This window comes from Martes martes (genome assembly GCF_963455335.1).
Source record: "Martes martes genome assembly, chromosome: 12".
Taxonomy (NCBI): domain Eukaryota; kingdom Metazoa; phylum Chordata; class Mammalia; order Carnivora; family Mustelidae; genus Martes; species Martes martes.
In genome coordinates this window covers 84,200,622-84,272,710 of record NC_137900.1, presented here as the reverse complement: position 1 = coordinate 84,272,710, position 72,089 = coordinate 84,200,622, and the positions used below count along the sequence as shown (strand labels likewise).

Sequence of the window (72,089 nt, the reverse complement as noted above, 5' to 3'; positions counted from 1 at the left end):
TGTTTGGACACATGCATACACCTGTGAAACCATCACCACCAACCATTAATTCCTCTTCTTAACTCCTCAGCAGTGCTTGGAAGCATGACATTTCCTAACTACCTTCAATAATTCCTTACAAGCCCGCTCTCTTCTTAGTATGGATCCTTTTTTGAAATTACTGAAGGCAAAATTAGCTTGTTTGAGAAAGTTTTCCTCACAGTCATATTGGACCCTTAGAATAAGGGATAAGGTCATGGTTAAGGGCATGGATCTGAGGGACTCCCTTTCTCTTGAGGTCTAGGTTAGTGTGGCTCAATGACTCCATTCAACAACCTGGAGAAGTTTAAGTTATCCTGGATATTTCTGCACATTTTTAAGAGGTATGTGTATTCTGGGTCCATATCTGCTTCTGGGTTCCTGTTTCCAGGAATGCCAGATAGGGCTCAATCTCATTGACCTAGAATTGATTTTTTTTTTCAGAAATTGCAGAAGGCAGAATTAATAAGTCGGAGAAATTTGTCTTTACAGTTACTGATGTATCCTTTGGGAGGCAGGACAGGGGTTAAGAGTAAAAACTATAATTGTCAAGACAGATTTCAATTTCCAGGACAATGTTAAGAAGTGTTTGATTTTCAACAAGTTATTTATAATTTTTGATCCTCATGTATCCCATCCAAGATATGGAAATAATGAATTTGTGTTTCTATCAAAGAGTTAATAGAGAATTAGTCTCATCATATATGTAAAGTGCCTAGTCTTGTCCCTTTCACAATTGAGTGCTCCATGGTTACTGTTACTATACAATCTAAGCATTGGCAGGGTTTCTTGGCTGAAAATCCAGGTAAGATCAGATAGAATCCCTCCACAGTCAGTGGAAATGTAAACCTATTTCAATATATCTATAATTCCAAGAGGCTCGTGATTTCATTGTGATCTCTTTCTATAAGTTTCTTCTTCTATCACTCTCCACACTGACCATATATGCAACTAAGCCCTTTCCTAATGACTCACACAAGGTATTTCTGTGTGGAATGCGGTTTTGCTAAAGGTGTTTGTGTGTGTTTTGGGTGAAATAGATACTTTCATAAAAGGAATGGTTTCTAACGGATTCTTCATCAACCTGCTATAAATATCTTTTGACTGGTTTGTCTTGACAAAATTTTCATGTCTGGTTAATTCCTGCATAGTCTCTGATTCACCCCAGCTGGTTGACTCCTCTCCCCTGTACATCTTTATATGTGAGTAATGGAGAAGAGCCTCTTTTGCGTGCTTCCCATGACCATTGCCCTTTTCTGTGAACTAACTGTGGAGGGGCAGCAAAATAACATATTCATGAATTTTGTATTTTTCCCTGAGTAACTGTCCAGTGCCTGAACCAGGTGCCAGCTCTGTAGGGCATGACCATGCTTTGGTTTTTCTTTGGTTCTCATTCTTTTATGAGACTTGTTTGTGCAGCTAAGATTTAGGTCTTCTCTTTTTTCCTTGTGAATCCTTATAATAAATCCCTATGACAGTGTTGAATCCTACCTCAGCCCTGTGCTCTTGGAAAATAGTAGTGGTTAGAGAAGAAATCCTCCCACCCTTTTGTGTTCTGAAAAATGGGTGAATGCTGAGCCTCAGCCAGAGTCTGAGTACCTTCCCTTCTTCATGGCTCCTCTAAAGTGTCCATTGATGTCAAGGGAATACTTACCCTGATCAACTATCCGATCTCACCATTGTCACCAGCTCATCCCATGTGGTGACATGTGGTTCTTTCTAGCCTCAATCACTTCCACCTATAAAAGAAAAGCCCTTTTCTGTTTGACCTTTGAGACCTTTGCAGATCTCATGGTTGGGATATTCTTCCTGTTACAATAGGCCCCTCCCCTTTATTGCTACAGACCCTGTCCCTCCTCTTGCAATAATCCTTTCAAATGAAGTCTTTCCTTGATCGAGCCCAGAGTTTTTTTTTTTTTTTTAATAACAACTGTTACTTAAACGTATATGTTTGCCTCTGTACCTTATAACTGAAAATGACCCAAATAACACAAAATTTCACTCCAGAATCTTGTATTGCCTATATTATTTTGTTTCCTTATGCTCCTGGAGATTTTTGGCTATCAGATTGTTGGCTTATCATCTAGCACATAATCTTTTGTTTTTAAGCCCCAGAGATTGACACATGATGAATAAGAAATAGACATTTTTTGAATGAACAAAATGAATTCATAAACCTCTGAGTTGCCAAAGAAATTTCCAGATAAGCAGTGACTTTAATATTTTCCAGAACTCACAAATGAACCAAAGCATTTTTCCTGCCCAATTCTTATTTTCTGGTAAGCAGGTTGGATCACACCTGTTAAGGAAGAAGATTCCTGAGCAATTGGTGGCATCTATTGCTAGGGTTATTGGGACCTAATACTTGACCCCTGAGAGAGTGGTGAATCTGAGTTCGGGTCATATGAAATTAATAAGAAGAGAGTGCAAAGTCAGCTGTGCCAGGTGGGAAACAGAAAAGAGTGCTGAGATGCTGTGCTTTTGAGGAACTGGCCTGGGACTGATTCACCAAAAGTCGTCTACTGGGCTTATTTCATTGGTTTACTATATAATTGTAGCAATTAGGACCTTAATCTTTGAAGTGATGCATAGGAAGGAGTCATGGCCATTATAAGGGGAAAAAGAGAGTTCTTGTTGTTGAAAAGTACTTGGGCTAATGTTATAAGTTACACACACACACACACACACACACACAAAGTCATTCAAACAGCTTTAAATGACTTCATAAGAACACTCATCCTTATGAATAAGGATACCTATGAATAAGAAGTTTCTAGTGATCAAACTCAAGGATGAGGGAATTCCATAGGATTGAGATTAAGTGAAATGCATGTGATTTTCTGGAAAGGAGACATGGCTGACTGAAATTTAGACTGGAGCACAGAGAACAAGATTCAAGTAGACCTTGCCCCAGGCAGATAATATTAGGGACCACTGTGAAGTCCGCATCATATTTAGGAGTAGTTTCAACACATTAGTTTCACCACAGGCAACAAATGTTTTTCTATCAGAGATGCAACACATCATTGAAGTTACCATCCTTCAGAATAGGGTGACAGACATTAAAAACCTGCAGTCAGGGGCAAGAAATTAATGGGATTCTCTTAAGACCTCAGATCCTCTTATTGGCGTTTCACCCAGTGCATCAGCTTTGCTAAGCCCTGCTTCATGTCTTTGTTCCTTAGACTATAGATAAATGGGTTTAGCATGGGAGTCAGTATGGTGTAGATGATTGTTGCTATTCGATCCTTGACAGTATAGTTGGACAGGGGCTGGAAATAGACATAGCTGATGCTTCCATAAAACAGGGTCACCACTGTGAGATGAGAGCCACAGGTGGAAAATGCTTTGTGCTTCCCGGCAGCTGAAGGAATCTTTAGAACAGTGACAAGGATTCTCAAATAAGAGATGATGATGCAGGAAAAGGGTGTCATTATGACAGCCAATCCTTCTGTCATTACTGTGATTTCTTTGACAAAATGGGAGGAACAGGACAATTTTAGCACTGGCTGGTCATCACAGAAAAAATGGTGGATGACATTGGAGGCACAGAAGATGAGTTGATTGGTCAGGAGAATATGCAGGAGGGAGTGGAGGTGTGGAATGCAGAAGGAGATGATCAGCAGGAGGACACAGCGTCTGTGGTTCATGATGGTGATATAGTGAAAGGGATTACATATGGCTACATAGCGGTCAATGGCCATGGCTGCTAAGAGGTAACTATCTGTGTTTCCAAAAGCTATGAAGAAGTACATCTGTGTCAGACACTCACCATAAGAGATGGCCTTTGTCTCTGATAAGAAGTTCACCAGCATCTTGGGGATAATGACTGTCACATAGCAAATGTCAACAAAGGACAGGATACTCAGGAAAAAGTACATGGGTGTCTGAAGGCGAGTGTCTGAGTGGATGGCTAGGATGATAAGCAGGTTTCCTATCACTGTGATGAGGTAGATAGGGAGAAACACAGCAAAGAGTGGCTTCTGATCTTCAGGTCGAGAGGAAAGTCCCAAGAGGATGAATTCAGAGGGTCTTGTTAGATTATTTCTTCCCATAGCCTTGGGTTCACCTAAAGATAAACTATCATTATAACAGACACTTCCAACATTTGATATTGTCTATCCAAGATTTTTTAAAATTTATTCTTCCTATCAGCAATTAAAACAGCTAAAATACTACAATTACCTGGGTCGTGACTTCTTTCCATTAATGTTCAGAATTCAGAAATTAATGTATATTTTAACCTCCTTTCAGTCTTTTGCTGTAAAGGGAGACTAATACAGGGAAAACAGAAATGGGAAAGAGAAAAAGGAAGAGAGATAGGGAGAGAGAATAAGAGAAAAAGAGAATTTTCTGAAAGGGGAAGAGCAAAATCTTAGAGAAATTATCTTCTGGTTGAGGATTTTCAGTCATCAGTTCATGGCAGGAAGATCAGCAGTTTGCTTCCCATTTAATTGCCAGCTGATGGAATGAAGATTTCTGTGAACTCCGTTGTTTCTCTTTGTGTCAGTTATTCTGGAGACTGAAAATGATCTGAAAAGACATTGAAATATGAATTCACCCAACAATTACTCTATGCCCCTTATTTTTAGTGAAAATAAATTGCAGTAAAACAATAAACATGAAGGGATACAAAAGATAAGCAGACAGAGAAAATGTTTCTTTTAATGCTACTATCAGTTCCATCCTTGTGCCCAATCCTTGTATCTAAAATTGTTGTTGCTGATAGTATGTGCTTATTTGTGTTGTAATTCTTTCCCAGATTCCTGGTTTAGCCATAGATATGCTTCCCAGAAAAAAACACAGAGGGAAGGCACCTGCTCCTAGACAAGATTTCAACCTTCATGGATCTGAAGGTTTTCTTCCCTGCTTCCTCTGGACCTTCCACATGCTGGGGGTACTGTAGACATTCATAGACTCCACCCTCTGTCAAGGGAGCATCCTTTGAGACGGTGAAGAAGTCCCTGAAGTTTAGGTAGAGGAGACATTAGAAAACAAGCTAACAATTATTGAAGTTTTGGAGTTTCCTCTCCAAGGATCCTGGGGAGTATCTGTGCATTCTTTCTCTCTTGGCAATCACCATCTTGACCTGGTTCCTTTAGGCCAAAAAGAACACCCTATATGAGGTTGGCTATGGTGACAGATACACAGTGTTGGCTCTCCCAGACTTCCTGAGCATTTATCTCATAGCTGTATTATTTATGCTGAAAGACAGTCCATAGTCAGATAACCTTTTTTCAGAGTCCATGTAACTTTGAACTAAGAAGGCTGGAACACCAGATGCCACCACTTCCCCATTTCTCAAGCTTAGAAGCCAGTGTTGGCCAATGTTCTTAGAACTTCAGAATATAAAAATTAATAGAGTTAAGATTTTAGATTCCAGACTTTACTCTTCTCTCTGAAGCATCCCTATGTCTCCTTGTAAAACACTGATGTATGATCCTTGTTTTTCCACTCAGGGAAACCACTGGGTGAATATTTTTTGTTCTGTGGAATCCCAAATTCCTGGTCATTTGGGGCATCTCTCTTTGTGTGTATTGCAGAATTCCCAAGTTAAGACTCAAACCCTCCTGTTTCCCAGTATAATTATCACCCAACAATATCCCATTCTTCATGATTTATTGCCCCTTTACCTATTTGTACTATCATGCCTTTGCTAACCTGTAAGGTTTGAATTCAGCCTCCTCCAGGGCACTTTTCTTGATGACTGCCAGTTGGAATAGGTCTGTTAATGACCTCTTTTAATGCTTTGGACTTTCACTCTAGTCAATATCTCAATTTCTTTGTCTTATTGCTTATACATTAATTCAAAGAGCCATAAATTAATAATTTAGTGAGTGCTTCCTCCATAATAGACACTTGGCTAAATAAAGCAAATGTAGTTTTTCATTTAATTATTGGGTCACCTTTATGAAATAGATGGTCTTATTTTTTTTACTTCAGAGATGAGGAGTCTGAGATCAGAAAGGTAAAGTGGGCTGCCCAGTGTAACACAGCTAGTTAGTGACAATCAGTTTTTGAAACATCTCATGAGGTTATTTAGTTTCTGCTTGACTCCGTCCTCTTAACCTGACACTCTCCTGCTTTTTCATGATGCTAGTGAAAAGGATTTGGGAATCATGTGCTGACTTACAATTCTGAAATAAATCATGTTGCCCAAAATATGAACATTCAAAAAATGAAATATTGAAGTTTAAAAGCACATTATTAGGTTAAGCTGCTTCCTATAGGACTATATAATCCTTGAGATCAGCACTCATGCCCATTAATATCTGCTTGCTTCTGTCAGTTTGTTCACAAATATTTCTTGAAGCCCTGCTATTTGTCAGAACTGTGCTAGGTGCTGAAGATACAGTGGCATATAAAACAAGCAGTTCCTACCACATGTGGCCCCTCCAGTACCTTATCCAAGATAGTAGTTTCTCACCAAGCAGCCAGAGTATTTCTTCACTTTTTTGTTTATAGTAATTAAAAACAAAAAAGTAGAAAAGCTTAAAGAGAAAAAGTATTAATAATCCAGGTTCTTATCACCCAGGATAGTTGACTACAATAACACTTTTTGCTCTGTTTTCCTTCAGTCTTTTGTTTCATTTATTCACAAACCTTATATACTTAAATTTTTTTTTATTTTATTATGCCACCATAAAATACATCATTAGTTTTTGATGCAGTGTTCCAAGATTCATTGCTTATGTAGAACATCCAGTGCTCCATGCCATATGTGCCCTCCTTAATACCCACTACCAGGCTCACCCATCCCCCAACTCCCCAACCCTCTAAAACTCTCAGTTTGTTTCTTGGAGTCCACAGTCTCTCATGGTTCATCTCCCCCTCCTTGTGGAAGTTCTTCAGAAAATTAAAACTAGAGCTACCCTATGACTCTGCAATTGCACTACTGGGTATTTACCCCAAAGATACAGATGTAGTGAAAACAAGGGCCATATGTACCCCAGTGTTCATAGCAGCAATGTCCACAATAGCCAAACTGTGGAAAGAGCCAAGATGCCCTTCAACAGATGAATGGATAAAGAAGATGTGGTCCATATATACAATGGAATATTACTCAGCTGTCAGAAAGGATGAATACCCAACTTTATATACTTTTTAAAAAAATTTTTTTATTTCTTTTCAGAGTAACAGTATTCATTGTTTTTGCACCACACCCAGTGCTCCATGCAATATGTGCCCTCCCTAATACCCACCACGTGGTTCCCCCAACCTCCCACCCCCCCGCCCCTTCAAAACCCTCAGGTTGTTTTTCAGAGTCCATAGTCTCTCATGGTTCACCTCCCCTTCCAATTTCCCTCAACTCCCTTCTCCTCTCCATCTACCCTTGTCCTCCATGTTGTTTGTTATGCTCCACAAATAAGTGAAACCATATGATAATTGACTCTCTTTGCTTGACTTATTTCACTCAGCATAATCTCTTCAGTCCTGTCCATGTTGCTACAAAAGTTGGGTATTCATCTTTTCTGATGGAGGCATAATACTCCATAGTATATATGGACCACATCTTCCTTATCCATTCATCCATTGAAGGGCATCTTGGTTCTTTCCACAGTTTGGCAACCATGGCCATTGCTGCTATAAACATTGGGATACAGATGGCCCTTCTTTTCACTACATCTGTATCCTTGGGGTAAATACCCAGCAGTGCAATTGCAGGGTCATAGGGAAGCTCTATTTTTAATTTCTTGAGGAATCTCCACACTGTTCTCCAAAGTGGCTGCACCAAGTTGCATTCCCACCAACAATGTAAGAGGATTCCCCTTTCCTCCACATCCTCTCTAACACACGTTGTTTCCTGTCTTGTTAATTTTGGCCATTCTAACTGCTGTAAGGTGATATCTCAATGTGGTTTTAATTTGAATCTCCCTGATGGCTAGTGATGATGAACATTTTTTCATGTGTCTGTTAGCCATTTGTATGTCTTCATTGGAGAAATGTCTGTTCATATCTTCTGCCCATTTTTTGATATGATTGTCTGTTTTGTGTGTGTGGAGTTTGAGGAGTTCTTTATAGATCCTGGATATCAACCTTTTGTCTGTACTGTCATTTGCAAATATCTTCTCCCATTCCATGGGTTACCTCTTTGTTTTGTTGACTGTTTCCTTTGGGACTTCATCAAGACCAGCTTTATATACTTTTTAAAAAAGATTTTGTTTATTTGAAAGAGAGAGAGAGAGTGCACATGTGTGGGGGAGGGGCAGAGGGAGAGAGAGAATCTCAAGCAGACTCTCACTGAGCAGGGAGCCCAATGTGGGGCTTGATCCCAACACCCCAAGATAATGACCTCTGCCAAAGGCAGGTACTTAACTGACAGCCACCCAAGCACCCCTATAAATTTTTAATTTTTAAATTATTTTTTAAAGATTTTTTAAAAAAAATTATGTGAGAGAGAGAGCATGAGAGGGGAAAAGGTCAGAGGGAGAAGCAGAATCCCTGCTGAGCAGGGAGCCTGATGTGGGACTTGAACCTGGGACTCCAGGATCATGACCTGGGCTGAAGGCAGTTGCTTAACCAATGGGAACCACTCAGGCACCCACCTCTATAAACTTTTTAAAAATTTATTTGAGAAAGAAAAAGAGAACACACATGTACCCGTGGAGGAAGGGGCAGAGGGAGAGGGAGAAGCAGACTTTCTATTGATCATGGAGTCCAATGTGGGGTTCAATACCATGACCCTGAGATCATGACCTGAGCCAAAATCAGATGCTTAACTGACTGAACCAGCCAGATGCCCCATAAACTTTTATAAAGATATGGTACATAGGTACAATGGAATATTACTCAGCCATCAGAAAGGATGAATAACCACCATTTGCACTGACATGGATGGGACTGGAGGAGATTATGCTAAGTGAAATAAGTCAAGCAGAGAAAGACAATTACCATTTGGTTTCACTCATACTTGGAACATAAGGAATAGCTTGGAGGACCAAAGGGGAAGAGAGGGAAAACTGAATGGGAAGAAATCAGAGAGGAAGATAAACCACGAGAAACTCTGGACTCCGGGAAACAAACTGTGGGTTACAGAAGGGAGGTGGGTGGGGGGACGGGGGGATGATGGGTATTAAGGAGGGCACATGTTGTAATGAGCACTGGTTGTTACATGCAAATGTAACATGTAAATGTTCCATGAATCATGGAACACTACATCAAAAACTGATGATGTCCTGTACGGTGACTAACATGACATAATTAAAAAAAAAGAATGTAATTTTGTCATTTGTGATGACATGGATAGAGCTAGAAACTATTATGCTGAGCAAAATAAGTTAGTCAGAAAAAGACAAATGCCATATGATTTCACTCATGTGGGATTTAAGAAACAAAACAAATGAGCAAAGGGGAGGGAAAAAAGAGAGAAAGAGGCAAATCAGAAACAGACTCTTAACTATAGAGAACAAACTGATGGTTACCAAAGGGGAGTTGGGTGGGGAATGGGTTAAATAGGTTGTAGGGATTAAGGAGTACAGTTGTGATGAGGAGCAGGTATTGTACATAGTGTTGAATCACTAAATGGTGCACATAAAACTAATATTACATGTATGCTAATTAACTAGAATTTAAATAAAAACTAAAGAAAAAGAAGGACATAGTTAGAAGATATGATGGAGAATTTGCTATACTAAGGAATAATTGGAATTTCAAAACAAAAACATTGTCAGAAATCCAAAAAATGGACCCTATATGGTTAGAGCAGAAAGAAGAGGGATATTTTTGAAGCATCAGGACACTGAGATTTCATGTGGAAGATAGTGTGGTCTAGTGCAGAAATTGAATTAGATAGACATTGTACTCACAGTATGTCTCAACGTATTTCTTCCAAATTGTGGGGATGCAGGGAAGAACCTATTCCTTCTTATAGTTTCAGTCATCCAAATGTACAGTGAATAAAACTTCCCCCATCTTCAATTGTACTTCTCTTATGTTCACATGACACTTGAAATTATGTCTTACATTTTATCCTCACTAGGGTGAGGATCCATTAGGGACATAATCAGATACTTTTTATTGTTGTATCCATAATGCCTATCAGAGTTCTTTATATATAGTTAATGATCAATTAAATAAAATACATGGACGAATGAATTATTTAGTCCAGAGTCTTTAATGAAGTAAGCCTTCAGGTAAATGAGAGTTTCCTATCCCCTAATTTCTAAGAGTATATTGACCCTGAATGGGTTGAATAATATCCTCATGATAGACTCTCTATCCTTACCAAGAATATATTCCTTCACAAATTAGTAAGAGAAGGATTATAGAGGTTGAGAAATGTGTTTTTTGCTTCAATTAGCCTTGCCATAGGAAAATGCTACAAGAGAATGTTAAGAACGTAAGTTTGGTTTTAGACAGACTAGGGACTGAATCTTGTTCAAATACTTTAAAACTGTAGAGAACCTCAGTTATCTACTTTTGAAATATTTCAACAGGAATACTATTTTTTATGTAATGTTTCCTATGTATTAGGGTTGTTTTAATATTTTACATAATCTCATTTTTTACCAATTAACAACCTTGTAAGGTGTGGACTATTATTAATTATCATTGCTGATTAGAAAACTGAGGTGTACATAGGTTAAGATATTTGCCCAGGATCTCACAGCTGGTAACTTTACAGTCTGCTAGCCCAAGCAATAAGCTATACTGCCTTTCTTAGTACTAATACAAAAGTGCTATTGTGAGTATGAATGAACAAAAGCCTGTAATAGAATGGTGTGTGTCATATAGTCATCACTCAATACGAATTAATTAGTACTGTATCATCTTTATACTTTCATAATCCTCAGAGACTTTTCTGTCCCTGATTAAAGTGTCCTCTTTCCTTTTGATCAGTTTCCATGTCCTCAATGAACTGTTCTTCTTCAGCCTAACCTTTCTAACAATAGGCTTACCTTCCCTCAGTAAGGGCCAGACCCCATCAGACCAGACCCCTGAATACACTGTACACTACATATTTGAGACAAATATATAGTGGTAGCTTTAACAGTGCAGATTTAAAATTAAATTCCAGTTATGACTTAATGTCTGTTTTTAACTTTACCAATGCAGCATATATTCATATATATATGAATATAAATATATATAAAGATCATATAATAATCACCATATAGTACATCATTAGTTTTTGATGTAGTCAAATTTTTTTGAAAACTCTTTTTAATTCAACATGGTTTGCTAACTCTTCAATGACTCTTGAATGGAATAAATAGATAAAAGAAGTGATAGGGGTACCTGGGTGGCTCAGTGGGTTAAAGCCTCTGCCTTCGGCTCAAGTCATGGTCCCAGGGTCCTGGGATTGAGCCCTGCATCAGGCTCTCTGCTCAGCAGGGAGCCTGCTTCCTCCTCTGTCTCTGCCTGCCTCTCTGCCTACTTGTGATCTCTGTCCAATAAATAAATAAAATCTTTTAAAAAAGTGATAATTTCATTGCTGCTATAAACATTGGGGTACAGATGGCCCTTCTTTTCACTACATCTGTATCTTTGGGGTAAATACCCAGCAGTGCAATTGCAGGGTCATAGGGAAGCTCTATTTTTAATTTCCTGAGGAATCTCCACACTGTTCTCCAAAGTGGCTGCACCAGCTTGCATTCCCACCAACAGTGTAAGAGGGTTCCCCTTTCTCCACATCCTCTCCAACACACGTTGTTTCCTGTCTTGCTAATTTTGGCCATTCTAACTGGTGTAAGGTGGTATCTCAATGTGGTACCCAACTTTTGTAGCAACATGGACAGGACTGGAAGAGATTATGCTGAGTGAAATAAGTCAAACAGAGAAAGTCAAGTATCATATGGTTTCACTTATTGGTGGAGCATAACAAATAATATAGAGGACAAGGGTAGAGGGAAAGGAGAAGGGAGTTGAGGGAAAGTGGAAGGGGAGGTGAACCATGAGAGACTATGGACTCTGAAAAACAACCTGAGGGTTTTGAAGGGGCGGGGTGGGAGGGTGGGGGAACCAGGTGGTGGGTATTAGGGAGGGCACAGATTGCATGGAGCACTGGGTGTGGTGAAAAAACAATGAATACTGTTATGCTGAAAATAAATAAAAAATTTAATTAAAAAAAAGTGATAATTTCAGAAATGAATTCATAACAAATCAAATTTCTTTTTTTCTTTTTCATTTTTTAAATTATTTTCTTAAAATATTTTATTTATTTATTTATCAGAGAGAGAGAGAGCACAAGCAGGGGGAGTGGCAGGCAGAGCAGGCAGAGGGAGAAGCAGGCTCCCTGCTGAGCAAGGAGCCCGAAGTGGGACTTGATCCCAGGACCCTGGGATCATGACTTGGACCAAACACAGCTGCTTAACCAACTGAGCCACCACCTGATTTGTTGGTGTCCCAACAAATCAAATTTTCTAACAATTATTTTCATTTTCCTTCAAATTAGAGTATATGGACACCTTTCTTTGAGAATAAGCTAATAGATTCAGAAAAGTGATAGTAACAAGTTAATTTCACTGTTACACCAGTTATTGCTTCATGTTGTTTCAGTGTCTTAAAGAAGTCAAGAAACTAAAGACTATTTTAAAAAAATGCTTCAGTTCTAAGAGGTTTTTTTGTGGCATAGCCATCTTTATTTCTAGAAACTGAAACAAAAATTTAAGTAATTCAACAGATGTACAATGAAGGATGTTGAGTTGTTTTCATGTTTACTTTAAAATAAGACATTTAAGAGTAGTTAGATTTCCTTAACTATACATTAAAAATTAGATACAATCATTTTAAATAAAACATACAATATCAGCATTGAATTTGAGGGGCAGTTCTCAAATATAATGTGCTCATCTGGGTAAGTCTGAATATGCTTTACATGAATCATTTTAGATTATTACTGAAATGAAATTGCATTTTTAAATTTTAGTAGAGATGATTCTGGACCCCTGAGGCTGAGTTCACAGTTCCCCAGAGATGTATGCATCTCAGTTTGTAAAATACTTCTTAATAACAAGTTTTCAAACTAGTTTCCTTTTCTAAAACTTTGGCTTCCTTCTCTCTTTCCTTCTTTTCTCCCCCTCCCCCCTCCCCCTTCCCCTCCCCCTCCTCCTCCTCCTCTTCTTCTTCTTCTTCTTCTTCTTCTTCTTGCAGTTAGTTGACACACAGTGTTACCTTAGTTGCAGGTATACAACATAGTGATTCAACTTTCTATTTTTCTAAGTAATGCTATTAGATAACTGATTAAGGAATGTAGACTCACGGTCATATTATTATTATTAACAAACCTAATCAAACCAAGAAATAGTAAATGCATTAAGTCCAACCAAATAACACCTAAAAATACACATTAACTTAAGTGAGAAAACTCTAAAAGTTTGTCAAAATAAGTGACAAATATTCCATTGCGTATATTTATACCACATATTCTTTATCTGTTCATCTATCAATGGACAGTTGGGTTGTTTCCATATCTTAGCTATTGTAAATAATGCTGCAATAATAGGGGTGCATATATCTTTTTGAATTAGTGTTTTTGCTTTCCTTCAGTAAGTACCCAGTAATGGAATTCCTGGATCATGAGGTAATTTTATTTTTAGTTTTTTGAGGAACCTCCACTCTGTTTTCCACAGTGCCTGCACCAGTTTGCATTCCCACCAACAATGTATGAGGGTTCCTTTTTCTCCACATCCTTGTCAACACTCATTGACAACTTCTTGTCTTTTAGATTTCAGCCTTTCCGACAGCTGTAAGGTGATATATCTTTGTGGGTTTTTTAAAACTTATTTTATTTAAATTCAATTGTTAACATACACTGTATCATTTGTTTCTGATGTAGAGTTCAGTAATTCATCAGTTGCACACAACACCCAGTGCTCATTACATCACATGCCTTCCTCAATGCCCGTTAGTTGCCCCATCCCCCCACCTCCTCTCCAGCAACCCTCAGTTTGTTTCCTATAGTTAAGAGTCTTTTGTTTTGTGGTTTTGACTTACATTTCCCTGATGATGAGTGATGTTGAGTACCTTTTCATGTGTCTTTTCTGTTGGCTATCTGCAACAACACGGATAGATCTAGAGGTTGTAATGGTAAGTGAAATAAGTCACACAGAGAAAGACAAATACTACTTGATTTCAGTCATACATGGAGTTTAAGAAACAAAACAAATGAGCAAACCAAAAAGCAGACTTCTAAATGCAGAGAACAAACTAGTGGTTTCCAGAGGGAAGGTGAGTGGGAAGTTGGGTTAAATAAAGGGGATTAAGAGTACAGTTGCCATGATAGCACTGAGTAATGTATAGAATTGTTGAATCATTACATTGGACACCTCAAGTTAATAAAACACTGTATGTTAATTTTATTTCACTGAAAAAGAAGACAGGCTAGTAAATAGCATTTTAAAAAGTGTTAAAGAGTAGAAATCAAGCAGTATTGAAGGATTTTATTTTTGCAATATACATGAGGGAAAAGAAGAAAGTGCTGATGGTCCTCCTCTGTCTTAACAGAACAATTTTTAATGTGTTTATATTATTTAGAAACAGCAATCTTTCAATTTTAATATTATTACTAAGACAAGAAATTATTGGGACAACCAGAGTTACAGATTTCTCTTTAAAGCTTACCTTCTCAGAATATGACAACGATTTCTAAAATCTTTGGAATTTAAAAAAAATCATTTTTTTCAAATACTAATAGCAAGGATAAATGAATTATAATAAGGTAAATTAATTACAACAAAATGGAACAAATTGGTAACAGTGATAAATATTCAGGCAAGTTTTTAACTTTGATGTTCTTGTGAAAGTTTTCAATCTAACACTTTACCAAATCAGATTCTTTGAATGAGTTTTATAATAAAGAATTATATTTCTCCCACTGGTCTGATGTTAAGGGCCCTTTACATCATCTTTTGCAGAGATTCCCCTTGCTAATTATGAAAACTCAACGTTTAAGCCAGGCTTTGGAATTTCTTTTCTTTCTTTTTTTTTTGTAGTTTTATTTTTTTTTTCAGTGTTCCAAGATTCATTGTTTATGCACCATACCTAGTGCTCCATGCAATATGTGCCCTCCTTAATACCCACCACCAGGCTCACCCAACCCCCCACTTCCCCTCCCCTCCAAAACCCTCAGTTTGTTTCTCAGAGTCCACAGTCGCTCGTGGTTTTTCTCCCCCTCTGATTTCTCCCAACTCCCTTCACCTCTCCTTCTCCCAATGTCCTCTGTGTTATTCCTTATGATCCACAAGGAAGTGAAACCATATGATAATTGACTCTCTCTGCTTAACTTATTTCACTCAGCATAATCTCCTCCAGTCCTGTCCATGTTGATACAAAAGTTGGGTATTCATCCTTTCTGATGGAGGCATAATACTCCATTATGGACCATATCTTCTTTATCCATTCATCTGTTGAAGGGCATCTTGGCTCTTTGCACAGTTTGGTGATTGTGGCCATTGCTGCTATGAACATTGGGGTACATATGGCCCTTCTTTTCACTACATCTGTATCTTTGGAGTAAATACCCAGTAGTGCAATTGCAGGGTCATTGCAGACACATACTCAGCACCATATATATATATATAACATTCTAAACCTTAAATCAATCATTTAAAAAAATAATTAGATATTATACTCTATAGATAAGGAAGTAAAACCTCAGAGAGGCTAAACAATTTGCCAAATCCACAGAACTTGCAAGTGGTATGTCCCAGAATTATACTCTGTTGTTTGACTCCAATGTTCTGGTCTTGGTCATTTCATAATACTTTAATTATTGTAGGTTATTCTTGGGAAATAATGAGATGATGATGGTGTAAATGACTGGGATAAGGATACACAGTATTGACTATTTGGGGTTGCCTGAGCATAGACTGAATGGTGTTACCTATCCCATTTGGAAGAGTGGAGTGTAGTTGTTGGAGGAGCTTCCAGTGCTTTTAACTTTCCCCTGATATCATGTCCACACTTTCTTGCTCCATGAGAGGCAGATGTACATGACCTCCTTCTAGGAGACTCTAGGGGAAATGTCTCTGGGGCCCCACAGCCTCTAAATCTCACCCAGTCTTGCCAGCCCTGGCTTCAGGTCCCAAGATTCAGCACCATGGCCAGATTCCTGAGTGGGCCACTGAGGCTCGAGCTACAAAGTCCAGAATCAGAGCAGTTCTTTCTTGACAGGCGAGTGTGTGGGTGGGAACTAGCCTTCATTCTCCATCTTGTCTCTCCTTGACCCATTCTTGTATTTCTCTGTCTTTTAGATGTCTCTCGCTCTGAACCCATTTTGTTTAACATTACCCTTTGTGCTTTATGTCATCACAGCCATTCCCCTCTCTCTCCACCCTGACAATCTCTTTTACCAGCTTGCCTTTCTGTTCCTATTCTTGGTGTTCCATTTCTCATACTTGCCTTCACTTTTCTTTTATAGCCATCATTTCATGACACTTTATTTTTCTCTCCTTCTGCCCTGTCCCACATTATCAGCCTCCTCTCACTCATTATCCACATGCCTTTCTCCTTTCTTCTAAAAAACAAACAAACTTTTTTCTGCTCATTATCTATGCCACAATCATTAAAAAAATTCCCACCCTTAATTCTGCTCTTCTCACATCAAAATTCTTCCTATTTTTTTCCCTATGTTTCTTTCATTCATCCATTCTCTCTACTCTTTTTCCATCATGCATTTCTCTTCTCTCTCCCCACCAATTTGCATTCTTTCTTCATTTTATCTTTCCATTTGTCTTTCCTCCACTGTCTCTGTTTCCATGTTTCTGACTCTCACGTTTCTTCCCGGTCATCTCTCTGTGACAGCACACAATTATTTTTAGATGCCTGAAGTAAAGGTTAAGAGAAACTCTCAACTGAGAGTAAATTCTGCTTTTCAATAATTATTTTCTGAAATTTTATTATATACTTAGAGCTTATACACAGCACACACACACGTGTGTGTGTGTGCACACAGTGATTTCACATTATTCATTCAGAATGCCATCTGTTCTCTGAGTAAAATGGAGGGCACTTTTGGTGTCAGCTGAGGGAGTCTTTACGTGTTACACCCTCTTGTGATTTTGCTATCTCCTAGAAAGCTTCTCATGACTTCAGCCCATCCCTGATCTTACCTAGACTGAGTTGGGATATCCTCCAAATAAGCTCCAAAACTCCTTTGCTTATATTATAACATTTATCACACTGTTTTTCATCCAATGTTTATCTTCTCTTCTTTCCACACTGTGGTTTCCTCATGGCAGAACTATTGTGTGGTTTGTCTTAATGTGTCATCATAGGTAAGAAATCATTACTTGTAGAACAGATGAATTAAATGACAAATGGATGAATAAATAAATGAATGGTCTTCTGGACCCTGTGATTACCTTCTGCAGTTGGTCTAGCCAAAATTATTTTGGGGGGGACCATAAGTAAACTCAGGTATTTAAATTAATTTTTAAAAAATTTCATCCTTTCTGTTTCCTGTCAGATATTTCCAGAGGCACAGATTCCAAGGCTGCTAATCCCTGCTTGGAGTAACAATTGTATTTTGAGAGCAAAATATTCTTTGGCAATTATTCTTATAAATTATTAAAAATCCCCAGTCTGAATGAGTTGTAGCGATGAGATCTACATTTTGTTCCCCACTCCATACTCCTCCACATCCTTTCCTGCTTTTCTTTTGAGTGTCCTTCCATCTCCTTTTCTCTTCCAGTCCTCGTATTCTCTCTTAATCTTTCACCTATATTATTAACCCTCTGTGACATACTCTAGTTCATCATGTGCTTCATTTTTTACCAGAACTGTAGGATGAATCTCTCAGCCCTTTACTGTAGCAGTGAAGTTGGCCAGGTTTGAAGATGTTGATTTATGAATAGTCAGCATTAAGCTGGTCAGTGAGGCTCTAGGACTGGATATGTTCTTCAGGGTTGCTCCTGCAGAGTCTCCTACAGGGAAGGGAATGGGCGAAGAAGGGAGAAAAAAAGTTTAGAAAAGAGCTAACCACTGAAAGGAGGATAAAATTCACAATTTTATAGTATTCAGGAGATTGGAAAAAAATGTCAGGAATATGGGAGATAGTGGTTAATAATTCCATTGATAGGGAAGGAAAATGAAGGTTCGAGAGAAGCAGTGGCTGAGATGTAGACCATTCTTTGTGTTAAAATTCCAGTTCTGCCACTGACTCGCTGTGCAATATTAAGCGAGTTGCTTAATTTCTCTATGTCTCTGTTTCCCCATGTGTAAAATGAGAGTAAAATAGCATTTCTACAGGATTAATAAAATCATGCATGTAGAGTGTTTTGTATAGTTAGTCATGTAGCAAGGGGTCCACAAATGTTATCTATTTTACTACTACTACTACTACTACTACTATTACTACCATTGTTATAGGCCATTGTATATGGTGAGGACTGTCTATTGATAACCTTAGAAGCAAAAATTTGAATAAATTACTTTATAAGGAAACTATACTTAATTTACTAAATATACAAGTTAGAGTAAATGGTTGATAGATTATGAAATATGAATTATATATATTTTTAATTTTGAATAAATATTTTATTTCTTTTTCTTGTCATTACTTCCCTGGCTAAGACTTACAAAGCTATGTTGAACAAGGACTTTTGATGTAGTCATCCTTGCCTTGTTCCTAAACTTCAGTGAAATTATTTTAGAGATGCACCAGGTATGACTTTCACTATGGATTAATACTATATGAACCTTATTTACTTATTGTTTTTATTTCCAGTATGCTAAGAGATTTTGGTTATGAGTAGGTATCAAATTCTATCAAATGAACTTTCTGCATCTTTTGAGGTGATCACATTTTTAAAAATTTTGTAAACACTAATAGGCGTTTTATTTAATTCATCTAACAACTTTGTGAAAATAGCTTCTATGTCCATCTTAGAAATCCATGACTCAGACAAGTCAAGAACTTGCCCATATAAGATAGTTAGTAGCTTGGAGCACAGAAATATAAACTGTGTCTTCTTTGACCCATATTCTGTAGCAGGAATAACTAAGCAACACAATTACACATCACAGAGAATGGTTAAACATACTGTGGTATAGTCATACAAGGGACTATTATGTAGCAATGACAAATAAGTAAGTCACAGCTATATCCAATAAATTAGTGATTATCGTAAAATCAAATAACCCCTAATTACTTAAATTTTGTTACTCTTTTATAAATTTCAGATCATCTCAAACTTAACAATATTCTTGGAATACCTATAGTAAATATATATCAAATTTAAACATGTATTGATGAAAGGAAGGGAATGATTAACCCAAGATTCAGGAGGCTGGTTATCTTAGGCAGAAAGTGACGGGGTGGGCTGATAGTATACACAGATATGAATTAAAATCAATGTTTTAGTTTCTGTGTTAAAATCAAGTTAATGGGTGTTTATAATAGTATCCAAAACTAGGGGAACAAGCAAGCAGGTGTACTTGGACAATGAATAGGCTGCAGCATGAATCAGGGATTATGATTTTTTTAAAAGATTTTTATTTATTTATTTGACAGACAGAGATCACATGTAGGTAGAGGAGATAGGCAGAGAGAGAGGAGGAAGCAGGTTCCCTGTCGAGCAGAGAGCCCAATGTGGGGCTCGATCCCAGGACCCTGGGACTATGACCTGAGCCGAAGGCAGAGGCTTTAACCCACTGAGCCACCCAGGTGCCCCAGGGATTATGATTAATCTAGTCCTGGGCTTCTGAAGCTGGAGAAATATGGGCAGTTATGAGCCCTGCATCTATGTCTATTATAGTCTTGCTGAAGATTTCTCCCTTCTACTCCAGAGTCCTGTTCTAGTCAGTCCCAAATGAAAGAACTTCCATTAGAAACTTACTGTAGAATTTACTACAGCAAGACAGAGAAATAGGAATGGTAATTGGAAACATGGAACGTGGCTGGGGTTAGGGAAAGATAATTTAGAGAAACGTCTAGGCTCATTGGCTCATTATAATTCTGATAGTTGATATTTCACATGTATTTTGACATTTCCTTTCTTCCACAAGGTTTTGGAAAATTGTTTCAGAAATAAACCTCTGGTTCTCCCAGGTCTTGATAGAGATTACCTAATTCTAGATTCTCCATGATATATTGGCTTGAGTGTCCCAAGTTGTGTTTGTGGTTGAATTAACTGAGCTGGATGTTATTTTGGGATAGAATGGCATGCTTAGTCTTATGAAGGAATAAATAATGGAAATATAAGAAAATAGAAGCTCTTATGTTTCAGTTTCTATTCTTGCCTTTCTGTTTATATATTCTAGTAAGAAAAGTTTCACAATATAGAAAAATGTGTGGAAACCAATACAATACATATATACAACATCCAACTTAAAAAAAAATTACTTAACATTCACCTTTTTTGGTTTCAACTTTTTTTTTCTGTTCTTATTTTGTAAAAAAAAAAATAGACAGCTACAGATAACAGTTAAAACCTGAGCTACTGGGCACCTGGATGGTTCAGTTAGTTAAGTGTCTGCCTTCAGCTCAGGTTGTGATACCAGGGTCCTGGGATGGAGCCCCGCATCAGGCTCCCTGCTCAGTGAGGGTCTGTTTCTCTCTCTGCCCCTCTTCCCACTGATGCTCTCTCTCTCCCCTTTCTCAAATAAATAAATAAAGTCTTAAAAAACCCAAACTACTTTTCTATTCTATCCTCTATCCTTTCCTTCTTCACCAAAGGTAACCACTATCCCTAATGAAGTATTCATTATCCTATGTATGTTTTTAGAATATATATACTAAAGAACACAATATTTACATGTTTGAAATCATCATATATGTCATATTTTCCTGTCATTCTGAACTGGCATTTTTTTCTTTTTAAAAAAAATTATTATTATTATTTATTTATTTATTTTTCAATTTACTTTTATTTTTTTCAGTGAACTGGCATTTTTAAAGTTAATATTATGATTTGGAGACAGATTTATTGATGCATGTGGCTCTATTTTCTACTGATGTATACTATGAGTAAACCACAAGTTACAAGAGGTGTATGCAGTTGTGGTACTGCATTTAACTGAATAACCTCTCCTTCAAACATCAAGAATGTCATCTCTATCATATGTCCCAGTTTCTAGACATTGTGAGTTTGCTTTGGGGCTACCATTTTCTGTATTCCACAGGCTCACTTAGCCGCATATTAGCCACAAAGTGAGTTTCAAAAAGCTTGAGAACTAATCTCATACAGATTTCATTGTCAGGCCCTGGCATTATTAAATTGGAACTCAATAATGAAAAGATAGTTTAAGAAAAAGTGTTTGGAAACAAAAGTGCAACTCTAAGTATTCCTGAAGGCCTTCAAGAAAATTTGAGCAAGGGAGCCTGTGGATGGAGGACAGAGAAGTCCTGCCTCTACAGAACCCATTGGGATAAGGATGTATGAAGCTTTCTAGAGTCTATTGTTGCTGAGAAGTCTTCTGTCAGAAAGTCTAATGATCTTTCCTTCATAGATAATCTTTCCTTTCTCTCTGCTTGGTTTTAATATTTTATCTTTGTATGTAATGATGAATCACTAAATCCTACACTTTAATATTATACTGTAGGTTAACCAACTGAAATTTAAATAAAAACTTGGAAAAAGTAAAATAAAATAAGCAGTTAGGTAAAAAAATATATTTTATCTTTGTATTTGTTGTATAGCAATTTCCCGAATGTAGTATCTATGCAAGGATTTATAAAAATTTGTCTTGTTTGGGAGTCATTGTGATTCTTCAATCTGAGGCCTCATTTCTTTAATTAAGTCTGGAAAATTCTCAGTCCATTTCTTCAACATTTCCTCTTCTCTATTTTCTCATTAATTTTTTTCCTTGGACTTACTCGGTGTATGGTAGATCTCCTTATTTCCCCCCCCACAAAAGTCTTGACTCCTCTCCCCTTGGTCACTTTGTACTGTTTTCTGGATATTTTCTCAGAACTAGCCTCTCTCTTCAGTTACTGTCCATGCCATTCATTGAGTCTTTACTTCAAATGTGAGTATTTGTATTTTCTAATAATTCATATTGGGTCTTCTCCAAGTCTGTTTTATTTTACTTTTATAATATCTTATTTCTTATAGTCTTTATTCCTTCTTTGAGCTATGAAGTATTTTAAACATAGTTTATAATTCCTAACAGATTAGTTACTTTTATGATGTTTAGGGGGAGATAATTCTATCACTTGGTTGATTGCTGATTATCTTCATAATAAGTAGGTTTTGTGTCTGTTTAGTAATTTTGAATTGTGAGCACATCTTTTTGGTTGGTTTTTATTTGTGGGATTCCCATACTGTCTGCAGCAACATGAGGAGAAGTTTTATGTTTGCTTCTAAAAGGTACCCCAAGGATTTTACCAGTCAGGGAATGATTTTTATGTTAGTTTGTCAGTTTCAGGGGTCTAGGATCATATGTGTCTTGTAAATAAGTGTATCCATTCCAGGTGCTGTCAAGACCCATAACTCCATTCCCCTGGGAGACCTTTCCCCTCCATGAAGTACAGGATGAGAGATATGAGTTTTCTTTGGGTGTCCTGTAGACACTGGTATATATTCATTTTCCTGTTTGTGTATATTCTTTCACTGAGAGCTTACCATTTTGAATGTCCTGAACTAATGTGGTGGTGTCTACCTTTTGCCCCACATAGGCCTACATTCTCACCTCCTGCTCCACATGGGGCCTCTAGACAATGAGGACTGATGGTATACCCCTCCCACCTACCTGTTACCACCACTGCATACATCACAGTAGATAGTTGACTGTTTTTTTTTTTTTATGATGTTCAGGTAGCCAGCATATAGTACATCATTAGTTTTTGATGTAGTGTAGTTTCCTTTACATTCTTAAACACTCATTTATGAATTTAAAAGGATAATTATTATATTTCCTCAACATTTCTACCTATGTTGCATGGGAAGGTGCTTAGTACCTCATATTTCAGCAAGCTAAAGCTTTCAAAATAACATGTGATGATCTGCAGAAATGTGAGAGGTTACCATGTTCAGAAAACTAAAAAAAGATTTGTCTAGTTTTAAACATACTGTGTACATGTCTCAGCATGAACTTGGTAAGATAGGGTAGTCGTTGACAACAAAAGTTCTTCATAAGCCAGAGGAAGCTATTTGGATTCTATTCTGAAGGCCCTGACTCTTTAAATAGGGAAGCATATGTCGAAAGTTTTCTTCTAGAATCAGTATGGAAGATCTACCAAGGGAGGTAAGTAGAGAAACTAGTCATAAAGCTATGAAGTTAGCACTAGTCAGAGATGCTGAATCTTAAACAGTGTGAGTGGATTAAGGACAAAGGATGAATATAGGGGGAAATGTAGAAGTCAAGGAGTGATTGAATATGAGGAGATGAGGGAGAGATTCCTCCAGCTTTTGTTTTGGGCAATTAGATGGATGATAATGGTGATGCCATTAACGAACAAAATGGAATAAAGAGTAAAGCCAAGTTATTTTATGACAACTTGAGGCAGTTTCACTATAAAAACCAAATAGTTATAATGAACCATTTTTTACATGTTCCATATTAAATGATAACATTATGTTCCTTACAGGTTCAGAGAGATGAAATCACGAGGACTGCAATGGGATGAAGTGTGAATTGAAGATGAAAATTTAGAGCCAGGGAGTATAGGAACTTTTTCAGGACGTTTGTCATTGGAAGGAGAAAAGCAGCAGTAGGATGAAAAGACATTACTGAATGAAGGGTTTATAACCGGATGAGGGACTTTCTTAAGGTTTATAGATTATAGAAAAGGAGCCACTAGAGTGGGTGAAAAGGAAGAAGTAGGAAGAAAATGCTATAGTAAATTACAGGAGTGAAGTCATAGACTTAGCAGAAGGGCCGTGGTGGTCAGTTGAATTGAAGTCTTTAGGGCACTTGAATAACATAAATAAATCAAATAGAACTATTATAATCCTCAGCCCTATTACCTATGACTGCTTTTTTGATTGAAACTCTCTTTCAGGCAGGCTTATTGTCACTTATCATGGGCTGCTCCCCTAATGCTTCACATTCTCCAGTCTTCTTACTCCTTGGGTTCTCAAGAGCTAGAATCTCTCCAGGTCTCCTTTTTTTTCTGTTCCTGGCTATTTACCTGGTCACCATAATAGGGAATGTGACTCTAGTGCTACTTATCTCCCGGGACTCCAGGCTCCACTCACCTATGTATTATCTGCTCTGTGGTCTCTCCGTCATAGACATGGGGCTATCCACTGTCACCCTGCCCCAGTTGTTGGCCCATCTTGTCTCTAATTACCCAGCCATTTCTGCTGCCCACTGCCTGGCCCAGTTCTTTTTTTTCTATGCATTTGGAGTTACAGATACACTTGTTATTTCTGTCATGGCTCTGGATCGTTATGTGGCCATCTGTAATCCCCTGCACTACCATTCAGTGATGAGTCGCCAAATCTGTGCCTGCCTACTGGCCTTGAGTTGGGTGGTGTCCATAGTGCACACCATGCTGCATGTGGGACTTCTCTTGCCTCTTTACTGGGATGGGGATGCTGAGGGCAACGTTAAACTTCCCCACTTCTTTTGTGACCACCGACCACTTCTGCGAGCCTCTTGCTCTGACATACATTCCAACGAGCTGGCCATATTCTTGGAGGGTGGCTTCCTCATGCTAGGTCCCTGTGCCCTCATTGTACTCTCCTATGCTCGCATTGGGGCCACCATCCTACGTTTGCCTTCAGCTGCTGGTCGCCACCGGGCAGTTTCTACCTGTGGATCCCACCTCACCATGGTTGGCTTCCTCTATGGCACCATCATCTGGGTCTACTTCCAGCCTCCTTCCCAGAACTCTCAGGAACAGGACATGGTGGCTGCTGTGATGTACACTGCCATTACCCCTTTGGCCAACCCTTTTGTGTATAGCCTCCGCAACAAGGATGTCAAGAGTGCCCTTCACAGGCTGCTTGGACTGGGGAGGGCAGACTCCTGATGAGCCTGCTGAAGAGTCATTTTGGTTGGTGAAGGAAAGAAGTGGGAGGGTTCAAGCATGGCTGCTTTTGGAGAGATGAGGGAAGCATGGCCTGGCTAACTTACGGAAATCCAGATTTGACTCTTGTTGTTGTGGCACCCAACAGAGCAGTGAACACGTGCCACACGTGCTCAGGGCTCCCATGTCAGCCTGTCTCAGGAACCCCTTCCCCAGACTGTTTATCTTCAGTTATCAAAGTGGATACAAATGAGTCACTAGGCCTGGGATGTTGAATCCCACAGTTTTGAAGAAGTGTGAGAATATTACTGTGAAGTCTGAACTGAAACAGAGACAGTGAAGTTAATTGTGGTCACGTCTAACTCGGTGTGCTTCCTCACGGCAAGTGTGCTGGTGTGTGTCAGAAAGTTAGGGGAAGGGAGCAGGTTAGGTAAAATGGGGTGGTAGTTTTATACCTGTTCCATTCAGTGAGCAAATATTGGCCCAAAAGTGAGTGTGAAAGGGGCCATGATTCTGTTATTCTGTATCTTAGCATCAGTTTCCATGGACTTGTCATAGTGTGAGCATCTTATTCTAATGTGTGTAAATTCTATTTCATATATTTTAAATTAATTTTCTTTACATTTTCAAGGAAGATATACAAAGAAAATGCAAAGCCAAAACTCTGCTGTATAAAACAAGGAACAGTGAACTAGTTCAACAATGAAGAAGACAAATTGGCTGTGCTTAGCTTGTTGGGAGCTGGACATTGACTTCTATTTTGCCAGCTCTTATGAGGTTTGCAATGATAAATAAAAATATTTGTTGAGCTCTTTTTTATTGAAGTGTAGTTGACACACAATGTTACATTAGTTTCAGGTGTACAACACAGTGATTTGATAACTGTGTGTTTTGCTGTGCTCATCCAAGTGTAGCTACCATCTCTCACCATACAACTCCATTACAATACCATTAACGTTTCCTTTTACTAAGATATAATTGAAATATAACGTTGCAAGTTTAAGAGTATGTTGATCTGATACATTTATGTGTTGCAATATTACAGTAGTCCCCCTTACCCTCGGGGGTTATGTTCCAAACCCCCCAGTAGCTGCATGAAACAGTAGATAGTACTAAGCCCTATATATACTATGTTTTTTCCTATACATACATAACTATGATAAAGTTTAATTTATAAATTAGGCAGATTAAGAAATTAATAACAAATAATAATAAAACAGGGAACATTTATAACAATATGCTGTAATAAAAACTATGTGAATGTTGCTGTGGCTGATATCAAAGAGGTTACTGCCTATGTTCTCCTCGAGGATTCTGATGGATTCCTGTCTCACGTTGAGGTCTTTTATCCATTTCGAGTTTATCTTTGTGTACGGTGTAAGAGAATGGTCAAGTTTCATTCTTCTACATATAGCTGTCCAGTTTTCCCAGCACCATTTATTGAAGAGACTGTCTTTTTTCCACTGGATATTTTTTCCTGTTTTGTCAAAGATTATTTGACCATAGAGTTGAGGGTCCATATCTGGGCTCTCTACTCTGTTCCACTGGTCCATGTGTCTGTTTTTATGCCAGTACCATGCTGTCTTGGTGATCACAGCTTTGTAGTAAAGCTTGAAATCAGGTAACGTGATGCCACCAGTTTTATTTTTGTTTTTCAACATTTCCTTAGCAATTCGGGGTCTCTTCTGATTCCATACAAATTTTAGTATTATTTGCTCCAGCTCTTTGAAAAATACTGGTGGAATTTTGATTGGAATGGCATTAAAAGTATAGATTGCTCTGGGCAGTATAGACATTTTAACGATGTTTATTCTTCCCATCCAAGAGCAAAGATGAACTTCTGGGACTTCATCAAGATAGAAAGCTTCTGCACAGCAAAAGAAACAGTCATCAAAACAAAGAGGCAACCCACGGAATGGGAGAAGATATTTGCAAATGACAGTACAGATAAAAGGTTGATATCCAGGATCTATAAAGAACTCCTCAGACTCAACACACACAAAACAGATAATCATATTAAAAAATGGGCAGAAGATATGAACAGACACTTCTCCAAGGAAGACATACAAATGGCTACCAGACACATGAAAAAATGTTCATCATCACTAGCCATCAGGGAGATTCAAATCAAAACCACATTGAGATACCACCTTACACCAGTTAGAATGGCCAAAATTAGCAAGACAGGAAACAACGTGTGTTGGAGAGGATGTGGAGAAAGGGGAACCCTCTTACACTGTTGGTGGGAATGCAAACTGGTGCAGCCACTTTGGAGAACAGTGTGGAGATTCCTCAGGAAATTAAAAATAGAGCTTCCCTATGACCCTGCAATTGCACTGCTGGGTATTTACCCCAAAGATACAGATGTAGTGAAAAGAAGGGCCATCTGTACCCCAATGTTTATAGCAGCAATGGCCACGGTCGCCAAACTGTGGAAAGAACCAAGATGCCCTTCAACGGATGAATGGATAAGGAAGATGTGGTCCATATACACTATGGAGTATTATGCCTCCATCAGAAAGGACGAATACCCAACTTTTGTAGCAACATGGACAGGACTGGAAGAGATTATGCTGAGTGAAATAAGTCAAACAGAGAAAGTCAAGTATCATATGGTTTCACTTATTGGTGGAGCATAACAAATAATATAGAGGACAAGGGTAGATGGAGAGGAGAAGGGAGTTGAGGGAAATTGGAAGGGGAGGTGAACCATGAGAGACTATGGACTCTGAAAAACAACCTGAGGGTTTTGAAGGGGCGGGGTGGGAGGGTGGGGGAACCAGGTGGTGGGTATTAGGGAGGGCACAGATTGCATGGAGCACTGGGTGTGGTGAAAAAACAATGAATACTGTTTCGCTGAAAATAAATAAAAAATTAAAAAAAAAAAAGAAAATAAATGCTTGGAAATGAAAAAAAAATTATGTGAATGTAGTCTGTCTCTCTGAAAATATCTTATTGTACGGTACTCACCCTTCTTTGTGTGATGATGTGAGATGATGAAATACTTATGTGATGAGATGAAGTGAGGTCAGTGATATAGGCATTGTGATACAGGATTACACTGCTGTTGACCTTCTGATGATGCATCAGGAGGAGGACCATCTGCTTCTGGACTGCAGTTGACCACAGGTAGCTGAAACTGCAGAAAAGGAAACCACAGATAAAATGGGGACTGCTGTACCACCAAAGTGTGAGATAACATTTCTACCATGTCATGTAATTTTCCTCTTTTTTGTGGTGGGAAAAATGAAAATCTAGTCTCTTAGCAACTTTGGAGCTTATAGTGCATTATTGTTGCTTATTATCCTTACACTGTGTATTATTAGATCTCCAGGACTTATTTGTCTACTAGGTGCCGGTTGGTACCCTTAAATAACATCACCCCAACTCCCCTATTCCTCAGTCTCTGGACTACCATTATACTCTGTTTTTATGAGTTCATCTGTTTTAAGTTCCACATATAAGTGAGATTGTCATTGTCTTTGTCTGACTTACCTCACTTAGCATAACAACCTCAAGATCCATCCATGTAGTCACAAATGGCAGGATTTCCTTCTTTTTCATGGCTGAATAATATTCAATTATATATATTATGTGATATATATATATGTGTGTGTATATATATATATACATATATATATATCTCACATCTTTTAAAAACATTTTTCTGTTGACAGACACTTAGGTTGTTTCCATATCTTGGCTATTGTCAATAATGCTACAATAAAATGGGAGTGGGTTATCTTTTTTTTTTTTTTTTTGAGGTTCCCAAACAACTTTATTTTGCAGTTTTTATATCTCAGAGCATTTTGGTGAGATTTCTTTTTTTTTTTTAATTAAATTTTTTATTTATTTTCAGCATAACAGTATTCATTGTTTTTTCACCACACCCAGTGCTCCATGCAATCTGTGCCCTCCCTAATACCCACCACCTGGTTCCCCCACCCTCCCACCCCCTGCCCCTTCAAAAACCTCAGGTTGTTTTTCAGAGTCCATAGTCTCTCATGGTTCACCTCCCCTTCCAATTTCCCTCAACTCCCTTCTCCTCTCCATCTACCCTTGTCCTCTATATTATTTGTTATGCTCCACCAATAAGTGAAACCATATGATACTTGACTTTCTCTGTTTGACTTATTTCACTCAGCATAATCTCTTCCAGTCCTGAGCATGGAACATGCTTAAGATTTTCTCTCTCCCTCTCCTTCTGCCTGCCCCTCTCGCACTATCGATCTCTCTCTTAAAATAAATAAATAAATAAATAAATAAATAAATAAATAAATAAATACAACTACTATATGAACCAGCAATATCATTTCTGGTTCTATGTCTAAAGGAAATGAAAGAAAGTTATCAAATAACTCATGGGAGTGGGTTATCTTTTTGATAACTTTTGATAACTTTCTTTCATTTCCTTTAGACATAGACCCAGAAATGATATTGCTGGTTCATATAGTAGTTGTATTTATTTATTTATTTATTTATTTATTTATTTATTTATTTATTTATTTTAAGAGAGAGATCGATAGTGTGAGAGGGGCAGGCAGAAGGAGAGGGAGAGAGAAAATCTTAAGCATGTTCCATGCTCAGGGTGGAGGCTGACCCAGGGCTCAATCTCATGACCCTGAGACCATGACCCAAGTCAAAACCAAGAGTCAGACACTTAACTAACTGAGCCACCCAGGTGTCCTATATGTTTTATTTTAAGATATGTATGTATTTATTTATTTTTAATTTTTTAATTTTTAAATAAACATATAATGTATTATTAACCCCAGGGGTACAGGTCTGTGAATCACCAGGTTTACACACTTCACAGCACTCACCATAGCACATTGATTATACTTTTTCGTTTGTGATTTTGGTGCCATAGCCAGAAAATCATTGTTCAGACCAATGTGAAAGAACTTCTTCCCCATTTTCTTCTAGAAGTTTTACATTATCAGGCCTTACATTTCTGTCTTTAATCCATTTTGTACTAATTTTTGGGTGTGGTGTAAGATAGAGGTCCAGTTTCATTTTTCTTGGTGTGGCTGGCCAGGTCCACCAACACCATTTGTTGAAGAAATTCTTTCTTCCCCACTGAGTGTTGTTCATGTCCTTGCCAAAAGTCAGTTGACAAAGTTAAGTGGGTTTATTTCTGGACTTTCAGTTATATTGCATTGATTTCCATATCTATCCTTTTGCAAGTACCACATTCTTTGAGCTGTAGCTTTTCTTTAACTTTTATTTTTTAAATTTTTATTTGCTTGCTTGTTTATTTATTTATGTTCAATTAGCCAGCATATAGTACATCATTTTTTTTTAAGATTTTACTTATTTATTTGACAGAGAGAGCACAAGCAGGGGGAGTAGCAAGCAGAGGGAGAGGGAGAAGCAGGCTCCCCATGGAGCAAGGAGCCTGATGTGGGGCTCAATCCCAGGACCCTGGGATCATGACCTGAGCCAAAGGCAGATGCTTAACCGACTGAGCCACTCAGGTACCCCTCATTAGTTTTTGATGCAGTGTTCAGTGATTCATTAGTTGCATATAACACCCAGTGCTCATCACCACAAGTGCCATCCTTAATACCCATCACCCGGTTACCCCATCCCCCCCCTTCCTTCTATAACTCTCAGTTTGTTTCCCAAAGTCCAGAGGCGTTCATGTAAACAATTCTTTTAATTTCAGGTGTAGGACTTAGGAACTCATCATTTACAATACTTAGTGCTCATCACAAGTGCCCTCCTTAATACCCATGAAAAAGAAAAAGATAAATTTAAGTTTCATATTAAAACAAACTATTTTAATATTATCAAGTGGCCAGTCAATGTTGAAATTTCCAGTTGTCTCATAAACATAATAAAATGTTTTTGTAGTTTTTAAAAATTAGGACCCAAATATGGTTTACATGCTGTGATTGGTTATTCGGTCTTTTCAGTCTCTTTCTTCTTTCTCCCCCCACCCTTTTTTTCTTCCTCTTTCCCCCTACTCTCTTCTATCTCTAGCAATTTATTTGTAGAAGATAATCAAGTAATTTTCCTGCAGAATTCCCTGCAGTCTGGATTTGTGTGAGTTCATCATTATATTGCAGTTTAATGTGTTCCTCTGTGCTCTGTATTTTCCGTAACCTGGGAGTTGGATGTAGAATCTTTGTCAGATTCATGTTTGGCTTTTGGAAAGAAGAGGCAACTCCATAGGCTGTGTGGGAAAGGTAATGTCTGGTTAGGTCACTTCTTTGGTGAAATTAGCAGCCATTGCTATTCAATGTCTAGATCTATTCATTAGAGCAATAATTAAAGCAGAAGTATATGTGTGTGGAAGGAGAAAGAAATCAGGTGGAAGGAGGAAAGAACAGTCTAAAATCCAGGAATGTTTGCTCAGAATGAAACTGATGGAAGAGAATCACATCCATTTGACAATGCATAAGCCTATATCCATTGTGGAAATATGTCACTTTCCCAAAGTAAGGAGAGCTGATAGAAAGTCAAATAGATCCTCTGGCAAACAAAAATAAATGTTATTACATTTTTTGAGGAAGTTGATATTATTTTGATTGATTAAAATCTCTTTCTTTCCACTGAATTCTGATTATATTCATCAGTTAATAATTTGGTTTTCTAGTTTGTGACTAAGCTGCTTTTCTGCAGGTTAATGGAGGAAAGTACTGGTATGCATCCAATTTATAGTCATTTCCACATATCTAATCCATATCAATAAGCCACATGTCATTATTACTTTATAGTACGACAAAGACAATTTGCATATAATTTCGGATTTTTCAGGGTGGTGCTCCACTACCTGCTGCTGCTTTTATACTAAAAATGTTGTTCAAATCAGGTATTCTGTGGATGATAGTTCTAAAGTAGATAAGCAAAATGAGTAGATGAAATTCAGCAAAGGATGCACTTGGGTGAGGGCAGGAAATTTGGAACTCACTGGAGAGCAGAATAGAAACGTAGCAGTGGTCAAAGTTGTCCCACTGTTATCTCATAAAGCCTCATGCCTTGCAGCTAATTCAGCTGGGTTAAGATGTTTGGATTAATAACAAACAATAACAGGAAGGATAGTTTAGGAAAGCTGGCTTCCTGAAATGATGAAATGGGAATCAATTTCCTCTTGGGGTTTTTTTCTTGCTCAACTGTTGACATTATACGAAGAAGACTATGGTTTCCCCCAAAGGGTCGACCTTCCCTATAGACACAATTGTTTTCTGAAGCTCTAGGGTGACATCTGGGTATAAGGAAGGAGAAGGAGCAGACTCCAGAGCTACAGTCCCAGCTGATAAAGGAAGGTAGATGGGCTCAGTCCATTGTAATTGCTATTTTATCTGAATATAGCTAGAGGCTCTTGAGGTTGGTAGAATCCCAGAATGAGTCCCTGTAAGTGATGCTGCTTCTTTGGGATGAGCAACCATATAGAAAGGCTTTTATGGAAAATGATGAGAAGACAATCCTTAATTTGTGAGTTTTATGACAATATGGTGAAGAAGGAGCACAGCTCTAGTCATACTTTCTATCTTGAGTGTGTGGGGTTAGATACAGAGAAAAGGTGAGAGTAAGATTATACTCTGCCCTCATAGTAAATAGAAGGGGCACAGAAAATAATCATAATCCTCAGAGTCCGCAGTCTCTCATGGTTTTTTTCCCCCTCCAATTTCCCCCAACTCCTTTCTCCTCTCCATCTCCCCATGTCCTCTGTGTTATTCCTTATGCTCCACAAATAAGCAAAACCATATGATAATTGACTGTCTCTGCTTGACTTATTTCATTCAGCATAATCTCTTCCAGTCCTGTCTATGTTAATACAAAAGTTGGGTAGTCATCCTTTTTGATGGAGGCATAATACTCCATAGTATATATGGACCACATCTTCCTTATCCATTTGTCCGTTGAAGGGCATCTTGGTTCTTTCCACAGTTTGGTGACTGTGACCATTGCTGCTATGAACATTGGGGTACAGATGGCCCTTCTTTTCACTACATCTGTATCTTTGGGGTAAATACCCAGTAGTGCAATTGCAGGGTCATAGGGAAGCTCTATTTTTAATTTCCTGAGGCATCTCCACACTGTTCTCCAAAGTGGCTGCACCAGCTTGCATTCCCACCAACAGTGTAAGAGGGTTCCCCTTTCTCCACATCCTCTCCAACACATGTTGTTTACTGTCTTGTTAATTTTGGCCATTCTGCCTGGTATAAGGTGGTATCTCCGTGTGGTTTTGATTTGAATCTCCCTGATGGCTAGTGATGATGAACATTTTTTCATGTGTCTGTTAGCCATTTGTATGTCTTCTTTGGAGAAGTGTCTATTCATGTATTCTCTCCGTTTTTTGGCGTGATTATCTGTTTTGTGTGTGTTGAGTTTGAGGAGTTCTTTATAGATCTTGGATATCAGCCCTTTGTACTGTCAATTTGCAAATATCTTCTCCCATTCCATGGGTTGCCTCTTTGTTTTGTTGACTGTTTCCTTTGCTGTGCAGAAGCTTTTGATCTTAATGAAGTCCCAAAAGTTATTTTTGCTTTTGTTTCCTTTGCCTTTGGAGACATATCTTGTAAGAAGTTGCTGTGGCTGATGTCAAAGAGATTACTGCCTATGTTCTCCTCTAGGATTGTGATGGTTTTCTGCCTCACGTTGAGCTCTTTTATGCATTTTGAGTTTATATTTGTGTATGGTGTAAGAGAATGGTTGAGTTTCATTCTTCGACACAAAGCTGTCCAATTTCCCAGTACCATTTATTGCAGAGACTTTTTTCCACTGTATATTTTTTCCTGCTTTGTCGAAGATTATTTGACCATAAAGTTGAGGGCCCATATCTGGGCTCTCTACTCTGTGGACTCTGAGAAACAAACTTAGGGTTTTGGAGGGGAGGGGGATGGGAGGTTGGGTGAGACTGGTGGTGGGTATTGTGGAGGGCACGTATTGCATGGAGTACTGGGTATGGTGCATAAACAGTGAATTCTGGAACACTGAAAAGAAATAAAAAAATAAAAATTTTAAAAAATATATTAAAAAAATCATAATCCTCTTTTAGAAAATGGTGTGATATTGGTGCCAGGAAGATCAAAGAATAGAATGAGAACAAATATTATAGTAAAGGGAAGCAATGGGATGGATGGAAGAGTTATTAGTTTAACACATAAAAAAACAGGATTTTGAATGAAAATATGAAGGCTTAGGAGAATATAGTCATGCAGTCAGAGAGGGAATGGAAAGATATTTCACAGTTCCCAGGGGCAAGAAATGTGTGACAAAGGCCCTAACTTAGTTTGTGAGAATTTGGAAGATACATTTTTGAGACAGAGAAAAGGAGGTTCTGATTTTTAGATCTCAGATTCAAACTTTGTGATTCCTCATCACAGGGGAACAGAGTAGAAATAGAATTTAGATCAAGAAGGCATTTAATAGAGCATATTCCTAATATTTAGATATTGATGAAACAGTGAATGATCTCATATCTTTTGGTTCTTCCATCAAGAAGAAAGATGAGAATAAAAAGGATTAAGGCTTAACACCCTAGCTCTGTTCCTTCTTAATGATTTTAGATGTCTCCGAAGCACCAGGTGGGAATGAGGAAAACTGAGATGTTTTTGTTTCATTCCAGGGGTTCTTTCAGGGGTTCTTCTTTTTTTTTTCCCCTCTCCCATTTCAATTTAGTTTATGGCTCAAGGTGTTCAAAATCTGTATATGTGTATATCTTCATACCTTTCCTAAATGGACTATTCTTTTCTCTATCTTCCCCTAGCATCAGCATCCTTGATCCCTCAAAGCTGTATAAACAGGACTTCTAGAGCTTAGGCTCTGAAGAGACTAATGTTGAGATATTGGGAAATAGAAAATATACAGAAACGAGTCTTGAAGAAGTCAGCCAACAAGAGCACTACCACTGCTTAGTACTCTTTTTGCATATAGTTAGTTTACAAATACAGTTTTGCTTTTCTTCAAAGAAAATGGACTCTATATTATTACATTCTTCCCATAATGGATAAATCTATATGCTTTTCCAATTTTTCCTTCTTGGAGATCATTTTCTTCACCCTTTCCCCATGAAGGGGCTTATCCCTTCTCTCTTCCTTCCCATCCTTTCTCGTTCACCTTCATCTATATCCCCCTGGGGAAGTCTTTGTATGGCTACTGCCTTGAATGAATAATAGGATTGCAAGAGGGTATAGTTTGATCTATATCCATGGGCATGGAGAAGGCTACAGGAAGAAATAAAAACTAACAGACACTGGAAAACTAAAGGTTTTGTTATCTTTTAAGCTCCTGTTCCATGATCGTTAAGTAGAGAAAATCACCAAGAAAGATATCCTTAAAATAGTTTTAATTCTTTATCTGAATATGAGGAACACTCTCCTTTGGTGGGTAGGACACTGGAGCATCAAAGAATAAATGTAAATGTAGCACATCATTTGGCTCTGCTTGAAAAATATTTATGTAGTTAAACTAATGTAAATGTAGTCTACTAATTTTTAGCTTTTACCTGGAAAGTTAGCTGTGGTTACAACTCAATTTATATGTCTTCAGTTTTGACAATGTATAAATCAAGATACAGCTTTCCAAAGGTTGGGAGGGTGCAGGGATGAGGAAGAGAAGAGGAGTCTGAAGTTGATGGAATAAGAACGTGTTGTGATGAGCACTGGGTGTTATACACAACTAATGAATCATTGAACACTAAACTAATGATGTATTGTATGTTGACTAACTGAACATAATAAAATAAATAAATAAATAAATAATTTAAAAAAATTAGAAAAGATAAGTACAAAAGCAAAAAATGTATAGATTTAAGCATACCATTTAAAAGCAGAAAAGTAAGTAATTTAAGAACTAAAATAACCATCAAAAATTGTGGAAAGGAGGAGAGAAGAATGGGGATAATGTGAACAAGATAAAACCTCATCTTTCATAATAGAGAGCCAGAAGATAAATTGATAAAACCGGTACATAGATTCATAAACAAGATGTATATGATTTAGAAGCATAGAGGTGTGAACCACTGGAAGAGATAAAACTAAACATAAAGCAAAGTTAGGGTCAGAGACTCTGCTTTTTATTGTATGTTCCTTTTACTCTACTAGTTTAACAAATTTTCTCTCATTCATGAAAAAATATAGTATTTCACCAAATAGTAGCCTCTTTGGTATACCATGTACATCTGCCAATAGGGAAAACCTGAACTGAAAGGAAACAAGATTTACATCCACTGGCAGATTACATTATTTATTGAAAATTAATCATTAATAATATCAATGATGATGTTAATCATTTCTACTCTCATCCCAGGTAAGTTCAGTTGACTTAATGGAACAAGAATTCCCCTACCAAAGGAACAATAGCTTCTGGACATACGAAGTTAGGACCAGATCTTCACTCTAGGGCTCCATCAAAGATGCAGAGACTCAGACATCTGCCTGGAGCCTTGACATAGTTCCCTTTTCTTACCAACTCTGACAGTCAGCAAATTGTGGTGCTTGTGTCTAATAAAACTATACAGGGTTGAGTCCAGGTTTTGTCTCTCAGAGCCTATAAGACCTTCAACAAAGTAGTCTCTTCACTTTAGCTCTCTTATCTTTAATATAAAAAGTAGTTTGTATCATATGGGATTGTTGCGACAATGAAATGTATGGTGTTTAGTATGCTCTTCAGCGCATTGCAAACACCAAAGATATTCTGTGTTTAGTGATGCCTTCTTTGGTATACAGCAACCATGTGTGATTTCTCCTACTTCCCTTAATAAATATCATATCAAGAGATTGTAAGTGGTCAGCAAATGAACCTGGAATAAACTAAAGAGTTTGGGTGGGTGCTTCAGTGGATGGATAGAAAGATAATGACAAGGGAAAGAGTTGAAAGAAAAAAAGCTCTTTTGAAAACTAGGGGCATCCATGCAAGAAAAGATGTTTCCTAAAGGCTATCTCAGAGTAAACTTCAGCATTATTTAATCCTAACACTTGCTGTTGGTGGGTAATATTGATCCTATGTTATGGCCACTAGAAACAGGACAGAAGTAACTGAATTTGTCTTATTGGGCCTGTCCAGCTGGCCAGAGATGCAGCCAGTTATTTTCGGGATTGTCCTTGCCATGTACCTAGTGGCACTTATGGGCAATGCCCTATTAGTAATTGTTGCCCTCTCAGACCCCAAGCTTTGGACCCCAATGTATTTCCTGCTCAGTCAGCTTTCCTTCATTGACATGTTTCTGACAACCATCACTGTTCCCCAGATGCTGGTGCACACACTGTCTGCGAATAGAACCATCTCCTTTAATTGCTGCATGATCCAGCTGTTCTTTTTTATGGCTGTGGGCAGCATGGAAGGCCACTTGCTGGCTGCCATGGCCTATGACCGCTATGTTGCCATCTGTGACCCCTTAAGATACTCTGCCATCATCAGCCATCACCTCTGTCTGCGCATAACCTTGACCTCATGGGTGGTCGTCAGCCTCAACAGCCTCCTTTATAGTGTGTTGGTCACCCGCTTAACCTTTTGTGACAACCAGGTCACCCACTTCTTCTGTGACATCACACCCTTGCTGAAGCTCTCCTGCACCCGACCAGTGGTCAACGAAATGCTAATATTTACTGAGGGTGTAGCTGTGGTGGTCAGCCCCTTCTTCTTCATTTTAGGTTCCTATGCCCGCATTGGCGTTGCCATAGTCCGCATGCACTCAGTTTCTGCCCTGCACAAAGCCCTGTCCACATGTAGCTCCCACATTCTGGTTGTGCTGCTTCTATACGGCTCTGTGATCCACATGTACCTCCGGCCATCTTCCAGCTATGACTTGGACCAGGATCGCCAAGTTGCCATCTTTTACACAGTAGTTACCCCTATGCTAAACCCACTAATCTACAGTTTGCGGAACCAGGAAGTTAAAGGGGCTCTGCGAAGGCTTTTCAGGAAACTCTGCATCTCAGGAAGCTTCCAACCTGGTTCCCAGGTGAACAGGAGATGTCAGCACGTCTCCTGAGCCTAAGGAGTTAAGGCCTAACTTGAAAATGCCTCAAATAAATGGGTTACATTCCTAATAACTGGTATAGTTCACAATCCTGTGGAATAATTTTCCTTGTTGGCTCCCTCTTGCCTGGATTTAGGAAGAAATGAATTCATAAATAAATAGTTCTGATCCTCATTGACTGACCTAAAATCTCATCATATTAGAACTGGGCAGATATCTTAATTGATTTACTTTATTTTTCAAAAGATTTTATTTATATATTTATTTATTTAAGAGATTGAGAGAGAGAGGGAGAAGGAGAGAGAGAATGGTTGGAGGGACAGAAGGGGGGTGAGAGAGAGAATCTCAAGCAGACTCCACGCTGACCATGGAGCCTGACATGGGGCTCCGTCTCATGACCCTGAGATCATAACCTGAGCCAAAATCAAGAGTCAAATGCTTAACCAATTGAGCCACTTAGGCACCCTCTGAACTGCTGTTTTTAGATCACCAAACCTGAACCTCTCATCTTTTAAAACTAATATTGGGCATAGGGGATTGCTAAGCCAAATTATACATCAGTGAGGACTGCAGAACTTTGATCATTTTAGTGATATTATGGCAGTGTCATGTACTTGCCATTGTGACAGGTGTAAGGTGATATCTCATTGTAGTTTTGATTTGCATTTCTCTGATGATAAGTGATGATGAGTATCTTTTCATGTGTCTGTTGATTATCTGTAGGTCTTCTTTGGAGAATTGTCTGTTAATGTCTTCTGCCCATTTTTAATTGGATTATTTGTGGCTTTTTGGTGTTGAGTTGCATAAGTTATTTATACATTTGGGATACTAAGCCCTTATCAGATATATCACTGGCAAATGTCTTCTCCCATTCAGTAGGTTGTCTCATTGTTTTGTTGCTTGTTTCCTTTGCTGTGCAGAAGGTTTTTATTTTGATGTAGTTTCAATAGTTTATTTTTGCTTTTCTTTCCCTTGTCTCAGGGGACATATCTAGAAAAATGTTGCTATGGCCAATGTCAGAGAAATTACTGCCTGTGGTCTCTTCTGGGATGTTCATAGTTTCCTGTCTCACATGTATGTCTTTAATCCATTTTGAGTTTGTTTTTGTGTATGGTGCAAGAAAGTGGTCCAGTTTCATTGTTTTGCATGTAGCTGTTCAGCTTTTCCCAACACTATTTGTTGAAGAGACTGTCTTTTTTCCATTGAATATTCTTGCCTCCTTTGCCAAAGATTAATTGACCATATAATTATGAGTTTATTTCTGGGCTCTTTATTCTGTTCCGTTGATCCATGTGTCTATTTTCGTGCCAGTTCTATACTGTTATGATTATTATACCCTTGTAGTATATCTTGAAATCTGGAATTGTGGTACCTCTACTTCTGTTCTTCTTTTTCAAGAATTCTTTGGCATTCAGGGTCTTCAGTGGTTTCATACAAATTTTAGGATTACTTGTTCTAGTTCTGTGAAAAATGCTGTTGGTATTTTGAGAGAGAGAGCATCAGATCTTTAGATTGTTTTGGGATGAACATTTTAACAAAATTTGTTCTCCCAATCCATAAGCATGGAATATCTTTGCATTTATTTGTGTGATCTCCAATTTCTTTCATCAGCATGTTATAGTTCTCAGAGTATAGTTGTTTCACCCAGGAGAGTGATTTTTTTAGTAGACCATAGAGTAGCCTAAATCTCTTTTAAAATTATAATAATTTTACATTCTCACATTATTTTAAGCTCATAGTAATAGCTAACAGTTCGGTAACTACCGTGACTAAATTATTCTATCTGAGCTTTCATGTCCATCCATAAAAGACAGTATAGGGCATAGGACACTGGTAACAGAGATTGGGAGAGAGAGTCTTCATAGTGGCTCTAACACTAGAAGTAAGTGGTCCTATATGGGACATTATGTCAAGTAGGCTGTTTAAACACACTGATAGACTTGATGTAATATATAAGGGGAAAAGAAGAATCAAAGATGGAGTATGGAAATGGGTGGAATCATTGTGCCATTTATTTATATGTGATGGTGTCTGTATTGTTGCTGTAAAAAAACACATACATTTGAGAGATAAAGGGAGCAGTATTTATAATTACATTGAAGTAATAGAAGTAATTAGCTCTTTTGTGCAAACATGATTTTCCAAATATTCTTCTTCTTGAAGATGTCCGAATGAAATAGAATGCAGAAACCCAAGGGAAAATGCTAAAAGGCTTTGTTGAAGGTGGTGTGGGGTCATGTTCAAGGGGATGGACTCTGGAACCAGATACCATGAATTAGAATCCCACTATTGTCATTACTTGCCATGTGATTTTTTTTCTCAGGCTATTGGTAACCAGTTTTAGCTGGACCTGCCCTGGTAGTTATTATGATTACAAAATGCCCTCAATAACAATCAGGAGACTTTGAAAAAAATCTTTTTTATCCTCAGGTCCTGGAAAGCATATTGTATACCTGGCACCCCATCGTGAGGTCACAGGTACAGGGAAAGCATAAGAGAGCATGGGCTTAGTGTTCTGCTTTTATTGGGGTTGAGGGAAGGGGCCTTGGGTTTCACAGGTTGATTCTATTGGTGGATTTAAAACATAAGAGCAGGAATTTAAAGTGTGGGAAGAGGAAAAAAACAAATGGCCCAAATGGTCAGTTAATCTAAATCAGCCAAGATTTCTGAAACAAATGAGCAGGGGGTGGTGGCATCTGGCTCTTTACTAGTCGGTATGGCTGGCAGTGTATTTATTGAGATAGGCTTTTTGAAGTGGAACCCTCCAGAATCAAAGCTAAATCAAGCACTTAGTCTACAAAAAGTAAAACCATTTTGTGGTCTTTGACAATGATTCAACTACTCTGCCTCAGTTATCCATCTGTAAAGAAGAGAGAAACAGTATCTATAATTTAGGGTTGTTGAAATGATTTTATGAGTAAAATATATGTAAAGCACTCATAATAGTGACCAGCTCATGATACCATATGTGTGTGTCCTATTACTACTATTATTCTTATTACTATCAATAGCATACAGATGAAGAAATAATGGGAGAAAAGAACAAAGAGTTAGTAGTTAAAGGTTTGGATATCTGTATGTACCTAAAGGCTACTGATTAAATGAGAGTAAGGCCAGTAATTATTCTGCCTCATTTTTTTATTGACTGCACCACAGTTCCTAATATGTGTGTATTGTATTGGTTGACATTTCCTTCAAAGTATTGAATAAGGGATAATCCAAACCACAGTGGCTTATAACAACAGACATTTATTTCTCAATCAAAAGTCTTCAGGTTAAAAGAGGGAACTGTGCTTCAGATCCTGGGTTAAGTTCAGGTCTGGTCTATGTGTTTCACATTCTGAAATTCAAGCTAAGCAGCTTTAGCTACATGAGATGAGCCAGAGATCAACAGGGCAAACAAAATGATCTGAACCCAGTCAAAGCTTTTAATTGGAAATGACATTTGTTATGCCTGTTCATAAAGTAGCTAAAGCCAGCCCAAAGTCAATGGGATGGAGATGTGTATTCTGCCCCAGCAAAGCCATGGCAAAGACAGGAAAGCAAGGAAGAACTGTGAACAGATAACACTACCTATCTAACTGCCAAACAAAATGAACCAGAATTCCAGTAACATGCATGAAGATGATTTCTAATTTTTCATTATCATAAACAAAAGCATATTGAACATAAAAGATATGAGTATTCATATATATAATGAATATATATATTATATATAATAATATAATAATGAATATGAATAATATAATAATGAATAATGCATAATGAGTATATATAATGAATGATATATAATATATCATTCATATTATATTCATTCTTTGAGATAAACTCCTAGAAGTGGAATTGTATCATCTAAATATGAAATTGTCTGATAGCATTTTCCAATTGCCCTTCAATTATTAATATATTAATTTACTCTCCTATCCATTTCTTTAAAAAAGTTCTTTCAGTGGGGCATTTAGTTAGAAGAGGCTATAATGGTAACAGATGAGGCAAATCATTTGGTAAAGTAGGTTCAGCCATGAAACTGCCGCCTAAAGACACAGAAAGGAGGAAGATGGGCCAAGGAGGCAGGAAAGAGAATAAGAGGAAACAGTGGAATCCAGAAGAAGAATATTGGGTATATAAGATACTTTCAGGAAAATGTGAAGAACCAGAGGTAAGTAACCAAAAGTTGTTTTCATTTCCTTATTATTATCATTTTATAAATGTCAGGCCCACTTTATCTTGGAAGAATTTATTATCCTGATGCAGCCAAAGACTTAAGGAGTATAGCTCCTCAAACCAGTTTTGGTGGTGACCAAGACTTATGTAGAGGTCCCAAGAAACCCTTCTACCTCATTACACAAATTTACCACAATTTTAGCTTCTTCTTAAGTCAGTGCCATCTACAAAAGTACTGTTAGGCTGAAAAGAAATAAAAAATAAAAAAAAAGATTCTACAAAAGAAACTTTCACTGTCAAATGGCCTATAAATCAGCCTGCACTTGCAACTTCTGCTCCATGCCCTAGGAGGTCGGTCCTTCTCATATTTTCCCTTTGAGAAGGAAACTGGAAACACCCATGAAACTAAAGAATTGACATTTTAGTAGACATTTTGGCTCTTGGACCTTTTTTTTCATTTCCAGCACTAATTGGTCAAAAGACAAATACCCGGGAGACACGATGGCGGGGAAGTAGGAGGAGGCGCCTTTTCAACCTGTACCCTAAAGTGAGCTGATTACCTACCAAAGAACTCTGATCACCCATGAAATCAGCCTGAGATCAGAATTATACACGTCTGGATCTCTACAGGGGGCAGAAGACGCCAGTGGGCAGGTAAAGTGGAGTGGGAAAGTCGGACTGATATCCTGATATCGGAAGATAAACAAGGGGGAGGGAGCCACCAGAGGCGACCGATTGGAAAATAATACCCCAATACGAGAGTGCCCTGCATCTGGGGACCAGCATTAACTTGGAGTCTGGTTGAAACCACTCAAAAGAGCAAAGAATCGCGGGGGGAAATTGTGGGAATCGGGGCGGCTAGGGACAGGGGCTTAAGTCCCCAGACCCAGGACAGCCTCCCCTGGTGCTGAGCCAGAGAGTGCGGCGGAGAAACCTGGTCTTTGTCCTTGAGCCGCCAGCGCGCCCGAGAACGAGTGGAGTCCGGCTCCCGTGAGGGGCTGGGAGCCACACCAGACGGCAGAACGCACACCTTGCTGGAGATGCGCGCGTGCCTCACCCTCCCCTGAGAGAGGTGCACGAACGCCCAGCCTGGTGTTCTCGGACCCATGCGGCGATAGAGCCGATAGAGCTGATAGAGCAGAGATGCCGCGCTCCAAACCCTCCCCTGGGAGAGGTGCGCGCAAGCCTGGCGCTCTTAGCTCCAGCCAGCAGGAAAATCTCAGTGTGCAATCGCTGCTTGGAACCTCTCTGGCGGTCTGGAGCTGCCCAGACAGCCACCGCTGCCTTGGTTTTGCGTACAAGCAGGAGATCCTGCGTCCCCAGGGACCGCGACTCAGAACCTGCTCTGCCAGGGGCCCAGCGGCTGCAGCACCTGCAGGGGAGCAGACTGAGGCTTCTCTCTGAGAGGGAGGTCGGGGTGCAGTTTTCTTTCCTCTAAACCTCCAAAAACCATCAAAAGCTGTCAAGGCAAGAGAAAAGAAGTGAACAAACATAAAAACCTCCAGAGAACAAAAGCCTGAAAAAACTGTTTTTCTCAGAGCCCACCCCTTTGAGGGGGGTGGGAGGACTTAACTCAGGGAACATCATTGACTGAAAACCCACGTGGCAGCCCCCTCCCCCAGAAAACAAGTCAGGAAAGAAAAAAAAAAAAAGACTACAAGGGAACAACCACCACTACTTCATAGATACAACTTTTATTCTTAATTCATTCCCACTATTCTGGTTCATTTTTTTTTCTTTTTTTATATAGATAATTTTTTAACCTGTTTACCATCACAGTGAGATGTCCAGTACATCAAATTCCATAATAAACTTCTAACCTGAATTTTTTGATACAGACACATGTGTTTTTCTTTTGCTTTTCTATTTTTTTAATTTTTTAAAAAATTTTAGTTTAGTTTAGTCCAGTTTATTCCTTTTTTATTTTTATTTTCTGATATTCATATAGAGTTAAACTTCAAGGTAACCCCCTTTCTCCAATCAATGCTACCCCTATAGGTGAACCAATTTTTAATCCCCCTTTTTCTCAGGAAAGTTGAGTCCTTTAACAAAGATATCAAGATACATCCAGGAAGAATCAAAATAACCTTCCTCGCCCACACTGAGAATCTATAACCATACTCCCATCTTTTTCTTCTGCCAGTGTCTCTGTGTATTTATGTTTGTCCTGATAGTATATAAATCTTACACGTGGGGTTCTTCTTGACGAGGCTCCTCCTTTTTTTGCTTATATATATATTTTTTTCTCTCGTCATATACTTTTATCAGTCTTTTTGTTTGTCTGTTTTTGTTTGTATACATCATAAATCTTACCCTGGGGCCCATTTGGGCTGAACCTTCTCTTTTATCTTCCCTTTTTTTCCTGTCTCTCTCTCTCTCTCTCTCTCTTTTTTCTTTTTCTTGTCTTTTTTCTCTCATTTGGGTGGGGAATCCTGAGTGCTCAGAAGCGTTCCAGGGTGCACCTTGATGGCACCACAGTCGATACATCCAGCTACATCTGTCCAGTCATCTCTCACCAAAATGAGAAGGAGGAGGAATCCCCAACAGAAGAAAAATACAGAGGATGGGCCTTCCGCAACAGAGCTAACGGCTATCAACATAGACAATATGTCGGAAAGAGAATTCAGGCTAACAATTATCCAGGCAATAGCTAGGCTGGAGAAAGCCATGGATGACCAAATGGAATTGATTAAGGCAGAATTGAAAGCGACCAGGGAGGATGTTCATAATGTTAGGGCAGAGCTGAAGGCCACCAGGGATGAGGTTCACAATGCTCTGAATGAGTTCCAATCTAATCTAAATTCTCTAAAAGCTAGGGTAACTGAGGCAGAAGATAGAATTAGTGATCTGGAGGACAAACAGATAGAGAGAAAGGATCAGGAGGAAGCCTGGAACAAACAGCTTAGAAGCCATGGAAACAGAATCAGGGAAATAAATGATGCCATGAAACGTTCCAATGTCAGAATTATTGGAATCCCTGAAGGGGAGGAGAAAGAAAGAAGTCTAGAAGATATAGTGGAACAAGTTTTTCATGAAAATTTTCCCAATCTTGCGAATGGAACAAGTGTTCATGTACTAGAAGCAGAAAGGTCTCCCCCCAAGATTATAATTTCCAAAAAAACATCCAGGCATCTCATAGTAAAATTGAGGAATCATAATTGTAGATACAATCTCTTGAAAGCCGCTAGGACAAAGAAGCTCCTTACATATAGAGGAAAGCCCATCAGAATAACGTCAGACCTGTCCACAGAGACCTGGCAAGCCAGAAAGGGCTGGCAAGATATATTCAGGGCACTAAATGAGAAGAACATGCAGCCAAGAATACTTTATCCAGCAAGACTGACATTCAAAATGGATGGAGAGATAAAGAGTTTCCAAGACCGGCAAGGCTTAAAAGACTATGCAACCACCAAGCCGACACTGCAGGAAATATTAAGGGGGGTTCTATAAAAGAGGAAAAACCCTAAGAATAGCATTGAACAGAAATATAGAGACAATCGACAGAAAGAAAGACTTCAAAGATAACACAATGTCAATAAAAACGTATCTCTCAATAATCACTCTCAATGTGAATGGCCTAAATGCGCCCATAAAACGACACAGGGTTGCAGATTGGATAAAACGACAGGACCCATCCATATGTTGTCTACAAGAGACCCATTTTGAACCTAAAGATACACCCAGACTGAAAGTGAAGGGATGGAGAAGCATCTTTCATGCCAATGGGCCTCTAAAGAAGGCCAGGGTAGCGATTCTCATATCAGATAAATTAGATTTTAAACTAAAGACGGTAGTCAGAGATACAGAAGGACACTACATAATTCTTAAAGGGACTATCCACCAAGATGATCTAACAATTGTAAATATCTATGCCCCCAATATGGGAGCAGCCAATTACATAAGAAAACTATTAATCAAGATAAAGAGTCATATTGATATGAATACATTAATAGTAGGAGATCTTAACACGCCTCTCTCAGAAATAGATCATCGAAGCAGAAAATCCATAAAGAAATAAGAGCATTGAATGACCCATTGGACCAGATGGACCTCATAGATATATACAGAACATTCCACCCTAAAACAACAGAATACTCATTCTTCTCAAGTGCACATGGAACCTTCTCCAGAATAGACCACATACTGGGTCACAAATCAGGGCTCAACAGATACCAAAAGACTGAGATTATTCCCTGCATATTCTCAGATCACAATGCTTTGAAACTGGAGCTCAATCACAAGGAAAAGTTCCGAAGGAACTCAAACACCTGGAAGCTAAAGACCACCTTGCTTAAGAATGCTTGGATCAACCAGGAGATCAAAGAAGAACTCAAACAATTTATGGAAACCAATGAGAATGAAGACACTTCACTCCAAAACCTATGGGATACAGCAAAGGTGGTCCTAAGGGGGAAATTCATAGCCATCCAAGCCTCCCTCAAAAAAATTGAAAAATCCAGAATACACCAGCTGTCTCTACACCTTAAAGAACTAGAGAATCAACAACAAATCAAACCAACTCCACACGTAAGAAGGGAAATAATCAAGATTAGAGCAGAGATCAATAAGGTAGAAACCAGAGATACAGTAGAATGTATCAATGAAACTAGAAGCTGGTTTTTTGAAAGAATCAATAAGATCGATAAACCACTGGCCACACTAATCCAAAAGAAAAGAGAGAAAGCCCAAATTAATAAAATTATGAATGAAAAGGGAGAGATCACAACTAACACCAAGGAAGTAGAAACAATCATCAGAAGTTATTATCAACAGTTATATGCCAATAAGCTAAGCAGCCTAGATGAAATGGATGCATTCCTGGAAAACTATAAACTCCCAAAATTGAACCAGGAAGAAATTGACAACCTGAATAGACTGATATCTAGTAACGAGATTGAAGCAGTGATCAAAAACCTCCCAAAAAACAAGAGCCCAGGACCTGACGGATTCCCTGGGGAATTCTATCAAACTTTCAAAGAGGAAATAACACCTATTCTCCTGAAGCTGTTTCAAAAAATTGAAGCAGAAGGAAAACTTCCAGACTCTTTTTATGAAGCCAGCATTACCCTGATCCCCAAACCAGGCAAAGACCCTACCAAAAAGGAGAATTTCAGACCAATATCCCTGATGAATATGGATGCTAAGATTCTCAACAAGATCCTAGCAAACAGGATCCAACAGCACATTAAAAAAATTATCCACCATGACCAGGTAGGATTCATCCCTGGGTTACAAGGATGGTTCAACATTTGCAAATCAATAAATGTGATAGAACAAATCAATAAGAGAAGAGAGAAGAACCACATGATCCTCTCAATTGATGCAGAAAAAGCTTTTGACAAAATCCAGCATCCGTTCCTGATTAAAATGCTTCAAAGTATAGGGATAGAGGGAACATTCCTGAACTTCATCAAATCTATCTATGAAAAACCCACAGCAAATATCATCCTCAATGGGAAAAAGCTTGCAGCCTTCCCGTTGAGATCAGGAACACAACAAGGATGCCCACTCTCACCACTCTTGTTCAACATAGTATTAGAAGTCCTAGCAACAGCAATCAGACAACAAAGAGAAATAAAAGGTATCCAAATTGGTGAGGAAGAAGTCAAACTCTCTCTCTTCACAGATGACATGATTCTTTATATGGAAAACCCGAAGGACTCCACCCCCAAACTACTAGAACTCATACAGCAATTCAGTAATGTAGCAGGATACAAAGTCAATGTCCAGAAATCAGTGGCTTTCTTATACACTAACAATGAAAATACAGAAAGGCAAATTCGAGAATCAATTCCTTTTACTATAGCACCAAGAACCATAAGATACCTCGGAATAAACCTAACCAAAGAGGTTAAAGATCTGTACTCGAGGAACTATAGAACATTCCTAAAAGAAATTGAAGAAGACACAAAAAGATGGAAGACCATTCCATGCTCTTGGATCGGAAGAATAAACATCGTTAAAATGTCTATACTGCCCAGAGCAATCTATACTTTTAATGCCATTCCGATCAAAATTCCACCAGTATTTTTCAAAGAGCTGGAGCAAATAATCCTAAAATTTTATGGAATCAGAAGAGACCCCGAATTGCTAAGGAAATGTTGAAAAACAAAAATAAAACTGGTGGCATCACGTTACCTGATTTCAAGCTTTACTACAAAGCTGTGATCACCAAGACAGCATGGTACTGGCATAAAAACAGACACGTAGACCAGTGGAACAGATTAGAGAGCCCAGATATAGACCCTCAACTCTATGGTCAAATAATCTTCGACAAAACAGGAAAAAATATCCAGTGGAAAAAAGACAGTCTCTTCAATAAATGGTGCTGGGAAAACTGGACAGCTATATGTAGAAGAATGAAACTTGACCATTCTCTTACACCGTACACAAAGATAAACTCGAAATGGATAAAAGACCTCAACGTGAGACAAGAATCCATCAGAATCCTCAAGGAGAACATAGGCAGTAACCTCTTTTTTTTTTTTAAAGATTTTATTTATTTATTTGTCAGAGAGAGTGAGCACAGGCAGACAGAGAGGCAGGCAGAGGCAGAGGGAGAAGCAGGCTCCCCGCCGAGCAAGGAGCCCGATGCGGGACTCGATCCCAGGACGCCGGGATCATGACCTGAGCCGAAGGCAGCCGCTTAACCAACTGAGCCACCCAGGCGTCCCGGCAGTAACCTCTTTGATATCCGCCACAGCAACTTCTTTCCAAGATATGTCTCCAAAGGCGAAGGAAACAAAGGCAAAGATGAACTTTTGGGACTTCATCAAGATCAAAAGCTTCTGCACAGCAAAAGAAACAGTCAACAAAACAAAGAGGCAACCCACGGAATGGGAGAAGATATTTGCAAATGACAGTACAGACAAAAGGTTGATATCCAGGATCTATAAAGAACTCCTCAAACTCAACACACACAAAACAGATGATCATATTAAAAAATGGGCAGAAGATATGAACAGACACTTCTCCAATGAAGACATACAAATGGCTACCAGACACATGAAAAAATGTTCATCATCACTAGCCATCAGGGAGATTCAAATCAAAACCACATTGAGATACCACGTTACACCAGTTAGAATGGCCAAAATTAGCAAGACAGGAAACAACGTGTGTTGGAGAGGATGTGGAGAAAGGGGAACCCTCTTACACTGTTGGTGGGAATGCAAGCTGGTGCAGCCACTTTGGAGAACAGTGTGGAGATTCCTCAGGAAATTAAAAATAGAGCTTCCCTATGACCCTGCAATTGCACTTGGGTATTTACCCCAAGGATACAGATGTAGTGAAAAGAAGGGCCATCTGTACCCCAATGTTTATAGCAGCAATGGCCATGGTCGCCAAACTGTGGAAAGAACCAAGATGCCCTTCGACGGATGAATGGATAAGGAAGATGTGGTCCATTTACACTATGGAGTATTATGCCTCCATCAGAAAGGACGAATACCCAACTTTTGTAGCAACATGGACAGGACTGGAAGAGATTATGCTGAGTGAAATAAGTCAAACAGAGAGAGTCAAGTATCATATGGTTTCACTTATTTGTGGAGCATAACAAATAATATAGAGGATAAGGGTGGATGGAGAGGAGAAGGGAGTTGAGGGAAATTGGAAGGGGAGGTGAACCATGAGAGACTATGGACTCTGAAAAACAACCTGAGGGCTTTGAAGGGGCGGGGGGTGGGAGGGTGGGGGAACCAGGTGGTGGGTATTGGGGAGGGCACAGATTGCATGGAGCACTGGGTGTGGTGAAAAAACAATGAATACTGTTATGCTGAAAATAAATAAAAAATTTAATTTAAAAAAAAAGACAAATACCTGGTAAAATAGTCAGTTTCCACATATCAACTACAGAGAGGATTAGGAGCATGCTGAGACAAAAGGAGTTTAAGTTATCCCTGAATGGTGCAGCTAATGAAGGTTAAGAAAATGCAAGTTGGAGAGCCCTTTACATTATTTCGCTGATACGGGCAACTGAATTAACTCATACAAGTACAATAGATACACAAGAATGACAGTGCTGAATTCTAGAACATCTGTAACTTGTGACCCTATGCAGTAGACTCTCATCATTATGTCCTCTTCCCATACTGGAGTTATTCTGCCATTTCATTTGTGGGAAGCAGAACCTCTCTCCCACTTACAGAAAATAAAAGCAGTAGTATTGCTTGCCCAGTTTCCCTGGGAAATAGAGTGTGGGCATATGGACCAAGTCTTGGCCAGCTGCATGGATCACCTTATATTGAATCTAGATGTATTGGTGTAAAGAATGAGAAGTGGGCATTGTTTTCCTGAGGGTGGCCACATCTGGTTTTCAGGCCTCTGGGGGTTCTGCCCAGTGACTATTGCTGGTAGTATGGGTGGCAGTATAAGTGGCAGTGAAAAGAGTTTAGTGTTTACAGCAGTGACTTCATCAGACAATTCTGGGATATGATTTTGACTGTGGTTCTGACTATATGACCTTTCTTAGTCTTGTCCATTTGATTGAGCCTGGTTGCTTAGCCTTCGTGGAAATTCATGAGTTCCACATACACTTTTAATAAATCTATGAATTAACCAGAATTGTTTTCTGCTGCCTACATCAAAGTATGTTACAACCCTGTTGTTTAATGGCAGACCCAGAGAACACTCTCAGTTATAATTAAATACATAGTTTTATGTGCTTTTTGGTTTAAGGGATAGCTTAGGACAATATTCAGTGGGAAAATCCTTAATATGTACCTAATTTGGATATTTCTAGGAAGTTCTAAAGGAAACAGATATGTGAGGGACAAAATTGTTTTCCCAGAATCATAAATAAAACTAGGAACTGTGTTTTGGGATTTTAGCTGAAGGAAGAAGTCCATATTCTGCTCACCCATTTTCTGAAGGCTCCCTTGACATCCCCATTCCTCAGGCTATAAATGAAGGGGTTCAGCATGGGGGTTACCACTGTGTACATGACTGTCAGGATGCGACCCTCAGTCACCGAATAGCTGGTAAGAGGCCGGAAGTAGACCCATGTGAGTGTGCCATAGAAGATAGCCACCACAGTGAGGTGGGAGCCACAGGTAGAAAAGGCTCTCCACTTGCTCTTGGTTGAGGGGCTCCGGAGGACCACTGAAATGATGCGGGCATAGGAGGCAATGATGAAGGCCAGAGCTCCATTGATGACAATAACACCCTCTGTATGAATCATCAGGGTGTTGAGGTAGGGGCTGGAGCAGGAAATCTTCATCAGAGGGTAGAGGTCACAGAAGAAATGGGGGATCTTGTTATCTGCACAGAAGATCAATCGGCCCATGAGAAAGGTATGCAGCAGGGCATGAAGATGGGAGAGGATCTGGCACAGAGCCACCATCTGTGAACATAGCGTTCTGGTCAGGATCCTAGGGTAGCGGAGAGGGTAGCAGATGGCAATGTATCTGTCATAGGCCATTGCAGCCAGAAGGAAGTTTTCCATGGCTGCAAAGCAAATGAAGAAATAAGTCTGAGCTAAGCATCCCATGTAGGAAATAGCCTTGGTAGGAGAGAAAATGTTCTGTAGCATTTTGGGGACTGTGGTGGAGGTGAAGCAGATGTCTGCCAAAGCCAAGTTACTGAGGAAGATATACATGGGGGTGTGGAGGCGTGGAGTAGAGATAATCAGTGTGATGATGGCAAAGTTCCCAGAAATGTTGATTGCATACATCAGTAGAAAAAGAAGGAAGAGTGGAATCTTCTCTTCTGGCTGGGTAGAAATGCCCAAGAGAACAAAATGGGATACACTGGTCCAGTTGGTATTGACCATCTGTTGCTATAAGAACAAACAGATTTAATACTTTTTATTGAGGTATATAATTGCCATATAACATTATATTCATTTCAGGTGTACACCATAATGATTTGGTATTTGTATATATTGCAAAATGATCACCACAATAACTCTAGTTAACATCCATCCCCATACACAATTATAATTTTTTTCCTGTGATGAAGACTTTTTGAAGATATACTCTCTTAGCAACTTTTTAAAAAAATTTTTATTTCTTTTCAGCGTAACAGTATTCATTGTTTTTGCACCACATGTGATGGAGTATTATCAATTGTATTCACCATGTTGTACATTACATTCTCATGACTTATCTTATAACTGGAAGTTTGTACCTTTGAACCCCCTTCACTCATTTCACCACTCCCTGCCCTCTGCCTCTGGCAACTACCAATCTGTTCTTTGCATCTACAAGGGTTTTTTTTTTGTTTTGTTTTGTTTTATGAGAGAGAGAGCAAGTGTGCACGTGAGCACACGTTAGCAGTGGGGGAGGGGGAAAGGGAGAGGGAGAGAGAAAATCTTTTTATTTACTTCTTTATTTTAATTTTTTTTAAATTTTTTATTTTCAGCGTAACAGTATTCATTGTTTTTTCACCACACCCAGTGCTCCATGCAATCTGTGCCCTCCCTAATACCCACCACCTGGTTCCCCGAACCTCCCACCCCCCACCCCTTCAAAACCCTCAGGTTGTTTTTCAGAGTCCATAGTCTCTCATGGTTCACCTCCCCTTCCAATTTCCCTCAACTCCCTTCTCCTCTCCATCTACCCTTGTCCTCCATATTATTTGTTATGCTCCACAAATAAGTGAAACCATATGATACTTGACTCTCTCTGCTTGACTTATTTCACTCAGCATATTTTAATTTTAATTAACATATAATGTACTATTTGTTTCAGGGGTACAGGTCTGTGATTCATCTTCAGCAATTCACAGCGCTCACCATAGCACATACCCTCCCCAAAGTCCATCACCCAGCCACCCCATTCCTTCTACCCCCTTCCACTCCAGCAACCCTCAGTTTGTTTCCTGGGATTAAGAGTCTCTTATGGTTTATCTCCCTCCCTGCTTTTGTCTCGTTTCATTTTTCCTTCCCTTCCCCTATCATTCTCTGTCTTGTTTCTCAAATTCCTCATCTCAGTGAGATCATATGATAATTGTCTTTCTCTGATTCACTTATTTCACTTTGCATAATAACCTCTAGTTCCATCCATGTCTTGGCAAATGGCAAGTTTTCATTTTTTTGATGGCTGCATAATATTCCATAGTATATAGATACCACATCTTTATCCATTCATCTGTTGATGGACATCTAGGTTCTTCCATAGTTTGGGTATTATGGACATTGCTGCTATAAATACTGGGGTGGTTGTGCCCCTTTGGATCACTACATTTGTGTCTTTGGGGTAAATACCTGGTAGTGCAATTGCTGGGTCATAGAGTAGCTCTGTTTTAAACTTTTTGAGGAACCTCCATACTGTTTTCCAGAGTGGCTGCACCAGCTTGCATTCCCACCAACAGTGCAGGAGGGTTCCCTTGAGAGAAAGAATCTTAAGCAGGCTGCACACCCAGCACAGAGCCCAATGTGGGGCTGTTCTTACAACCCTGATATCATGACCTGAGTTGAAATCAAGAGTCGGATGCTTAACTGACTGAGCCACCCAGGCATCCCAGAGTTTTTTCCCCCCTTTAAGTTCCTCATATAAGTGATATCATATGGTATTTTGTTTTTCTCTGATTTATTTCATTTAGCATAGTGCCCTCAAGGTCCACTCGTGTTGTTGTAGATGGCAAGATTTCATTCCTTTTAATTATTGGATAGTATTCCATTGTATATATATATATACCACATCTTCTTTATCCATTCATCCATAGATGGACCAGCTAGGTTGTTTCAGTGTTGTGGCTATTGCAAATAATGCTGCAGTGAACATAAGTGTACTTATATCTTTTTGAATTATTGTTTTTGTTTTCTGTGAACAAATACTCAGAAATGGAATTGCTAGATCATACAGTAGTTTTAGTTTTATTTATTTATTTAGGAACCTCCATACAGTTTTCCAAAAAAGGATTATATAATAGGCTTGGACATCTGAGCAGGCTGTTTGGTAACTATCACTTTTGTGCTCCACTATAAACTGCTCACAGTGTTGATAAAGGGATCAAGGACTTAACTATTTTCCAAAATAGTGAGATATGGATTTTTCATTATCATCAGCATCATCACTATTACAAATTGTACAGATTATCACTTTTACAAATTAGAAGACTAAGGCCTGGAAAGTTTAACTTTTTTTTTTGTCATTGAAGGGCAAAATCTGAACTTAAAGTCATGCTTATCAGACTCCAAAGTCTAGGGCGAAGTCTAGGCTAGTGACCCTATATAGTGCGACTCTTCAAATTAAAACCAAGGCACCTTATTCATGGTAATAAGACCTCTTGATGGACTCTATAACCAGGTAATCTGCCTACTAAAAGGGATTTCAGAGTTATTGGCCCAACAACTTCTATTTTGGGGAGTGCATACTCCTGGTGGTACCCAAAGACTCAAAGAGTGTACAGACACATCTTAGGACAAACAGTTTCCAGATTCTCAGCTTCTAGACTTCTCTTTTCTGAAATCATTTTGTCTGCAATTTGTCTTGAACATTATGCATTATTCTGTCTTCTGCTTAGCAAGTGAAAGACATGCTTTCACCCCAAATCCATACTTTCATCCCAAATCTTACTAGATGCACTGGCTCATAATAGAATAACCTCATGATTAACCTCAAAGGAGGTTAGAATAACGTCAAAGGAGGCTAAGGACAATCAGAATATGAATAAAATGGATTACTTTAACAACCCATAATAAGTCCTTTTTTTAAAAAAAGTTTTTATTTAAACTCAATTTGGCTAATATATAGTGTACTATTAATGAGGGTAGATTTAGTGATTCATCAGTTGCATGTAACACCCAGTGCTCATTACAAGTGCCCTCCTTTTTAAAAAAAAATTTTATTTATTTGTTTAATTTCTTTTCAGTGTTCCAGAATCCATTGTTTATGCACCACACCCAGTACTCCATGCAATACATGCCCTCCATAACACCCACCACCAGACTCACCCAACCTCCCACCCTCCACCCCTCCCAAACCCTCAGATTGTTTTTCAGAGTCCACAGTCTCTCATGGTTAGTCTCCCCCTCCAATTTCCCCCAATTCCCTCTCTTCTCCATCTCCCCATGTCCTCCGTGTTATTCCTTATGCTCCACAAATAAGTGATGGATATTAAGGAGGGCACGTGTTGTGATGAGCACTGGGTGTTATATGCAACTAATGAATCACTGAACCCTATGTCAAAAACTAATGATGTACTGTATGTTGGCTAACTGAACATAAAACAAACAAACAAACAAACAAAAAACAACAACAAAACTGAAGAGTCAGATGCTCAACCACCAGAGCCACCCAGATGCTCCTCAGTGTCTATGCTCTTAACCACTGGACTATGCCGTCCCTTAAACATTCCCTAACCATTCCAGTTCCTACTTTCCTCTTTGTTTCTTCCTTTTCTACTGAGCTATCTTGTGCCTTTGGCCATTGATAAGTGTCTCTCATGGTTTTTTTTGTTTGTTTAATTCTCATTATAGAATTAGAGAGTAGATATTATCATTCCCATTTTCAGATTATTAAATTGAGAATCAGAGGGATGGATTAACTTCCGTGGGGCCACAGAGCATAGGGTTGGATCATAGAGCTAACTCAGAAGTGATGCTCTTTCTGTCCTAGCTCATCCATTTAGCACCTATGTTTTATTCTTGTCCCGTCCTTCCTTCCCCTTACTAGTCTGTTATTGTAGTTGGAGCCTCCAAATCAGAGCAGGGGGTCCTGTGTTTATTTAGGAAACATGAGATGTCTCCCTTCAGTTCTTAGGGGAGTTGTAAGAAGAGAATGACCTCTGCCAGACAGTTTACAGCCTATGGCTGCCACCATAGGCCCATCAAGCTCCTGTGACAAAGCTGCTTATAGGACTGGAGAAAGCCCCAGAAGTTGTTGGAGGGCAGGCTGCCTGGAACCTTACAGTCTTCCTCATCTCCCTCCTAGCTGGTGGAGATGATCCCTCCTGACACATAGTGCAGCATATCAGCTCATTGTGGGCAAAGGAGAATAATGTGGTATGGGGCAAGGTGTGGGAAGCCAGGAATGGGGAACTACTAGAGAAGAATCTTTATATAAGGATGTGGACAGAGAAAAAGTAGTGTGGTGTGTGAAAAAGTCTTAATTGAAGAATGGTAAGATTTGGGCTTTGGTGTCAGATTGCCATGAAACTTTTCTTGGGGGTCTTAGGAAAATCACTTCATTCTTGAAAGCCTCAGTCTCTTTATCTGGGAAATGGGAAGATGAACCCCTGCTTTCAATATAAGAGGCTTTGTAAAGAAAACAAAAACAAAAACAAGAGACTGTGGACTTAAAGGCCCTGTAACAAGTCTGTGAAATAGTGCAAAGTTGTTTGTTTTAAATTCCTGTAGGAACTTGGCTTCCCTGTGACAGAATAGGTCCCCACAAGTCCTGGCACTCAGATCCACAGACTTCCCTGATAACAGAGTTGCCTCTCTTTCCAAAATGACCTTGATAAACAGAAGCTCTTGGCACTTGTATAACATGACTTAGTCTATTCTCTGGGTTTTTCAGTCTGATCACTAATTCCCAGAAGTGGAAAGAAAAGTCCAGGTCAGTTTTTAAGAAAGACAAAGTTGACAGCTATGTCCAGGGTTTCATTTTAGAATCATCCAATCCTCATTACCCATAATACCTCCCAAAGTGACTAAAGCTTTCTGGAATTCCATCAGATATTTTCTCTTTGACTCAGGAAAATTTCCCTGAAAGGAAACACTCTTGATTATTTAAATCATTCAGTTTGTTTTTTGTTTTGGGACTATTTTTTCCCCCCTGTGTCTAGGTTTCATAAAGGGAGGGGAGAGTCAATGAAGATATATAGCATGTCTGAGGATGGCATAAGGAAGAGGCACTATAAAGGGAAAGAAAAAGAAAAGAAAAAAAAAGAAGAAAACTTAGGGAGTCAAAGACAGACTTCACAAAATACACAATACTGTGCAAAGGATCCAATTTGAGAAAGATAGTTATCCCTCCAGAAATTTCAGAGAGCAATTCCTGTGAAGGAATTACCTGAGTGGCTCAGAAATTGCAGTGTGGGTGTGCAGTCTTGAGTGAGGAGACTCAGCTTCTTGTGGGCCTCTGACTGGACTGGAATGGGCTGGGCTGGACACTTCCTTCCTCCCTCAGGCAGCATGTGTCGTCATGTCTTCTTTTGACAGTAGCATAGAGCTGTCCACTCGGGGAAGACAGGGGAAGTTGCCTAGCATAGCAGAAAGGAAGGCATTGGGAAGGAGTTGAAGGGAGAGGGCAGCCAGCCTCATGGTGGTGCTTCTGCTGGTCAGGGACAGGAAGGCATGCCTGGGAAATGCACTGGGAGATTTTATCACATGCTTCTGCATGACTCCATGGTTCTCACTAGTACCGAGCCCCAAGTGTGTCATTGTCCAAATCTGAGACCTTCCCTGGGGATTGGGACCCAGGAGGCAGTACTTCCAGTATTAGCATTAGTGACTCCTGTGGCCTGGCAGGTGATCCCGAGAGTGGTCAGGACTTGGGAGATCATCCTGGACATGGGGTTCTTTGTCATGTGCTCCAAAATTTGACTCTGAGAAGTCCTTGAAGATATAGCCTGTTATTTTTACATTTCATTGAAGTGAAAAATATTTTGCAGTGAAACACATATCAAGTGAAAACTGAGATTCTTGTTTCCCATCTTCCCCATTCCTCTCCAGGAGTAATCGCTGTTCATATTTTGACATGGACTCACCCAGACACTTTTATATGCACAAATATACATGTATAATTTTGTTTTTATAAAAAAATAGGGCCATTTGTTCTGGAGCTTTCTTTGTTTCTCTCATCAATATATCACAGATCTCCTCTGTCACCATCAAACCTACCTCATTATTTTAAAGTATTTACTGCTTATTGGATGTTCCACAAGTTATAGACCGTCCTTCCTCATGCGATGTATCTCCTTTTTTGGGGGGGCTATCACAAAAGCAATGCTATATGGATATTCTTTTGCAGATATCTTTGTTTGCACATATTTTTCTAGAAATGGAAATGCTTTATGAAAGTATATGTGCATTTTTTTTACTTTCCTGTAGCTTGATGTTTATTAAGTAAGAGCCATGAAGATGACCTCTCTCTAGGAGACTCTGTAGTATATGTGCATTTTTAATTTCACGTGGCAGCACCAGATTATCCTCCAAAAAATTGGAGTCCAGAGCATATGAGAGTGTCCTTTTCCACACAAACCTAACAGCACTGTTTGCCAACTTTTTTCTGTCTCTCAGTCTGATGACAGAAAAAAAAACCCAAAATACCCCACAATATTTTATTATCATTTTACTCTTTTTTCCTAGTTGCGGGAGACATTTTTTTGTATTTTTGACCGTTTTTATATTTCCCTTCTTTGAATTTTCCAAAGAAATCCTTCATCATTTTTTTTCTCTGTGATTGTTGTGTTTTTATTATGACTTTGCAGGGGTTATAATGTGCTTAAGAAATATTCTGTTATGTTTTCCTTCCTGATCTGACTCATAACTCTCTGCTCTCAGTATGCGGCTTGGATGGATATTTTCCCTCTTACTTATGCTCTCTTCAGTCTGGGAAAACAAATCATTCATTTCCCTAGAAAGAGAAATGGACCATTCTTATCAGCTCTCATGTCCATTTGTTCCCAAACATCTGAAACTCACATAGATGCAGATGTCGTTGAAGGCACATAGTTGGCAATCATAATAGGTTACATATGTTGAGTGTTTACTATGAGTCAGACATTCTGTTTAAAGTGCTCAAATGCTTTTATGTCATTTATTCCTCCCAGTGACCAAATGAGCTACTCCCATGTTCATTGTGGCATTAGTCACCATAGCCAAGATATGCAAACAACATAAGTGCTGTTGACAGATGAATGGGTAAAAAAAATGTGATATATAAACACCCAATGGAATATTATTCAGCCATACAAAAGAAGGAAATCCTTCATTTGTGACAACATGGATAAAGCTTGGGGCTATTACGCTGAGTGAACAAAGTCAGGTAGAGAAGACAAATACTTATGATCTCGCTTATATGTGGAAAAAGCCAAACTCATAGAAACCAAGAGTAGATGGTGATTTCCAGGGGCTGGAATGGGAAGTGGGTGAATGGGGAGAGGTTAGTCGAAAGTATATCCTTCTAGTTATTCAGATGAGTAAGTTGTAGGGATGTAGTGTACAATGTCATGACTGTAGCTAACAATACTCTTATATATTTTAAAGTTTCTAAGACCATAGATCTTAAATGTTCCCACCAAACACACACACACACACACACACACACACACACACACACACACACACACGGTAACTGTGAGATAATAGATGTATAAGCTAACTTTATTGTGGCAATCATTTCACAATATATATATGTATACCAAGCCATCGAATTCTACACCTTAAACTTACACAGTGTTACAGGTCCATTGTATCTCAATAAAACTGGAAAAATAAACAGTTAAAAAATCTTAAATGGGAAAAATTAAATTACACCGTTTGGGCACAGATGTATATGTCATAAAATTAAAAGAGAAATCAAAGAAGTAATTAGCATAAAATGTAGGAATAGTGGGTACTAAGGAGGGCACATATTGCATGGAGCACTGGGTGTGGTGCATAAACAATGAATCCTGGAACACTGGAAGAATAAAATTAAAAAAATAGGAATAGTGGTACTTTCATAGGGGAGAGAGGAGCTGCAATTTCACAGAGGTACACAGGCAGTTTCTGGAAAGCTGGCAATGATCCTTTTCCTCAACAGGTGGTAGATACTTAGGGTTTTGCCTTGTGAGAAATCATCAAACAGTAAAAACAAAAGTTAGAAATTAAAATAAATTTTTAAAAATTTCAAAAAATTTTAAATAAACATTCCAAATAGAACTCATTCACTTAATCATTAATTTCTGTATTAATTTCTTCATTCTTTTATTTAGCTAAATCCTATGGGGTATGGTAGTGTTTAAGACAGAGCTCCTCCTTTCATAGAATTTACAGTAAATCATAAGAGATGTTATACACTAGACTACAGGCAAGGTGTATTTTTTTCTTCATAGTAGCCCCAATAGCGGAAGCATGCTAGGCCCATAGTAGCCCCAATATCGAGTGTTAGGGACCTAGTAGGAACTTCGTACATATTTGCAGAATGAATGGAAGAATAAGTAAAGTAGTTTCTTAGGCAATTACTTGTTAAATATCATTGAGAAAAGTGCACTGAAAGAGAAACACAGGGAGTTTGGAAAATGTAAATCACAAAGATCTAACCTAACCTTCCTGAGGAAATGATGCTTCAGCTGAGATCTAAGGAATGAGTGAGTGTTAGGGAGAAGAGGAGGAGGAGAAAGCGTTTTAGGCAGAAAGAATTTTGAAGGAGACAAAAACATTCAGACTATAGCAGTGCTCAATCCAAATTATTACAATGAGATAAGATTGCTGCTATTTAACGAGGGCAAGAGGTATATGTTTGGAACTTGTGGGATTCACTGGGACACCGGCAGGTGCTTCCATGAATGGTTGGAATGAGTTAGACCTTAATGGGTACTGTAGGCAGAGAACCCTGATTCTGATTGTTCACTGAGGACCCAAAGCTATGATATAGCACAGGTACAGAGTTTCAGAGTGATAAAGTAAATATTATAGAAGAAAAATGCAAGGATATAGCCCAGGTACAGAGTTTCAGGATGATAACGTAAATATTATAGAAGAAAGCAGGGCATCGCTAAGAGTGAATTTTTGTTAGATGAATTCTATGAACAATATGACATAATTGGTAATAAGGCTCCTGTGCTTGTGACACTCGCCTGAGGCTGCTGGAGGTGTCTTCTCCACACAACCTCTGCTTGAAATGCTTAGGGAGGATGTAATTTATACAGGGAAGATAAGAGAAACAAATATTTTAACCGGGGGGCCCCCAGCATTACTGGAGTTTAGATCCACTTCAATCCACAGATTCCCTCTGTCAGATAGTAACAAAAACCTTTATTATTTTTTCTTTTTTAATAACTTCTTTATCATGTTGTTAGTCACCATACAGTATATCATTACTTTTTGATGGAGTGTTCCATGATTCATTTTTTGTGTGTAACACCCAGTGCTCCATGCAATACATGCCCTCCTTAATAGCCCGGTGATGTGTACAAAGACATTTAAAATTGTGATAATGCTCTGCAACAACAGAGACCTGCACCAAGTGCAGCTAACAAGGAAGGGCATGGCCAGTAGAGTCAGAGCACCTGAAGTCAGACCTGAAAGACGCCATTGGAAAACCAACCCAGAACAGCAGAAGCTCTGAACATATAGAAGGGAGATCTGGTGGAGGAGATGACATGTTAACTCTAATCTTGAGGCAAACTGCGGCAGTGGGGACTACAGCTTGTCTTACTAACCCTCCTATTATCTTTTTTTTAAAAGGAAAATGGCACTCAGCCACCACTTTAAAGAAGCAGTGACAAGGTGTAGTGAACTTAATGTGGGGGGCGAGAGGGTCTGAGCAGTGCAAGGGGTAAACAGTAGTAGATGCTGTTGTTGCCTCATCCATGTACCCTCAAGTCTTATCATTGTCCTGATACTGACAGGACGTATGGATTTCCCCCACATACTTTCAGATACCAGCATATCCATCTGTCTGAGAGCTATTTCTCGCCGCTGGAGGTGTCCCAGGGTATCCCATGAGTTTCAGATAGACATGCATAGCAGAGGAGAAGTGCTGAGGAATTAATGCTCCCTGGGAAAGCCTTCAGTCTCAGCTGGTGGGAGTTGGGTGGGGTAACTTAGAGGTGTGTGTTCTGCACTGGTTCCAGAGTTCCGCGCGGCCGTAGTAAGGGCCAATTAGGCATGGTGGTAACTCATGTAGTAGTGTCCCTGTATTGTCTACCTTCATCTTCTGTCTTCGTTCCCCATTCCCTCCTGGTGTTTCCTAGGATCACCTCCCAAAGGAACTGCTTATATTCAAGTTCTTGCCTCAGAACCTGTTTCTAAGTGAACCCAAACCAAGATAGATTCCAATATTATGGCTTAAAAACACCTTGTAAAAGGCCCACCTCTCTTCATAAGCACTGGGCCAGGACATTTCAAATCTCTCATTTCATGGTGAATGCTATTTGGCAATAAAATGGCCTAAAATATGCTTGCCAAATTCTGTGTCTTATTTTTGGTAAATGTGAACAACTACAACCATTAAAAAGCACATGATTCAGTTGGCTTCATGATTATTCAGCAGGGAGGGGTCAGGCTCACAAGACCTACAACAATGAGAGGAGCAACTATGAAAACAACAGCAGCTATACAACAAGGGCTATGGTTATTTTCTGAGTCCCTTCTACATGTCAGGGATCATGAGAAGCACTTCAGTTATAATCATTCAGTTATTTACCATTTATCAAAATTATTAAAACTTGGATTTTTACCTCATTATTACATACAAGGTGACTCGGAGATATTAAATAACTTACTCTAGAGTCTCCCAGACTCTAGATATGTGCTGAGGCTATGATTTTCAGATTGTTGGGGGTGTTTGAGGGAGCTCAAGAAACAACACCCACTTTCCCAGTTGAGTTCTCAATCAACTACTGAGTAAGACAAGGACACACAAAAGACAGGGGCCATATCGCCACTTTACTCCTGATGAAGTCTAGGTTAGAGACATGACTTGAAGTGAGAACCTAAATATTTTCCTGACCAACCCCAGAAGCAACTATTGCTGGATTCGGGAGGGTTCTCAGGAGTATATGAGTGGCCACTTTGCCCTTGGAGGTACATAGCAGAGCACATGTCCCTGTGAACAGGTTGGTTTTCAACAAGAAACAGGGTTGGTCTGGGCTGAGTGTGCCAAAATTTCTGTTCTGGGGCAGAGTGAGTAAGGTAGCAAACTAGGGCAGTTGTTAGATGAATTAAATCTCATCCACTTGCAGGTACAAGTCAAGCTGGGTGAAAAAATATTCCTCCCAACACTAGCACACTCTTCCACCTACATTGAATCAACCATTGGTGACCCATGTGAAGCGAATATGGAGGAATTAAATAATCATTGGAAGAATTCTCCTTAACACAGTTTCTACCTCCATATTCAGAGACCTCCAAAATATTTACCAGAGAGAGAAATCACATAGAAGAGCCTTCATAAATAAATAAGAAGACTGGAAACAGGGCTTCCAGAGAGGGAGTGATTGAAGGTTTTCCCAGTAGAGAGAAGGGAAGTCCTAAGATTAATTAAGATAAATAACAGAACTGAAGATCTGGATTCCATAAACATTTATGGAGCACTTACTGTGACCCAAGTAAGCTTATATGTTTCTTATTATTTATTACTCTTATGATGTAGTTGTTTTTCCAGTTTTACAGGTAAAGAAACCAGACCTCAAAGAGGAAGAATGTTCCCCAAATTACATAGTGTGAGAGTGGAAGGCTTTTGGTCCTGATTTGTAACTTCTGACTTCAAGTATTTAGTTCTTTTCACTATAACACTAAATATTATTGGAACTGGGGTATATGCATATAGGGTTTTGACTAACATAATTCAGTCAGTCTATTTTATAAATGTTTCAGGAAACCAAGGCTCAGAGGCAATCAAGTGATTATCCAGCTGTCACACAGTTCATTTCTGGCAAAGCCAACCCTGGAACCCAGGGCTTAAACTATGCCCCATTCTGATGTTTCAATAGAACACTGCCTATTTAAATATAAAGTATCAGGTTACTTCCTTTGTGTTTCTTGCTACCAGACATAATGAATCCTATATTCTTGGGCCAATGACATCTTCCATAGTTCTGTTATAACTTGACCTAAACAAAAATTTTGACTTTCATTGTTGTTTTATATGTATACAAGCCCCCAGGCTTTGCTTAGAGACCAGTAAAAATAACGAGAGCCATTTTGAGAGTGAATAGTAAACTACTCAGAGCACGGGCATTTCACAGAGACAATCTGAGGTTACTGTTATCACTTGTCCCTCCCTGTCCTCAGATGTCAATCTGTACTTTGTAATACAAACGTAAGAAAAAAGAAGTCGCAAGTTCAGGGAAGCTTCAGTGGTTAGGCCATCAGGAGGCCAATTTCAACTTCCAGCTTTGAGTCTTGAAGTCAGGACCACAAGGTCCTGGGAAAGAATGTTAGAGTGTTTTTCTTCTGAGTAGTTTTCCCAGAGCCCCCTTCATATCCCTGTTTCTTAGGCTATAGATGAAGGGGTTCAGCATGGGGGTCACCACTGTGTACATTATTGAGAAGACTCTGTCCTTTCCACCTGAGGGGGATGATGGAGGACATAAATAGACCCCGATAGCTGTGCTATAAAACAGAGAGACCACAGAGAGGTGGGAGGTACAGTTGGAGAAGGCCCTTTGCTTACCCTTTGTGGAATTGATTCTTAGGATAGCCAAAGCAATATAAAAGTAAGATGTAAGGATGCAGATGAAGGGTCCAATTAGCAGTGTTCCTGCCACAAGGATGAGCACCAGGTCATTAACATAAGTACTGGAGCAGGCCAGATTCAGGAGTGGGACCAGATCACAGAAGAAATGGGGGATGATATTGGGGCCACAGAAAGAAAGCCTCATCACCAAGAGGGTATGCACTAGGGCATGGAAGGTAGTGACCATCCATGACCCAGCCACCAACAGGAGACACCGTTGGGAGTTCATGGTCATGGCATAATGGAGGGGGTGGCTGATGGCCACATAGCGGTCAAGTGCCATCACAGCCAGGAGAAAGTTGTCCAGATCTGCAAATAGGCCAAAGAAATAAAGCTGTGTCAGACACCCACCATAAGAAATCAGTTTACTTCCTGAGTTAATATTATCTAGCATCTTGGGAATTATTGTGGAGATGAAACCAATGTCAGAAAAGGACAGATTAGCTAGGAAGAGGTACATAGGGTTGTGGAGGTGCTGGTCAGAAACTATGGCCAGGATGATGAGCAGGTTCCCCACAATGGTGACCAGGTACATGCCCAGGAAGAGCCCGAACAGGAGAGGCTGCTGCTCTGGCCGCTCAGAGAGTCCCACCAGAAGAAATTCATAGATGCTGGTCTGGTTTCTTCTGTCCATGTCTGGAATTCTGTATGAAACAAATTTTTATGATAAGTAACAAAAGAGTAAAATAATGCTGTGTGGAAAATATTTCATATTCCTATTAGAAACATCATGTGGTTTAGTCAGTTTTGTTTTGGCAAAACTCAAATTTATAATAGTGTGTGTTATAAAAGACCATTTGGGTCACTCTTTGTATAGTTATAGATTGGTGTCAGCACCTGACCAGCTATCCAAATCTCTTTCAAACTATTCCAGCTGTTTCCCATACACATGGCAGTACCTTGTGAAAAAACGAGTGTGCTCTGATCACACAGATCCTGTTAGGTTTTTTTTTTTACTGAAGAATAATACAATTAAGTAAATAATGTTTTACTTACACTTAAAAATTAATTTAAATGAAATGAAAATAATATATGTAATATATAATTATATATAATAATTCTAAATAATTATATAATCAAATTAAGATTTTTTAAGGTAAAATTTCAGAACAAGAATGATGTAGTGTCCTTCTGTATCCCTGACTACCGTCTTTAGTTTAAAATCTAATTTATCTGATATGAGAATCGCTACCCCGGCCTTCTTTTGAGGCCCATTGGCGTGAAAGATGCTTCTCCATCCCTTCACTTTCAGTCTAGGTGTATCTTTAGGTTCAAAATGGGTCTCTTGTAGACAACATATGGATGGGTCCTGTCGTTTTATCCAATCTGCAACCCTGTGTCGTTTTATGGGTGCATTTAGGCCATTCACATTGAGAGTGATTATTGAGAGATACGTTTTTATTGACATTGTGTTATCTTTGAAGTCTTTCTTTCTGTCGATTGTCTCTATATTTCTGTTCAATGCTATTCTTAGGATTTTTCCTCTTTTATAGAACCCCCCTTAATATTTCCTGCAGTGTCGGCTTGGTGGTTGCATAGTCTTTCAAGCCTTGCCGGTCTTGGAAACTCTTTATCTCTCCATCCATTTTGAATGTCAGTCTTGCTGGATAAAGTATTCTTGGCTGCATGTTCTTCTCATTTAGTGCCCTGAATATATCTTGCCAGCCCTTTCTGGCTTGCCAGGTCTCTGTGGACAGGTCTGACGTTATTCTGATGGGCTTTCCTCTGTATGTAAGGAGGTTCTTTGTCCTAGCAGCTTTCAAGAGATTGTATCTACAATTATGATTCCTCAATTTTACTATGAGGTGCCTGGATGTTTTTTTTGAATTTATAATCTTGGGGGGGGACCTTTCTACTTCTAGTACATGAACACTTGTTCCATTCGCAAGATTGGGAAAATTTTCATGAAAAATTTGTTCCACTATATCTTCTAGACTTCTTTCTTTCTCCTCCCCTTCAGGGATTCCAATAATTCTGACGTTGGAACGTTTCATGGCATCATTTATTTCCCTGATTCTGTTTTCGTGGCTTCTAAGCTGTTTGTTCCAGGCTTCCTCCTGATCCTTTCTCTCTATTTGTTTGTCCTCCAGATCACTAATTCTATCTTCTGTCTCAGTTACCCTAGCTTTTAGAGAATTTAGATTAGATTGGAACTCATTGAGAGCGTTGTGAACCTCATCCCTGGTGGCCTTCAGCTCTGCCCTAACATTATGAACCTCCTCTCTGGTCGCTTTCAATTCTGCCCTAATCAATTCTGTTTGGTCATCCATAGCTTTCTCCAACCTAGCTATTGCCTGGATAATTGTTAGCCTGAATTCTCTTTCTGACATATTGTCTATGTTGATAGCCGTTAGCTCTGTTGCAGAAGGCCCATCCTCTGTATTTTTCTTCTGTTGGGGATTCCTCCTCCTAGTCATTTTGGTGAGAGATGACTGGACAGATCTATCGACATTAGCCATTCTCACCTCTTGACAAGTGACATTCAGATTAAATAATAGTTACCTATTTAAAACATCATTATTTGGGTTCCTGGCTGGCTCAGTTGATAGAGCATGTAACTCTTGATCTTGGGGTTGTGAGTTTGAGCCCCACGTTGGACACAGAAATTACTTAATAAAAATTTTTTTGAAAAAGTGAAATAAAATGCCATTATCAAAAAAAAAAAAAAAATTTCAGAACAACATATGTATTTATAATTACATTTTTTAATTTATTTTCAGCATAACAGTATTCATTGTTTTTCACCACACCCAGTGCTCCATGCAATCTGTGCCCTCCCTAATACCCACCACCTGGTTCCCCCAACCTCCCACCCCCCGCCCCTTCAAAACCCTCAGGTTGTTTTTCAGAGTCTGTAGTCTCTCATGGTTCACCTCCCCTTCCAATTTCCCTCAACTCCCTTCTCCTCTCCATCTACATTTTTGTTAAAATTAAATTTACTCCACTCAGGGGTGCCTGGGTGGCTCAGTGGGTTAAAGCCTCTGCTTTCGGCTCAGGTCATGATCCCAGGGTCCTGGGGTCGAGCCCGGCATCGGGCTCTCTGCTCAGCAGGGAGCCTGCTTCCTCCTCTCTCTCTGCCTGCCTCTCTGCCTACTTGTGATCTCTGTCTGTCAAATAAATAAATAAAATCTTTAAAAAAAATAAATTTACTCCACTCAGGCCCTTTTTTAAACTTCCCAGTTCTTTGGGGCACCTGGGTGCCTCAGTCAATTAAACCCCCAACTCTTGATTTCCCCTCAGGTCATGATCTCAGGGTCATGGTATCCAGCCCCATGTCTGGCTCCAACTGGGTGTGGAGCCTGCTTAAGATTCTCTCTCTCCTTCTCCCTCTGCCCCTCTCCCCTCTCCACCCCCTCATGCTCCTGCTCTCTCTCTCAAATGAATAAGTTTAAAAATAAATAAACTTGTTTTTTCATGCATTCCAGCTTTATCAAGATAAAATTAATAGATTAAAAACTGTATATATGCAAGGTACACAGTGTGATGTTTTAATATAAATATACATTGTAAAATGATGATCACAGTCACATTAATTCATACATCTTTTGTCTTAGAGAATGTAAATATCCAATTTGGCAGTTACAGTTCTCATGGCAAATGAAGTTAATGATGTTTTTGGCTTATGCATCAGTCTCTTGTGAGTGCGATTGATGTGAGTCGGTTCATTTCAGTTTAACCCAGTGCTTGGATGAGATCCAGTTTTTGTACTTGGCAGAGCTAATGGCCTCAGACTGTGATTATTACTCTGAGAGGCTTGGGTTCTTTTCTTCCTGTTATCTCTAGCTCTTTAACCACCAACTGCAACCAAGTCCAGACTCAGGAGCTTAGCAGATAGCAGGAGGTACAATGATATAATTCACTGTATTCATTTAATCATATCACTTTACAGTCAGAATTAGAAATAAAGGAGCATTTATTCCAGCTTTTGCTTTTCTTTCTCAAAGGTAATTAACCTTCAGGAATCTAATTATTTACCAGAAACATACAGCCCATCATAAACAGTTCCATTGATTCCAAACAAAAAATTTATAAAAACAAATTAATATTCTTAGAATTCTTCTGATATTCTGGGCAAATAAACTAAAACAACTTAAAACAATTGGCTTTTGGGAGAAAGATAGGTCCTTTGGTTTCAACATTATTATGGCAGATGGTCTAACACTGTGCCTAGTGGTCAAGCTGTGGGAGGCTGTCACACCACATGGGAGCATTTCCTGTATTTCACAGAATCGAATCTCTACTATATCTATATACTTAAAACCACTACATGAGACTCATCTATTTGTCTCCAAGCAGAGTATTTAGGTTGCATAGCATAAAGGGAAAAATTTAGTTTGTACTCAGAAAATTTTGACTCACCTTCCCTTTTTTTTTTTTAGATTTTTAAAAAATTTATTTATTTGACAGAGATCACAAGTAGGCAGGCAGAGAGAGAGGGGGAAGCCATCTCCCCGCCGAGCAGAGAGCCTGATGCAGAGCTTGATCCCAGGATCCTGAGATCATGACCCCAGCCAAAGGCAGAGGCTTAGCCCACTGAGCCACCCAGGCACCCCTTGACTCACCTTCTTTATCAAACATTGTAATATGGCTTCGAATAATTCATTTAAACTGTCAAACTTTGGTCCCCTCCCCCATGAAGAAAGATAACTGAATTGATGTCATAAGCTGTTCTGAGTCTCCTTCTCACCATCAGAAAAACGTCTAGGCTCTTTCTTATCATGACATTATTAGCCCTTCTTGAGTCTGTTTCCATCTTTCTGTCCAGTGACACTTCCCTGTTACGCTGCCCCAGTCTCGCCTGTGAAACCGCTCACAGTCCTCAGACAACTCATGTGTCTTGCTTGCATGACTTTGGTATTTAGCTCTTTCACCTTCCTAGATGCTTCCTCCTCCTCTCCACCTGGCAAGAGCTTGGGTGTCAACACTGGACAATACTTCATATTCTCCTTTTGGAATCCATTGCTTTACCCCCTTTGCTCCCACAGCCCTGTATTCGAGATTTGCTGGAACACTTGACGTATTGCCTTATACTTAGTTGCTTATCCCCATTAGATGGTGTCTCCCTCAGTGCCAGGGACTCATTTTTCTTCATTTTGTTTCTTCTTATGTATGCACTTTGTATGTAGTATTGAATAAGATAGTGGATGGATGGGCAATAAAATGGCTTTTTAAGCTATGATGAAACTGTATGATGTTATCATTTAGCTACCAGCATTGGCTTTTATACTCTAAGTAAATTACAGTTAATGGAAGAGGTGTATGAAGAACTTAGGTTGCCTAGCATACATTCTAATACAATGTAAAAAATTTTTTTAAAGTATTTGAATGTTGAAAAAGAAAAAAAAAATAAAATAAAAAGAAAGTATTTGAATGTTGAATTAGTAAGTCTAATCGGTTGTGTTTCTTCCCAAGCACTGAATGTGTGGTTTGTTTATATCTTACATTTAAACTAAATATTGTTGGGTTTTAATTTAAAAATGCAGAGAATATGGATGCTTGAAATTCCGATTAGTAGGAATGTATCCTCTCATAGGTCTGAATCTGCTCCTTTGTACCCCTTCCGAGTGCTAAAAAATGTTCCCCTGAATCTCTTTGCTTTTCCATATTTGAAAACAGTCAATCTGACCTGACATGTTCCATCCACATATGAAGTCCCTTTCAGGAATATGTGGAAGTTTCAGGAATGTAGTTTCAGGGACTAGAGGGTTAAATTCATAACCCAGTGAAGTAGACCTCTGGATCCAGTCTACCCTGCCACTCCATCCTTTAGGGACTGATGGATATTAAGCCATCTTATACAACTCTTATTTTATGAATGAGTAAACAGAATCTCCAAGAGCTGCTGTAATCTGTCCAAGTTCAGTACCACAACTGATACCAAAAACAGGATTCCTGAAACAATTTCCAAAGGACCATTCTGCTTCTCTTGACTGACAGGGAAGGGGGAAGCATGGCTAATGACTTACTGTCAGTTCTGAGTTGGGCCCAGAAGATCTCCTCATTTTTTCACATTATGGTAGAGATTTGACTCTTCTGCTCTGGGTTCTCACTTGTCAAGAGTGGAAAAATCATATTTGATGACCAGATGAAAAGACAGCATCTTCCCCTATATTTAAGGCATAAAGGACTCCCTGGGACATGGAACCCTCATCTCCTCCAAGGATGGAGAAATGAGAGCGGGCCATCCTAGGTCCTGAGTCAGCCAAACTGACTATAAATGCAGAAAAAAAAAAGAAGCTATCTCCCTGTGGTTTCTGGAGCAATCCCCAGAGCTCCCTGCTGGAAGTTGCAGAGACATCTGGGAACACTGGTCTCTGAAGTATTCACTGTGGGAAAAACCTTGGTCTGTTGCCCAGTCCCCAAACTCTAAGTGAACTGCTCTGTGACTTTGGGAAGTTCACTTATCCTTTCTGGACTTTTCTCAGGTAGGTAAATCAGAAAACAAAATATTCTCTCAAATAGAAATCCCAGAGTTCACATTTTTGCCATCCTAAGTGTATGAAGTGGTAGCTCTTTGTGCCTTTATTTCACATTTCCCCACTCCTTAATGATCCAAAGCACATTTTCTTGTGCTTGTCAGCCATTCTTATATCTTTGTTTTATGAAAAGTCTGCCCATTTTTACTGGGTTGATTGTCTTCTGATACTGATTTGTAGGAACTTTAATTCTGATTTGTAATGGATATACTTTCTCATTTTTCCTTTAGTTAAAGCCTTAAAAAATCCCCCAAATTTTATCAAGATGGTTAGCCATCTTTAATTTCCATACATCTTACAGCATTTCCTAAAAATGTCTGTCCTTTAAGGTGCCTGGGTGGCTGTTTGTTAAGTGGCTGACTCTGGATTTCACCTCAGGTCATGATCTCAGGGTCCTGGGATCCAGCCCTGCATCAGGCTCCCCAGTCAGTCAGGAGCCTGCTTAAGGATTCTCACCCCCACCCACATATTCACACATGCTCTCTTTCTCTCTAAAATAAGTAAATCAATCCTTTTTAAAAACATTTTACTTTTTTTATTATGTTCAGTTAGCTAGCATATAGTACATTATTAGTTTTTGATGTAGTGTTCAACGATTCCTTAAAAAATGTTTATCTTTTAATTTGAGTGTTTCCTTCACAAGTTTCAGTGAGGCAAACCTTCTGAAGCTTTATGCAGATATACAAATTATCTTTATTTAGATATATAAGAATATTTGTAATATGTTTTTACATTTGAGTGGCAACTTTGCTGGATATAAATTACTGATTTTAAAGCTATATTCTTTTTATGCATTAAAAATATTTCATTGCTTTTTTACATTCAGTATAGCTATTAAGAAATCTGATATGAGTATGATTACTGCAGGCAAACTCCCCTTTGTCTCAGAATTTTTCTCTGACTTTGAAATTCTTAAAATTTATTAAAACCTGTGGATGTGCGAGCTTTTCATTTTCTTCTCTTCATCACTCTCTAGACCCTTGAACTCTGAAGTCATTAATACTTAACTCTGCATAACTTGTCTCCATTATTTTTCCAAATAGTTCTTTCCAATTTTATTTTTTGTTCTGAGATTCATATGTTTTTTTTCATTAATCCTTTTATTTTGCTTAGGAGATAAATTGCATTGTTTGATTATTATTTTTTTTTTTAAAAGATTTTATTTATTTATTTGACAGACAGAGATCGCAAGTAGGCAGAGAGGCAGGCAGAGAGAGAGGAGGAAGCAGGCTCCCCGCTGAGCAGAGAGCCCGATGCGGGGCTCGATCCCAGGACCCTGGGATCATGACCTGAGCTGAAGGCAGAGG

At 39.0% G+C, this 72,089-nt stretch overlaps 5 protein-coding genes across 5 annotated transcripts; 2 read left to right on the top strand and 3 right to left on the bottom strand.

The window, feature by feature from the left end:
- Positions 1-3,140: 3,140 nt before the first annotated feature.
- On the bottom strand, positions 3,141-4,073 carry LOC308353538 (olfactory receptor 1L1; the record flags this gene model as incomplete). The annotated part of the gene is made up of 1 exon (XM_080820432.1): positions 3,141-4,073. One exon carries the CDS (start codon positions 4,071-4,073, stop codon positions 3,141-3,143), a length of 933 nt encoding a protein of 310 aa, XP_080676558.1.
- A 19,796-nt stretch (positions 4,074-23,869) lies between these two features.
- On the top strand, positions 23,870-24,877 carry OR1B1 (olfactory receptor family 1 subfamily B member 1; the record flags this gene model as incomplete). The annotated part of the gene is made up of 1 exon (XM_080820419.1): positions 23,870-24,877. The coding sequence occupies one exon, from the start codon at positions 23,870-23,872 to the stop codon at positions 24,875-24,877; it is 1,008 nt and encodes a 335-aa protein (XP_080676545.1).
- An 11,956-nt stretch (positions 24,878-36,833) lies between these two features.
- On the top strand, positions 36,834-37,817 carry LOC308353401 (olfactory receptor 1f45-like; the record flags this gene model as incomplete). The annotated part of the gene is made up of 1 exon (XM_080820235.1): positions 36,834-37,817. One exon carries the CDS (start codon positions 36,834-36,836, stop codon positions 37,815-37,817), a length of 984 nt encoding a protein of 327 aa, XP_080676361.1.
- A 12,979-nt stretch (positions 37,818-50,796) lies between these two features.
- On the bottom strand, positions 50,797-51,741 carry LOC308353400 (olfactory receptor 1Q1-like; the record flags this gene model as incomplete). Its single annotated transcript, XM_080820234.1, has 1 exon — positions 50,797-51,741. The coding sequence occupies one exon, from the start codon at positions 51,739-51,741 to the stop codon at positions 50,797-50,799; it is 945 nt and encodes a 314-aa protein (XP_080676360.1).
- Positions 51,742-64,007: 12,266 nt separating this feature from the next.
- LOC308353399 (olfactory receptor 1E5-like) lies at positions 64,008-64,940 on the bottom strand (the record flags this gene model as incomplete). The annotated part of the gene is made up of 1 exon (XM_080820233.1): positions 64,008-64,940. The coding sequence occupies one exon, from the start codon at positions 64,938-64,940 to the stop codon at positions 64,008-64,010; it is 933 nt and encodes a 310-aa protein (XP_080676359.1).
- Between the last annotated feature and the right edge of the window lie 7,149 nt (positions 64,941-72,089).